The 72,089-nt window shown below is 40.1% G+C and overlaps 1 protein-coding gene across 1 annotated transcript; it reads right to left on the reverse strand.

The window, feature by feature from the left end:
* Positions 1-8,899: 8,899 nt before the first annotated feature.
* On the reverse strand, positions 8,900-12,661 carry LOC132516412 (eukaryotic translation initiation factor 4 gamma 2-like). The gene is given in 4 exon segments (XM_060142858.1): positions 8,900-10,906; positions 10,908-11,064; positions 11,067-12,381; positions 12,443-12,661. Coding segments are annotated over 4 exon segments (2,937 nt in total). The 3' UTR covers positions 8,900-9,660.
* Positions 12,662-72,089: the final 59,428 nt, after the last annotated feature.

Below are 72,089 nucleotides of genomic sequence, written 5' to 3' on the forward strand. Positions count from 1 at the left end.
TCCTCGCATCTCACCTATCACAGGAGGTTATGGTACCAAAACAGAAATTTCTATCTTGCCCAAAATATCTCATGGAAATACAATCAAATGAACAAATTTTGGAGAGCCTAAGAAAAGGAAGTGGATTATCTTTTTTACTTTTCACCTCAAGTCATTCATCCCTTTTTAAAATTTTTTTATTGGAGTCTAGTTGATTTACAGTGCTGTGTTAGTTTCAGGTGTACAGCAAAGTGAACCAGTTATACGTATACATGTATCCACTCTTTGTTTGCTCTTCTCTCCTTCTGACAGTGTGGCATCACTATTTGCAGTTACTCTTGTTCTTCCTCCAGAGTGACCTCAAAATTTGCCCCCTTATATCATAGCCAAAGAGTCAATAAGCTGTGAAAGAAACAGCCCTGAGGAAAACTGATTGCCTTTAGGTACAGAAAAGGGAGTTCATTTTGATGGTAAAACTCAGTGTCCAGAGGGATCTGCATTAACAGTCCTCAGGTGGTAGTTAAGGAAGGACGGTCCAAGATGCGGTGTGCGTGTGTGTGTGTGCACGCGCGCGTGTGCGTGTGTGTGTGTGTGTGTTAGGTGTGTGTGGGGGGAGGAAATGTGTGGGATCTAAAAGGATAAGAGTTAGGAAATAGTGGAGCTTGATTTGTGGAACCTCAGGAAGGCTGCCAAAGACATTTATGTTGTTAGAGAGAAACTCTGGGACAGAATTGGTCCTGGAATTTGGGGCTACAGGTATTTCAGCTCTGGTCAGGAAAAGAAATGCTAACACTGGAACACTGGTTTGGATATTACAGCTGATGCTAAGTCAATAATGGACATATTTAGCTACAAAGATTCAATGACTTGTTTTTTAAAATTCATATTTGAAATAAATGTATGCATACATACATAGTTGAAATTTGATGCAATATATAATTTTTCACGTGCTGTTTTTTTTTTTTTTTTTCTTTTACGGTACGCGGGCCTCTCACTGTTGCGGCCTCTCCCGTTGCGGAGCACAGGCTCCGGATGCGCAGGCTCAGCGGCCATGGCTCACGGGTCCAGCCGCTCCGCGGCATGTGGGATCTTCCCGGACCGGGGCACGAACCCGTGTCCCCTGCATCGGCAGGCGGACTCTCAGCCACTGCGCCACCAGGGAAGCCCTCACATGCTGTTTTTTAAAGGTATAATTTACACAGGATGAAATGCATGGATCTTGACCATTCAGTTCTCTGAGTTTTGGCAAAGGTACACACCCATGTAACACCACCCAAAACAAGACGTGGCACAGTTCCATCACTCCAGAAAGTTGGCTCCTGTCTATTTCCAGCCAATACACACCCACACCCACCTTCCCCAGACAACGATTTACTTATTTCTATCATCATAGGTTAGTTTTATCTGTTCTTGGACTTCATATAAATGAAATGATAGAATATGTATTATTTTGTATCTGGCTTTTTAAACTCAACACAGTGTTTATGAGATTTATGCATGTTGATTGTATGAGTAGTCTGTTCCTTTTTATGACTGAGTAGTTTTCCATTGCATGACTGTATTAGTCATAGAAATAAATAGAATACGTATCTATGTATCTCTCTCTATGTATCTCAGGGTTCTCCAGAGAATAGAATCAATATATATAAAGAGATTTATTTTAAAGAAGTGGCTCATGCGATTGTGGGGGACTAGGCTATCACCCAGATTTTTCTTGAAATGCCCAATAAATGTTTATTGTGTGCAGTATATTATGGACAAAATGTTGTAGAGATGGTACATTCCTATCTTCTTCTAAAGAGCATTAATTATTGTTTTAGCAGGCAGTTCAGTTACTCACTGAGAAGTTTGAACTTATGGAGGCTTGATTTTAGGCTTTATTAGGGCAAGTACATTTTGGTTTTTCCCTATTTCTGGGACAAGTTTCTTGGTCTTGGGATATTGTCTTTACTCCTAAGACGTGGCACTTTGTGATGCCAGTGAAAACTCTGAGGTGGCTACAAGCCCCTCTTCTGATGAATTAAAACTCCAAACTCTGTCTCCTGTTCTGTGGGCAGCAGTTAAAATCTCCGGTCCACCATTTGAGCTGCCCTACTTTCGATTTCCACTGTGCTGCTGGGGCAAGCCCCCTATGCCACAGATCAGGGCTCAGCCAAGGGTCTGAGTGAAGTTTTAGTCATCTTCTGAGGCTGTTTCCTCTGTGGCTCCCTCCTTTCTGGTATTTCTCTCCTTAATTTCTAGCTACTTCGGCAGATCTGAATTACATTCCCTGACATCTCAACCTAATGAGACCGTAGCTTTCTTTCTCCATATAATGTTTCTGAGATGCATCCAGGCTGTGTGTATGAATAGTCTGCTCCTTTTTATGACTGAGTAGTTTTCCATTGTACGACTATATCTGTATCTGTATCTATACTGATGTCACCTATTTATTTTAAGGAATTGGCCTTCTGCTTGAGTTCTACCCACCCTGCCGTAAACATTCCAGGAAGTGCCCTAATGCAGAGAGCCCGTAAGCATGGATGGCACCCAGTGTGCTTCCTTTTTCTCAAAGGTAGACTCCTCACCTGTTTTCTGCCTGCTATTTTTCGTTGTTGTACACTGATGCCTTCACATTTTTGTTTATAAAAATGTCTGTTTTGAGTTTATGATTGTTATCTGTAGGAGGATCAGTCCCACGCAGGTCACTCCACCATTAGGTTTCCAGAACTGGAACTTTTCTCTGTGTGCTTTTAAGGTATACTCTTTTTCTCTGGTCTTCAACAGTTTGACTAAGACATGAGTAGGTGTGAGTTTTCAGAATTACTCTGCTTAGGGTTTGCTAAGATGTTTAGTCTGTGGGTCAGTCTTTCATCAATTTTTGAAAAATTTTGGCCATCATCTCTTCTTGATGAATTACTTCTCTGTTTGTTTGTTTGTTTTGTTGTTGTTGTGTTTTTCAATTTTCTCTCTTCTCTCCTTGTGAAACTTCAATTATATGTATGTCAGAAAGTTTGGTGTCACCACATAGATCTTGGATATTCTGTTCTTTTTCTTTTCCTTTTTGTGCATCAGTTTGGATAATTTTAATTGATCTGTATTCAAGCAAATGGCTTTTTAAAATCTGCTGTGTCCAGTTTTCTGATTAGCCATTGGATAAACTTTTTGTCTGATATTACATTTTTTTATTTCTAGCATTTATATGTGTTTCTTTTTCAATAGTTTCCATCTTTTTGCTGTAATTCATCATCTGTTTTCATATGTTGGATGTCATTTCTGTTAGATTCTTTATAATATTTATTGTAAATATTTTAAAGTCCCTGTGATAACTCCAACATGCCATCTGTGGGCTTCTTTCTCTTGACTATGTATTGTTTCAAACAGATCATTTCTTCTCACTTAGGTTGTCTCAAAATTCTGGATTTTATGATGGGATTGTGAGTAAAAGAACAGTAAAGACTGAAGTAATATTATTTACTACACCCCTCCCCCAAATCAAGCGTCTTTTTTTTCTGTCAAGCCTCTAGACTGGGCGGCTAAGTTGCTATAATGTGGTTAAAGTCAGCTGTCTCTACTCTGCCATAGCTTCAGTAAGTTTTAGGTCACCACTGGCTTCAAATGTTTTGAAGGTTGGATCGGGACTTTCCCTTTGATAGCACTTGGATCTGAGCCAGATCTCAAGGCTCTCGTATGCTTTATAGCCAAGTTACTTTCTGCATTCCGGCTGCTAGATTTTTTTTTTTTTTTTTTTTTTTAATTTTTTGTGGTAAGCGGGCCTCTCACTGTTGCGGCCTCTCCTGTTGCGGAGCACAGGCTCCGGACGCGCAGGCTCAGCGGCCATGGCTCACGGGCCCAGCCGCTCCGCGGCATGTGGGATCTTCCCAGACTGGGGCACGAACCCGTGTCCCGTGCATCGGCAGGCGGTCTCTCAACCACTACGCCACCAGGGAAGCCCTAGCTGCTAGATTTTTAATTGCTCAGAGTGCTCTTTATTTATTTATTCGCTAGTTTTCTGACCCTTGGGAGATCTCTCTTCCTCTTCCTGCCTCACCATCAAACTTCAATAGTGATTGCTTGCATCCATTGAGAGCCTGAAGTGCCTCAGATGGACTTTTCTTGCCATGTCCCCAGTCCTCAGCAGGCTGCTTCTCTTAGGAAGGCCCTATGTGCCTTGCCCTGTCCACAGGTGTACGTCCATGTGCAGAAAGGTCTGTGGGGAAATGGCGGATGGGAGCAGACTTGCTCTGAGGCTGGGGCTCCTGGGGATGCTAATTCATCACGCCAGCCCTCACACGGTCACTGAGAGGTAATTAAGAGTTTGGGTAGTTGCTTCTTACTCTATGGTAGTTTCCTCCTTTTTCTACACCATTCCTACATGGAGGAAAGCAGTGTGGCTCACTTCTCTACCAGGAAGGGCTCAACATTTTTTGGAATTTGTTCCTTTAAGTTTCTTTCCTCAACTCTCTGATTATTTTTAACTATGTTTTTGTAGCTTATGCAATGTATTCTCATTAGGGCTGGTCTCCTGTGACTTTTTACACGCTTCCTTATAGCACAAGGCCCAGTTCAATTTAATGTCCCCTACAAAATAATTTAATAAATGCTCTTACTTGAGTGAAGTTAAGGTAAAGATCGTTTTAAATCCATAAAAGATGAAGGTTAATTTTACTGAAGTTCTTTATGGTCAGGGAACATAATTTTGAAAAATCCATGGCCTAGTACAGAATTAAAAATTTGTTTTGATAGAGAGAAAAGGATGATAGGAACAGATTACTAGAACTTGTAAAACCAACAATGGTATTCTTTTTTCTTAAAGAAATATTTATACTTAATCTCATTAAATAAGAATATATATTAAAACATACATATATATGCATATGTATACATATACACTTATATATATATCTATACATTAAATTCCTTAAAAAGGAATATTTATACTTCATCCCACTTAACATTAATACACACTCAGTATAAAAAATCAAAAGGTGTAGAAATATGTAAAATAGAGTTAGTACTTCTTTACTCTTACTCTTTAAAGGTGATCACTGTGGACTTTTTGTATATATATTTCCAAACTTTTAAATTATCTATATACAGAACTATCTAGATTTTAAAAAAAACAAAGTAGAAATCACATTAAGAATTGCGCAACACGATGTATTTTCGTTGACGTATACGGACAGATATCATTCCATTATGCATTTTCCTAACCAGTTATTTTCTCCAGAAAGCATCCCTAAATATGGTGTGTTAAGCAAAATTTAAAAGAAATTCTCAGTTATTTTATTTTTGCAGAGTATCACTTAAGCTCACCCAATTCTGTTCCTTATTGTTCCCATTTCCCCCATTTCTCAAATGTCTGACACCCTGCACCAGCTGATGCATTTCCTTCCACCAGTATGCCAGACTGGTGAAAATATTAGCAATTACACTGCCACCTTGTGCCAGAGTCCATCTGAGCGCCACTTGCCATCCATGAAGGGGTTCTCATTGCCAACTGAGGAACAAGAGATTCAGCTCTAAAATCCTATCTTAGTATGTACTTTCTTAGACAACACATGGCAGTGATCGCTTGCAATAGGTTGGGTCTCTTGGGAAGCAAACCCTGTGATGGAGATTAGCATCCACGGTATTTATTAGGTAGTGCTCTCGGGAGAAGAAGGACCAGGGGTGAAGAGGCAGAAGCTGCCCTGTGATCAGTCTCAACAGTGCCTTCAACAATGGCTTTATTTCCACGATGGGCTTTGGCAGCCTGGTGACCTTATGAATTGTCCTAAGTTGAAGCAGCGGACACCCTGGAAAAACAGCATGAAATAAATTCTACACAGAAACAACAGAATACATGACGCATAATCCTTTCCCTTTTTTAAATCAATTTTTTGAACCTTCTGGTAACTATCAAAGGTAACCAATGAGCACGTGCAATTTTTTTTGTATAATTACTAACTCATGATTTTACATATGTATAAGATCTGTTTCAGGCCTTTCCAGTCATTTCCATCGATGCTCAAACTATTCCACAAATTAACCAGTGGGAGCTGCTCTAATTGTTTCCTCTGTCTCTTTTCTTTGACATCTATAATCGTTGATAGCTTTCTTGCTTTTCAGCACAAGATGCTAAAGATCTATTCAACGTATTTTCCACTCAGACCTGGAATCAGTCAGTTTCACAAGGAGGAAAATTAAGTTCTGAGACCAGAATCGAAGCCCCAGAAGTGGTCATTGCTATCGATTTGTTTTTGCTTCTGGAACTGCTCAGTGAACAGGTATTTACATAATATGTATTTTTAAAAAAGATAAATAAATGAAGTTAGGTGTCTTTGTCAGCTCAGGCTGCTATAACAAATACCATAGACTGAATGGCTTAAACAACAACATTTATTTCTCATAGTCCTGGAGACTGGGAAGTCCAAGATCAAGGTGCCCGCAGATTTGGTGTCTGGTGCGAGCCCGCCTCCTGGCTCGTAGCTTAGCCACCATCTTGCTGTAACCTCACGTGAAAGAGAAGAGGTCATTTCTCTCCTGTCTCTTCTTTTGAGGGCTCTCTCTTGTGACCTAATTACCTCCCAAAAGCTCTGCCTCTAAATATATCACACTGGAAATTAGAGCTTCCACAAATGAGTTTTGGGGGGAAACAAACATTCAGTCCATAACAATGAGAATGTGTATTTTTTAGAATAAGAAAAAAATTGTGTATCCAAAATGATATTTCTGTTTCAAATGTATGATTACTGTGTATTAATTTATTTGGTTTTATGCTTTTCTTTCCATATTTTCTTATATTGAAAATCTTGGTGACATGACATACACCTAATTACTCGTTTGATTTATCCTAAACCATAGACATATAATAATTTCAAAATAACAATACCAATGTCTTTAATAATAAACCTACTGAATGCAGCCTGTGATTTATTTGTGGTAATTTTTATCCTTAGGATATATCTCACTAGCGATGGACTGTAAAAATATTGCATTTTAATTATTCTTTTCCATGTGTTTATGTCAACAATTAGTTATGCAATTAGATTCCTTTTTTTTTCATTTTTAGGAATTGCTTAGCTTTTTATTTCTGAAATAACTATACTTTTTGATTACATAAGGCTTTTCCAGGGTTCCCAAGTAAATATATATTTGGACATTCAGTTCCTTTTTCTGTTTCTTGCCCCATAGTAACCATTTTTAAATAGTTTTTGGTTTATCTTTCTACTGCTTCAAAACACAAGTAAATTTATACTTCTATTCCCTATTTGAAAACATTTTTTTAATTTGAAAATTAGAAGGACTTTAAAACATAGTCATATTTTGCAATACCTGATCCTATAGTTAGACAACTATATCAGATAGAAGATTGATTTTTTTTTTTTTTTTTTTTTTTTTTGCGGTGCGTGGGCCTCTCACTGTTGTGGCCTCTCCCGTTGCGGAGCACAGGCTCCGGACACGCAGGCTCAGCGTCCATGGCTCACGGGCCCAGCCACTCCGCGGCATGTGGGATCTTCCCGGACCGGGGCATGAACCCGTGTCCCCTGCATCGGCAGGCGGACTTTCAACCACTGCGCCACCAGGGAAGCCCAGAAAATTGCTTTATTTTGTACTAATATAGACTCAGAGAATAGGACTTCTAATTAGAAAAAGCAAGTATTATGAATCTGTAAGGAAATGTATTGGAATATTATAATAAAAATAGAATATGTACTCATATTCATGTAGTGCTTTTCAGTTTATATAGCACTTCCACTATGAATTTATTAATTTGATTTTCACAATAATCTTACGACTTTATCTCCACTTTACAAATCGGAAACTAAGGCCTGGGGACAAAAATGCTTTGTCCAAGGCCTTGCCAGTTACTTGTCAGCTAATTACTGACCGAGGTAGGGGAAGAATTCAGCCTGTCTGCCTCCAATCCATATTGTAATGATGCTGCCTCTCAAATCACTTGCAAATATATATGGAACACTTGTGTCTTAGGCTGTGTCTTCTGTAGTTGTCGTAAGTTACTCCAAGTAAGTTTTCGAAGTAGGAAACCCTCTATTCCCTTTTTGAAGATTCACAATACAAAGTAACATTGTCAAGTCTCTGGAAATGTCTGTATTTTTTGAAATCTGTGTTATGTTGCATTTTTAAATGTTTCCTGATTTCACAAGACCACAGAACACCCCCCTTGGGCACTGTCCCCCACCCCGAACTAGGCCTGAAAAGGTGTCAAAACAGTAAGACTTGTTATTGTTAAAAGCGTGGGTGAATGCACTTCACAGCAGCTTCAATAAGCAGTTCTTTTCTTGACATAAACCATGCTTGAGAATTACATTTGGTTTAGATGGACATCTGTGATGTGTGGGAAGCCAAACTTAGAAGATCAATTGTGTTGTAATTTGATTCACTCAGTCCTTTAGCAACTTAACCAGGCCCTAATTAAAACAAAAACATTTACTGGTAATATTTTCCTCATAGAAAATTCACCCCTATTTAGTTAACAGACTAACAGGAGAATCCACAGCAGTTTAGAGTTGCTTCCATGTGTTCCTAGGAACGAGAAACCATGACAGAGCATGGCCTCAGCCGGAGTCTTCTGCATTTTCTCATCTGCAATGAGGTAAGTTGATGTGGAGATAAATGAGTCTGAGATACAAAGAAGTATTTACCCCTGGAAAATATGCTCTGCACTAAAACAGAGGTGAGTACCAATGCAAGCAGAACAGAACATGTGGAGCTATAAAGCCTTGAGTTTTCAGGAAATTTATGTACAAAAGTAATAAAGAATGAATACTACAGTCACTTGATATAACAGGATATTCTTTAGTATCTCAATTTTTTGTTATTTTTATTATGATTATTTCAGGTCAAGTGACCTATTTTTTTAAGAATAGAGAAAATGCTGTTTTGAAAAAAGAGGAGGCGCTTTAAAACTTGGAGTTTTTTCTCCATTCTTTTTTTTTTTTCCCAGTATCACAATGTCTATTGATAGATACAAGTATATAAAATCAGGGCATGAACATGACTTGATAAATTAAGTAGACTTAATTTCAATACTATAATAAGAGGGACCAATTCAAATTCTCACCATTTGTTTCACACCCACAAAGACCACTTTAAGGGCATTTACAATCTCTCAGAACTGGTCAGTTTTGTACAAGTAAACCCTGTTTCTTTTTAAAAGACTGGTGCACTCGCCCAGGCTCAAGGATATTAAAATCTAGCACATAAAGCCCAGTGTAGAAATACAGGCAATATACTATTACGGCAACAACCATCAATTACAGTTAAAACATTTTCTGTAACAACCAAATGGATAATCAAATATTGCAACAACTCAGGTATTACTGAGCAAAGTGCATTTCTACAGTATTCAGTGTTGCTATTCAGTTTTCTAACTTAAAACAGCCTATGATAACTGGCAGCAAAGAAGGTCCTTGCAATAGACTGCCTCTGCTTGAGAACTTATGATGTAATTATTGCATGCTGCTAATATACTATCTAAACATTAAAGATACTCCTAAAATATTTGATGGTAGACTATGATTAAGACTTTACACTACAAAAAAGGCTTATGCAGAAGGAAATCCTAACTGACGTGCTTCTGCTTTAAATATTGTGAAAACGTTACAGCGAGATGAATTTTCGCAGTGGTTAGGTCAAAGGCAGTAACATCATAGCAAAAGTATGCTTTGCACAATTTAAGGCTTCGGCTGTTTTTTTTTAGCCAGGTTCTTCTTCTGATTCTTCTTCTTCAGCAGTTTCTAGCCAGGTTAGCCACTGATTCATGTGGAACAAAGCCTTGCCTTTCCCTGGAAACTCTTGGGTTATATCTTCTTTCCAAGCCAAGAAAGCTTCTCCTTCAATAACCTCCATGTCGTGGAAGTGAACAAAAAAGCAGAGTAACATGCCTTTAGGGAAGTTGCTATTGTAGCAGTGCACCTGAAGAGCATAGAGGGCACTGACTTGTAGATCAACGTGAACATGAAGAGGTTTCTGCATTACTGGCTTGAAGGAAAGAAGCAGTTGTTTTTCCTGCTCTAACTGTTCTGTGGAAGGAGCAGAGGAAGAATCTGTTTCATCACTGGGTGGGTTTACTTCACTAGAAATGTACTGTAAGAAGCTAGTCATTAAGATGTTCACAAATCCTTTATCTACATGAAGTTTGGGAGAGATGTTATCTTTAATCCACTTATATATGGTTTGAGGAGATGGACCCAACTTTATTTGCTTTAACAGTTCCTTCTCCAATTTGAGGAGTGGGAATAAGAAACTCAGTCCCTTTCCTTCCAAGATCTCCAACATGCAGTCCTTATTCCGATCAATTTCTGGGAGCATTTTCTGTATATTGACCTTGCTTTGTTGGAAAAGCTCTGTTAACCATTCTCAATCTTGTAATTTAGCTAATTGCTGAAGACAGAGTAAGAAGAGAGGAAAACGGGTGCCACTTTCCAGTGGTTGAGCTAGTTCTGAAATGCTCAGCAGCTCCGAAATGATAGCACGAGCTGCAAACTGTGCTAAATATGATTTCACCAAGGGGATGTCAACCTCCAGTTTGGGGCACTGGTCCAATACATTCAGGAAAGACTGCATGAAGTTGTCACCTGTGGCCATCCCTTCCTGTTTGAGGAAACTGATCAGAGAACTTGCTTTTTCTTTATCTTCATCACTTCTGTCGAGTGACAGGATGATTACTTAGCTTAACATCTTGGGGAGAAAGTGTTTAGGAGACCTCATCTCTCTTACACCACTGACAGCTTCGTTTGCATTTCCACTATGCAGATATTCGGTTACAACAGTTTCGGTTAATTTAAGCAGCTCTTCCTTTGATGGTGGTGGCTTTTTACTGGTCTTGGCAGGCTTTTCCTGAATAAGTGGTGGATTACTTTTGAGCCCAAGCTGAGGTGTCTGTCCCAGAGGTGGTGTCTGAGTGCGTGGTGGTTGTGCACTAGAAGGAATCACAGTTATCTGGCACTTGACTTTTATTCATTAGGAAAGACTGAGCAGGCCTCAGGCTAATCTCATCTGCATTAAGCTGTCCTTTCTTAGAAAACCGAGGTGGCATATCCTTCGACTGTCCTTGCAGCTGGGATAAGAGTCCCTGACTCTCATTATGGTAGAGCTGGTTTTCATAAACTTGCCTCCCATCTCCCCAAACTGCGATTGTGTGGGAGGTATGATGTGTCCCCCATGACCACTGAAGAGTTGATTTGAATGATGACGCCCCATGGTGCGTGAAAATCTATCCTGGATAACTCCTGGACCAGTACCGATTCCACTACCTGGCATTTGTCCAAACATATCAGCGAGTCCTCCAAGTGGGTCCCTATCCATTTTCATCCTGGGTGGCATGAACGGTCCCTCCAGAAAGAAGTCACTTCTCATCCCTTGAGCCACGGGAGCAGGAATAAACACTCCTAGATCTTTTACTGCATCTTGACGGATTTGATTGATCGTCTTTGGTCCACTGTCAAGAAAAGCCTTGCGAGGAACCCAATGGTGTTCTCTCAACTCTACGGTATCCTGCAGCAGGAAACGAATCCTCGCCGGCAATTCCTTACTTAACATCAAGGAGCACATTCGGGCAAAGTACTGATCCATTAAGGACTTGGCTCGTTCCTGGTCTAACCTAGGTCCCACTCTCCTCATTATCTGACAGAGGCACTCCAAATCCTCTCCCATATCTTTGAGTTGGACTCTCTTCTTTTCTTCCAAAAGTGTTTTGATGCACTTATGAAGGATAGATTCATGAATAAGATCAAGCTTTCCAGGTTATCCAGTGAATTTGATGTTCCCCAGCTTCTTGGTCTTAGCAATGGCTCTCTGTTCCTTCTCCTTGGGGAGGAGGGGATTTTCACACTTATCACAGACATCAACATTTCTGGTTCGGTTTTCAAATTCCCCTTGTAATTTGGAAATTAGGAGGCGTCTGAATGTTGTGCTTTGCTTCTGTCCTGGCTGACCCTCTGCTGCTGGGCCATCGAAGTTTGGTGCTTCTTCTGCCAATCGCAGACATAGCTGAGCATACAGTGAGCTATACTTTGGCTCTTCTAGGGCTTTGTCCACCGTCAGCAGTATGACCCCTTTAAGGATGAGTTTACACTCTACACCCACATTGAGGAGCTCAAGGCATAGCTTGTCAAACTTCTCAGGAGTGAGCTTCCTGAGTATGCCTCTTACTTTCCTGAAGATTGCATCATGTCGTTCTTTTTCATTTGCGGAGTTGTTTGCTGCAGAGTCATCATCTCGTCTAGTGCTTCGTGCAGGAATCCATTTCTGCGCGTTTTGCCCTGGCGTTCTCCCCAGGAACTCGCCGTTGCCAGCAGTCTTGGGATAGTGCTGAGGTGCCCCCCTACTTCCTCCTCCGCCCGAAGAAGCACTGGAACGAGAAGCACCCCCTTCTGCAATCGCACTCTCCACTTTGGAGGCTTGACAACCAAGACTCTTCAAAAGAATAGTATTAATGGATGGGGTGGGGAGGGAAGGGGTGGAACAAATGAAAAACCTTCACCGAGAACTCAGCAGCTGCCAGTGCAGCTGCCGCCTCAGGATCCGGTTGTGGGGACAGGGAAGGGAGGGGGAGGGGAACGGAAAACAAAAGAGGGGGAGGGAAGGGGGAGGAAGGGGGAGGAAGGAGTCGGGACTGGCCTGAAACTCTCAGCCCAGAGGAGTCGCTGCTGCAGCCGCCACCTCCATAGAGCTCCGGCTCGCTGTTGGCCTCCATTCTTAATTTCTGAGAAATTTCCTTGAGAATTTAAACTTTTTTTTTGTTTGTTTGTTTTGTTTTTTGCGGTACGCGGGCCTCTCACTGTCGTGGCCTCTCCCGTTGCGGAGCACAGGCTCCGGACGCGCAGGCTCAGCAGCCATGGCTCACGGGCCCAGCCGCTCCGCGGCATGTGGGATCTTCCCGGACCGGGGCACGAACCCGTGTCCCCTGCACTGGCAGGCGGACTCTCAACCACTGCGCCACCAGGGAAACCCTAAACTTTTTTTTTAAGTTTTTTTTTTTTTTTTTGAGTACAGTTACATATAGACGTAGAAAAAAATCTCTGGGGATTTGTATGGCCCTCGGGGGGCTAAATTGAAAACAGTTTTCTTGGATGAGTTCTTAAATACAAAGGGGAATTAACTGCAGTATGGGTTTTTTCCTTTACCATTAAGGTAATGTTAATTCACTGATTCATCAAAGACCACAAAATTACTGTTTACCAAGTGCTCTGGATTCTGATAGGCTCTTTGGGAAATACAGTCCAAATGTAGAGAATTCAAGGTTCATGGTCGCTGCTGTCAATTCGGTGGCATTCCAGTGGGATGACAAGGTACACAACTGTGATAAGATTAGTATTAATACAAGGGGAGCAATGAAGTTACTCATTGTGATGAAGTACTGGGTGGATTTTAGACAACTATAGGAACTTTGGAGAGAGATATATATGCCTGGAGGAGTATAGTAGAGACAGTTTTTGTGGTAAGTGTGATACTTGAGTTGAGCAGTGAACAAAGGAACCCTTGGGTAGCAGGCGAAGAACAGAGAGAACGTCCTGTGCAGGTGGACTGTGTTAGCAGCGGCAGGAGAAAGTAACCCTCCACCCCCACCCCGCGATAGAGTCTGGGGATGAGTAATAGCAGAGTTTGTGTGTAGGATGCATGGAGAGAAAGTTCTAAGGGAGAAACACATGATTGTTGATGCGCCAAGAAGGACACATTTCATCTGCGTAGTATTAATGCTCAGAATGTTTAAACTGAGTCTATCCAAATTGTAGCACACTCTGGAAAACCACTGTCCTGGACCTTTAAAAATGTCAGCATCATGAATGACAAACAAGGAAGGGAGACTGTCCCAGATTAAAGGAGGTTGAAGAGACATGACATGTGTGACCCTAGATTGTAGCCCAGAGAGGAAAAGTAAAGTAAAAAAACCAAGGACGTTATTGGTATACTTGGGCAAATTTGAAAATGGATGTGTATTAGAAAATGGCATCGTATTACTGTTATATTTCCTGAGTGACATAATTGTATTATTATATAGGAGAATGCCTTCATTCGTAGGAGATTTGCATTTAGGGATGAAGTGTTATGATATCTGCAAGTAATTCTCAAATGGTCAAGAATATATTCGTGCACACACACACACACACACACACACACGCACACACAGACGAGAAACAAGTTCAGCAAAAGCTTAACATTGAGGAATCCAGACAAAGGGCCTATGGGTGTTTCTCTTACTATTTTTGCAACTTTTCTGTAGATTTCAAAATTTTCAAAATAAAAAGGAAGGGGAAAATAAGTTTTCTGTGAATATTTGGATGTTCATAATTTTTTTGTTTTACAACTTCTTTTATTTACTTGATACTCATTGAACATGTTAGTAAATGCCCTCAGGGCTATATCACTCAGTTTGTGCTGGTTATTTTTGTGGAAACATTTGCTTTATGATCATCATGAACACATTTTAATGTAGTGTGAGCGCATTGTATTCCTGAAAATGACTGGATAACTATGTACCATCTTTTCCCCCTTGAGTGATAGACTCATGTGACACAGCAGGCTTTTCAAAGGGTCCTAATCCTCACCACCATTATAAGACAACTTCTTATAAGCTTTTTACTTTTTTTAGGTGTTCATGAAATAGTGTAGACTGATTCTCTATGAAATAAATAATCAATACCTTTTTTTTAATTTTTTCGGTACGCGGGCCTCTCACTGTTGTGGCCTCTCCCGTTGCGGAGCACAGGCTCCGGACGCGCAGGCCCAGCGACCATGGCTCACGGGCCCAGCCGCTCCGCGGCATGTGGGATCTTCCCGGACCGGGGCATGAACCCGTGTCCCCTGCATCGGCAGGCGGACTCTCAACCACTGCGCCACCAGGGAAGCCCCCCTATTTTTTATATATGTATTGTATGCCTATAACTTGGCCAAGTGCAATTCTTGCCTTCAGGGAATGTGTACAATTACTGATAATATATGCCTGGCCAGTTTACTCCAGGGCATGTCAGGCAATAGGGGATGATGATTTTTATGTGCCTCAGGAGTGATGAGAAAAGTGGTGTGATTTTTCTGATAACAGTGAGATTTTGGAGAAACACCTAGATGAATTGCATTGAGGCCAAAGATTTGGGCTGTTCCCAGGGAATTATGGCTTCCAGAAACTGCCAGCAACGGGTAATTCTCCTTATTTAGGGCTGTGCTGAGTGCCTTCCCCTTTAATCATTCCATCCGAAGAGCTTGGGCCATACCAGTTCTTTGGTAACGTGGTCTCTGCTGGCATCTGGAAGGAGTCACTTTTTAACAGGCTTTCCATCTGCTAAGATGATTAATGATACCTGCTCAAACGGCTAGAGCTGTTTTTCCTCGCGGAGTTTGTGGGCGTGTGCTGACTCATGCACCCTCTGACCCCATGTCCCCATTGTGATCTGGAGCATGTACTTCCAAGAGGACTGGTCAGGTGACTGCCAGGCTATACCCATGGAACAAAACCAAGTTAAATGTTGCACAACCTAAAAGCTTGGTTGTGGAAGTGCCACACTCCAAATTATAAATCCATCCCTTTTTTTTTTTTTAAATGAGAATTATCAGTTCGTTTCATCTGGTTTTACCTTCCATGGGGGGAAGTTAAGCAAATTCATCTCCCCATTCAACAGGGTCCAAATAATGCAGCCACAAAATTAAAGCAACATGGGCACTGTTGTAAACTGAAATCACGGTTCACTTTACAATGTAAACCTGATAACCAAAAAGAATTGATCAGAAGGTGGATATGGGGTTCATTTATTTAAAACATTCAGAACCCTGATATCCCCTAAATTAGGATACAGAGAAATACAAAACAAAATAGTAAAACAACAACCACAAAACACAATCGTGAGGAAAGCTTTCACAGGACGAGATTTCAGGAGCTGACTAACAGGTGGATCCAGTGTTCTGTTGACTGCAGAGCGTGTGGTGGACTAGACACGGCCAGGCTGTGGGGTGCCAAAGCTAGAATTGTAGCGAGTGCATTCTAGTGTGCTCTGAGATGGAGTAGCACACACCAAAGAAGAGAATAAACATGGAAGGTTAGGAAGGGCAAGGTCTAATGATGTAGAAGAATGATTTTAATCTACACAATATTATAAAAAATTATTAAAGGATTTAATTTCAGAATGAAGTTACTGGGAACTTCAGGTTGAATAATTAAAACTGATTATTTCCAACTTGCTTTCCATACTTATTGGAAGTTTATAATGAAAGGTATACACATATATTTTAAAAGAAATTCTACAATCCAAGTCTCCATTTCAATGTTAGATATTGGAAAAAGAACAGCAAATTAAATCCAAAGAATATAAAGGGAAGAAAATGATAGCATAAAAGATTAATGGAACAGAAGAAACACACAATAAAAGAGATTAATAAAGTCAAACTTGCTAAATTGAAAAGATTAGTAAAATTGCTGAACCCTTAGCAAATGTGTTTGATGGTGAAAGATTGAAGACCTCCATCATATCAGAAACAACGCTAGGATGTGCTGTCACTACTTTGTGTCCTAGTATACTGGAGGCCCCAAGCAACGCGGTAAGAAAAAGACAACACTTTAATGTTAGCACAGTAGGAAATAGGCATTATTTGCATAAGATATAATCAAAAAGTTGAGATTTTATACATAAATAGTATCAACTAATGAGAGAATTTAGCAAGTGTGCTGATTTTGGCCAGTGTACAGAAATCATTGCATTTGCATATACCAGTAACACAGGTAGAAATTAAACTTGAAGAACAAGATACTATTTAAGGCAATATAAATAATCCAAATACTTAACTCTAGGTGCAAGAACTCTATGTAGAACATTGTAAAATATTCTTTAGAGGAATTAAATACGATCTAAATACTATTGAATTCATGAATTGTAAGACTCAATCTTGTAAAGGTGGTAATTTTAAGAAAATTGATTAATACAATTCCATCAGAACCCCAGCAGATGTTTGTTGTTTTGGGGGTCTGGTTTGTTAGCTTCAGAGTGTGTGTGTGTGTGTGTGTGTGTGTGTGTGTAAATTGAAAAACCAGTTTTCATTTTGAAGTTGGGAGTCGATTTTTCTACAAGTCTCACACTTTTTCCTAGTGTCTTGAACAATGTGTAAACCCCAAGCACTGCACCAACAGCACCTAATGGTAAAATGGGCCCATTTGTGTATCCCCAGGTCTCCATATGCCCAGGTGCATGGTATGCTCACTATGATACCACAGTGTGCCTCTGCTTCTATTCTAATGAGTCATTCACTGCTTAATTCTCTTCTAAGTTAAGAAATCCATGCATGTGTCGTTGAGTGGTTTTGCTTTAAAGTTTATATAGGTCTGTGGTGGAAAATTGTGCTTATTAATTTTATGAAACTATTAAGTTCAAACAAATACATGATACTTTAACTGAAATTTGTGTTCTTACATATGAAGCATCATTATTCTACTTTCTTCATTGGTTGCTGCGACAGGAGAAACTGAAAAATACGGCTTCTACCCACATTCAAAAAGCAGATCAAGACTCTACTGCTTTGTCTGGTAAGTACTGATTTTCCACCGTGTTTGTCTGCCCTCTAGTGGTCACAGAGCAAAGTCCAAAGAAAAATTCCACAGGTCAGAATCAGATGATTTAGTTTTGAGAAAATATTATTATTATTTTAGTTCAGCCTGGCTCTCTGTGTAACGTATTACTACATTTAGAAATCTGGCATAGGTCAATAGCCTAGACATTGGCATACACTTGTACAGTGCTGTTATATATGGTGTTATCAAGTATGCAAGATTTTTAGTTCAATACTAAAAGACTAGTATCAAAATAATTTATACGTTGGTAAAAAAATAACAATGGAACCCAGTCAAAATGATAATTATAGATAAAAGTTTTGAACCCTCACACCTGGTGCTAAGCACTTTCCATACGTTATCTGATTTTATCTACACAGCAATTATGGAAGCAGGTCACCATTTTACAGATAAGGAAAGGGGCTTAATGTGGCTAAGGTCAAATATATGACATCACTTATATGTGGAATCTAAAAAATAAAACCAACTAGTGAATATAACAAAAAGGAAACAGACTCACAGGTATAGAGAACAAACTAGTGGTTACCAGTGGGGAGGGGGAAGATACAGGTAGGAGGTTAAGAGGTACAACTACTAGGTATAAAATAAATAAGCTACAAGGATATATTGTACAACACAGGGAGTGTAGCCAGTATTTTATAATAACTATACATGGCATATACCCTTTAAAAATTGTGAATCACTATGTTGTACAACTATAATTTATAATATCGTACATCAACTATATATCAATTTTAAATGTTTTAAAAAGATCAAATATAAACCATAATACTAGCTAACATTTTTAAAGCAACTTTTAAGTGCCAGAAACTCTACTAAGCACTTTGTATGTCTGTATTAGGCAAGGTTCAGGGTAGGAAACAGAAGCCTCTCCAGAGATTTAAGGTGGAAGTGGGTAGAGACAGTGCAGCCCTTACAGTCAGGGAAGGGCCAGGGAAGCAGGTTATCGGGTGGCTGGGATGCCCGCCGGGACGACACAGGCCCAAGGAGCTCCCACCTCTGAGGTTGGCCCCGACATAAGGCCACAGGTCTCACAAGACTGAAAAATCCAGACAGTGGACTGGAACTCTGCTGCAGGAAACCTCCGAGTTCTGACACCTTGCTTGCCAGCACAGACGGCTGAGCTGCAGGGACATGGCCTCTCGCTCCTGTCCAGCATCTGCCTCTGGTGGACAGAACACAGCTCACACCCAGAGCCCCTGCTGCCAGGGAGTGGGCCTCCCTCTTCTGGCCGCGGCGGACCAGGAAGTAGCATGGGAAGGGGTGGGGGTGGACATGGGGGCAACTGGCCACATCACACACAACGTCTTGTCCGTCCAGTCCCCACAGAGGCACATATTTTCGTTTCTGCATCTTGGAGATGGGGAGTAGAGGCACCAGCAGGTGACATCATACGCTGGAGCATCAGGGTAGGAGGCTGTGCCTCTTTCCTCCCGAAGTATAGCACGTCCCACTCTCTTGATGTGACCGCACGACGTCAGCGTTCATTCCAGGTTAGAATAACGTGGAAACGGCGCGCCCTACACAACACGTCTTTCTTCAGGTTTCATCAGGATGAGACCCAGATTCAAAGAGAAGTGAAGTGAAGATGGTGCTCTCCTGCTGTCTCCTGAGTGAGTTGACTGCCTGGGCTTGGGATAAAAAGACGTAAAATCAAAACGCAGCTCTCGGGGGCTTCCCTGGTGGCGCAGTGGTTGAGAGTCCGCCTGCCGATGCAGGGGACGCAGGTTCGTGCCCCGGTTCGGGAAGATCCCACATGCCGCAGGAGCGGCTGGGCCCGTGAGCCATGGCCGCTGAGCCTGCACGTCCGGAGCCTGCGCTCCGCAATGGGAGAGGCCACAACAGTGAGAGGCACGAGTACTGAAAAAAAAACCAAAAAAACCCGCAGCTCTCCTGCTCACGTTCTTGCGGGAAAACAAATGTGTTCACTAATGCTTGTAAGACTGCCAGGCACAGGGAGCTCGTGGCGTTGCTGGCGCTGGAATGTGGGTGCAGTTGGCATATTTGGAGGAATCGAGGGGCGGTACACGTACTCGGCGCAGAGGACATGGGGTGCTGTTCTTGACTGTCCAGCTGGGCTCGCCGGGCTGTGCCTTCCCTCCGCGTGCTCTCCAGACGCGTCCTCAGCTCCAGAGGCGGATGTGGAGCCACATCAGGCCAGTCTGACGACTCACCTCAAAAATGAGCGCATTGGTAGAGGACCCTTGGGGACTGAAAACAGAACTGCAACGTTGTGTGGTAACCGTCTTCGAGGCAGTCATTTCCTGACCGCTTTAGGTAATGCCCGTGACTCCTGTGGAGGTTCCTGCGGGGGCGGGGGGTCCTAATTCTTGTCTCTTCCGAGGCACAGTTGTTCATATATATATGTGGGTATATATGTATATATACGTGTGTGTATATATGTGTGTGTGTATACATGTATGTGTATATGTGTGTGTGTACATGTATATACACATATTTTTGCAAGGCTGGTTGAAAACAGTGGCCTTTGTCCTCATCCAAGAGTGTATTAAAAGCACTTGGGGAGGGCTTCCCTGGTGGCGCAGTAGTTGAGAGTCCGCCTGCCGATGCAGGGGACACGGGTTCGTGCCCCGGTCCGGGAGGATCCCACATGCCGCGGAGCGGCTGGGCCCGTGAGCCATGGCCGCTGGGCCTGCGCGTCCGGAGCCTGTGCTCCGCAACGGGAGAGGCCACAACAGTGAGAGGGCCGTGTACCGCAAAAAAAAAAAAAGCACTTGGGGAGCTTCTAAAAACCTCCTAAGCTAATGCTGTGTCCCGGCGGTTGTAATTTAATGCATCTGAATGAACAGAGTGGGGCTCAGAAGTGCACGTTTCGAAAATTCTCTGGCGTGAGTCTAAGCTCACCTTCCTTGTGAATCATTAACCTAAAATGGATAGCGCTGTGATCTCTTCAGGAGAAACTGAAGACAGAGGCTCTGTGTTGTAATGACAACTTGAATAAGATTAAGTCATGAGCCAGCGATGTCACAGTTTCCTGGATTAGAAATAGCTTGTTTGAATTTTAGGAGCTAGAGATTTAATAGAGATTTAAAAGTGTCAGAATCAAGGATGTAATATTTGTAGGGAAATTAATTCTGGCCTTTTTGAAAGGTGCCTGGCAATTTTTTAGAAGGGAGTGCATATAAAAGATCTAAAGCGCCCTCAAGTGGCTAAACTCTAAATTACATTTTAGTGAAAAGATTTGAAAAAGGTGAGTAGAGAGGAAAGAATTCTTTGGAGTCCAGGATTTTCTTTCCTTTTTAAAATAAATTTATTTATTTATTTTTGGCTGTGTTGGGTTTTCGTTTCTGTGCGAAGGCTTTCTCTAGTTGCGGGGGCCACTCTTCATCGCGGTGCGCGGGCCTCTCACTGTCGCAGAGCACAGGCTCCAGACGCGCAGGCTCAGTAGCTCTGGCGCATGGGCTTAGTTGCTCTGCGGCATGTGGGATCTTCCCAGACCAGGGCTCGAACCCGTGTCCCCTGCATTGGCAGGCAGATTCTCAACCACTGCGCCACCAGGGAAGCTCCAGGATTTTCAATTCACAATATTAGAAGCTGCGATTTGAAAAGGAGATGTGGATGCCATGAGATGTGTCATTTAGCTGAAATTTCCTCCCAAAATTGGTGGTGAATTATTTCCATCCCTAAACCTCAGGTGCACTAGGGATGTATATCACCTTAGGAAGTCCATATTTCACTTGCAGTTTTGTTTTCTTATTGTAACCTGGACTGGCCTCCTTAGACTCACTTTCCATTGAAATTCACCAGGATTATATCATCTGAGTTGACACAGAGGAATAATCACATATTTTTGTAAGCCTTTGTTTATAATGAGGATTATGGATTTATTTATCCAACAAATATTAATTTAGGAGCTATTCTGTGCCAGCATTACTCTGGACATTGGGATTACAGTGGTCAGCTAGACAGAGAAGATCTCCATGCTCAGGGATGTGTGTGAGGTGTGTGCAGAGAAGACAAACAAAGACCCAAACCGCACCCAGCCCAACTCACCATCACCCCTTCATAGGAAATGCCATCCATGTAGATCATCTGACGTGCTTTGAGGGGACTAAACATGGAGGTGGGACGGAATCTCGTGGGTGTGCTGGCAGCTTTAGGTAGGATGGTCAGGGATGAACTGAGGTGAGATATGAAAGAAGTCAGCTGTATGCAAAAGAGGGGAAGAACAATCAGGTAGAGAAAGAACGGGAGGGGAAGAGCCAAGCGTGTTTAGGGGAAGAGTACAGAAAGCAGAAAAGCCAACGTGCAGGGAGGAAGGTAGCAACTGGACCAAGAGGAAGCAGCTGCCAGCCAGACCTTGACCGCTGTGCTGTATTCCGAGCTAGTGAGCCAGCCGCTGGAGGCTTTTAACAAGCGGGATGCGGAGTGAGTCAACTGGATTTGCACTTTTGTAAGTCACTCACGTGCCATGGGGAGCATGGATTGGAGAGGCAAGAGGAGAAACAGATCAACTAGGAAGCAATAGCAATAGTCCAGGCGAGAGAAGATGGTTGAACTCAGATGGTAGAAATGGAGATGCAGAGAAGTAGACAGGTTCAAGTGCACAGGTTCGCGAGGGGAAAATTGGCAGGTCTTGTTAATGGCTTAGATGTGAGGGATAAGGGAAGGAGGACAGAGGATGACTCCGGAGTGTTTGTCTAGTGTTACAGGGTGGAAGGAAGTGCAGTTTATCATGAAAAGTAACACAGAAGCAGAAGTTGGGTTAAGGTGGGAAAGCACCTTTTGGAATTGCTACCTTTGAGATGCACGTGGCATATATGCTAACATGTCAATAGGCAGCTGGCTCTAAGAATTTAGAGCTCAGGGCAGAATTAGGAACTGGGCCTGTGCATTTGGCACTCATAATCTAGTCATATGCATTATTTAAAGCCATGGAAATGAATGAAATTATCTAGTAAGAGGTTAGAAAAACACAAGTAAGCTGAACTGAACCTGGGGAATTCTTACTTTTTGAGGTCAGGTGGCAGCAGTGAAGTCACTAGAGGTGGCTGAGGTGAGACATGGAGAAAAGCAGAAGAGCATGAGGTCGCAGAAATAAAGGTGGTATTTCAAGGAATGAGTGGCCAAGTACGTGAAATGCTGTTGAGTGTAAATTAAAAGAAGAATTTACAAATGTCTGCAGAATTTGGCAACATGGAATTTTTTGAGACCTTGACAACAATTCAGTGCAGCGGTGTGGAAGAAAGCCAGATTAGAACAGATTGAAGAATGATTATGTAACATCATTCGAGAAGAGATGTCAAGTAGAAACTTCCAGGAATTGTGCTGTAACAGGGGAGCAAAGAAATGGGTGGCAACTTGACATTTTTCAAGTAACATCTGTTTCCAAGTTGGGTTACAAAGAAATGTTTTCATACTTACTGGATCAGCATCTTAATAGAGAAAAACATCAATAGAAAATTGATGATGTAGGAATGAAGTCCTTGAGAAAGTAACAGGGGATGGCAACCAGAGTGCACTTGGAGGAGCTGGTCCTTAAACGGGAAAGGGGCACCTTTACACCAGCAGGAGATGACAGAGACCATGGCCATAGACATGGATCATGTTCATCTCCAGCTAAGGTCACTTGACCATCTTAAGAATCTTGTGTTTTTGAGTTACAACATCACATTTTTTTTTGCCAGAATTTCTTTGTGCTTTCCAAAATTTGGGAAACATCGGGCTAAATAAACTTCCTTTACTCTGGGACTTTTCAGACTCTTTTTTAAATTAAAAAAAAAGTTAAGTTTTTTATTGGAGTATAGTTGATTTACATTTACAATGTTGTGTTAGTTTCAGGTGTACAGCAAAGTGAGTCAGTTATACATATACATATATCCACTCTTTCTTTTTTTTTAGATTCTTTTCCCATATAGGCCATTACAGAGTATTGAGTAGAGTCCCCTGTGCTATACAGCAGGTTCTTATTGGTTATCTATTTTATATATAGTAGTGTGTACATGTCAATCCCAATCTCCCAATTTATCCCTCCCCCCCACCTTATCCCCTGGTAACCATAAATTTTCTACATCCGTGACTCTACTTCTGTTTTGTACATAAGTTCATTTGTACCCTTTTTTTTTTAGATTCCACATATAAGCAATATCATATGACATTTGTCTTTCTGTGTCTGACTTCACTCAGTATGACAATCTCTAGGTCTATCCATGTTGCTGTGAATGGCATTATTTTGTTCTTTTTTATGGCTGAGTAATATTCCATTGTATATAGGTACCACATCTTCTTTATCCTTTCAGACTCTTTGATTTGCTTATGTGTATTGTAAATTTCCAGAAGGGAATTTATAGAATGCAACATTCTCCAAACCCATTTGACCACATAAATCTTTTCTCCTGAAGTATTCTTTGTACTTTGGAAGAAGATTTCCGAGGAACATACCTTAGGAGATCCTGAATAATCAAAAGGACTAGAGTTTCTTTTATTAAAATTGATTTCTAAAAGGCATTTTTCTTTATATCGTTTCTCATAAACCCCATTTTTTTCTAGCCCTCATATGAATTGAAAAGAAATGAGATTATATGGTAAATATGTGGGCATATGCTATTTTTAGCCAGTTCCTGACTTTTCCTTGATAAACTGAACAGTAATAATGTAAGCACTACTTTGTATCTGATATTGATATAGTTGGATTCATCGCTACCATATTTGTTACTGTTTTCTATTTGCTGCCCTTGTTCTTTGTTCCTGTTTTTGTCTTCCACTCTTTTTCTGCCTTTTGTGGTTTTAATTGAACTTTCTATGAGATTCCATTTTCTCTTTTATTAGCATATCAGTTATACTTCTTTCTTTAACTTTGTAGTGGTTGCCCTAGAATTCTCAAGATATGTTTATAATTAATCCAAGTCCATGTTGGAAGAGCACCACACCACAGACAGTGTGAGTACCTTCTGGTAACAAAATAATCCTAATTCCTCCCTCCTGTCCTTTGTAGCATTCCTTACTTTCATTTTGTTTATACATAAACATCCTTAAGCACATGTGTACTTAATATACATACATCAGCATATGTAACCAAATACATTGTTGCTGTTATTTTCAACATACTGTTATCCGATAGATCAATTAAGAATCAGAGAAATAAAAGTTTTTATTTTACCTTCACTAATTCTTTCTCTGATGCTCTTCCTTTCTTTATGTAGATCCCAGTTTCTGACCTGTGTTAATTTCCTTCCCTGTAAGACTTTTTTTTGACATTTCTTGCAAGGAGGGTCTACTGGCAAGAAATTCCCTCAATTTTGGTTTGTCTGAGAAAGTATTTCTCCTTCACTTTTGAAGGATAACTTCCCAGGGAACAGAATTCTAGGTTGGAGGCTTTTTTCTCTCAATACTTTCAGTATTTCACTCCACTTTCTTCCTGCTCACATGGTTTCTGAGAAGGTGTTGGATGTAATCTGTATCTTTGTTCCTCTGTAGGTAAAGTGTTATATTCCTCTGGCTTCTTTCAAGATTTTTTCTTTATCTTTGATTTTCGATAGTTTGAAGATGATACGCCTACATACAGATTGTGTTGGTGTTTATCCTGGTGTTCTCTGAGCTTCCTGGATCTGTGTTTTGGTGTCTGACTTTAATTTGGGGAAATTCTTAGTCACTATTTTTTCCACTATTTCTTCTGCTCCTTTCTCTCTTCCGTCTCCATCTGGTATTCCCATTACATACATGTTACATGTTTGGTGGTTGTCCCACAGTCCTTGGGTAGTCTGTTCTATTTTCTTCAGTCTCTTTTCTCTTTTTGGAGGTTTCTATTGACATATATGCAAGCTCAGAGAGTCTTTCCTCACCTGTGTCTAGTCTACTAACAAGCCTATGTAAGGCGTCCTTCATTTCTGTTACAGTGCTTTTGATCTCTAGCATTTCTTTTCCTTTCTTATGATTTCCATCTCTCTGCTGACATCGCCCATCTGATCTTGCATGCTGTCTGCTTTACCCGTCAGAGCCCTCAGCGTATTAATCACAGTTGTTTTAAATCCCCTGTCTGATAATTCTAACGTCCCTGCCATGTCTGGCTCTGATGCTGGCTCCTTCCCTTCAAATTATGTTTTTTGCCTTTTGGTAGGCATTGTAATTTTTCTTGATAGCGGGACATGATGAAAGAAGTGCTGTAAATTGGCCTTAGTACCTTGGTGGTGAGGTGGGAGGGGAAGCGTTCTATAGTCCTGTGATTAGGTCTCAGAATTCAGGGAGTGGAGGCCTCTGGGCTATGAGCTTCACAAGTGTTTCTCAGTTTTCTCTCCCCTCTTAGGTGGGGCAGGGTGGCTAGAGCGGGCTGCAGTTGGGTATTTCCCTTTCCCCCCAGTCAGTTAGGCTCTGATAATCCCCCAGCAGGCTAGGCTCTGGTTAACTAGTTTCACCTGAGGGCAGCCTTGTTAAGAAGCGAGTGCTCTGGTGTATTTCAGATGGTTCCTTTTCCCCTCCCACTGCCGGAGCCCAAGGAGATTTTTCTCAGATACTCACCGTAGAAGCCTTGTCAAGATCCTGGAGGTAAGTGTTACAAAACTATGGGGGACCTCCTATGACTGTGTTTACCTGCAGCGTTTACCTCTCAGCGTTGTCGGCACTGAGTCTCCAGCAATTCATTAATTACAGTGCAGGGTTCCCCCCAGCATTAGTTCCCATAGCTGTTTCGGCTCCAGTAAACCCCAGCTCCCTGTATTTGACTGTCTGTCTCTCCAGTCTTGGGGACAGCAGTTTGGCCTGTGTCCTCATGTCTCTCATGGATCCAAGAAAAGCTATTGATTCTTCCGTCTGTTCGGCTGTTTTTTTTTTTTTTTTTGCGGTACGCGGGCCTGTCACTGTTGTGGCCTCTCCCGTTGCGGAGCACAGGCTCCGGACGCGCAGGCTTAGCGGCCATGGCTCACGGGCCCAGCCGCTCCGCGGCATGTGGGATCTTCCCGGACCGGGGCACGAACCCGTGTCCCCTGCGTCAGCAGGCGGACTCCCAACCACTGTGCCACCAGGGAAGCCCAGTTCAGCTTTTTACTTGTTGTTGGGAGGGAGTGGCAACTTCCAGACTCCTTACATGCGGAACCAGAAACCCAAAATCTCCCCTTTCCTCTAATATTAAACTCTGAATAAAAATCCATTCGTTTACAAACAAAAATTTAAAATGTATCACAGTCATATATCACCTATACTTTGAGTATCAGATTTAGGAACTCCCAAACTGCCTAATATAATATAGCATCTTCCAAATAGAAGGCATTTTACAAATACTTGTTGAATGAGTACATAAGTGTATGAACTTCATTTACCATGACCATTTCTTATTTATTTATCTTGAAATGAGGAATTAAGTATCTTTTAAGAATTTTTTAATTGAAATATAGTTGACATACAGTATTGTATTGGTTTCAGGTGTGCTGCATAATGATTTGACATTTGCATACATTATGAAGTTACCACCACAGTAATTTGCATCTGTCTCCATGCAAACTTATTACAATATTCATTTATTATTAAATTTAAAAGAAATCCAGTTCATTTGTACTATTTAAAAGAGTTTGAATCATCTACCTATTCTGTCTATTGTTATATTGGAATAGTAGCAATGGTTTTACTGTTAGAATAGATTCTGGTGGTCAGGAAACAGCATTTGCCCTTCCCCAGACTAATTAAGAAACGTTTTAAAATTAAAAATGTAATTAATTAAATAGTGAATATTCAACCCCTCAAGGTCTTGTTTATCTATATATAGATATATTTTTTTATTAAAGTATAGTTGATTTACAGTGTTGTGTTAGTTTCTCATGTACAGCAAAGTGATTCAGTTATACATATATATATTCTTTTCTATTATGGTTTATTATAGGATATTGAATATAGTTCCCTGTACTATACAGTAGGACCTAGTTATTTATTTTACAGCAGTTTGTATCTGCTAATCCCAAACTCCTAATTTATCCCTTTCCCCTTTGGTTACCATAAGTTTGTTTTCTATATCTGTGAGTCTGTTTGTGTTTTGTAAATGAGTTCACTTGTATCATATTTTAGATTCCACATAGAAGTGTTATCATATGGTATTTGTCTTTCTCTGTCTGACATACTTCACTTAGTATGATAATCTCTAGGTCCATCCATGTTGCTACAAATGGCATTATTTCGTTCTTTTTATGGCTGAGGAATATTCCATTGTATATATGTACCACATCTTCTTTATCCATTCATCTGTCGATGGACACTTAAATTGCTTCCATGTCTTGGCTACTGTAAATAGTGCTGCTATGAACATTGGGGTGCACGTATCTTTTCAAATTAGAATCAGATCTTGTTTTTAAATCCATGGTAGAACCCAGCAGAGTAATCTGCACATAGTAAGGACTCAACGAATATTTGTTGAATTTAATTAGACTTTCAAAACAACCTGTCTTCATTAAACTTAGCAAAGAAAGCTACACATATTTGTTTCGTTTCAGGAAATCCAGGAGGGCCCAGTCACCCCAAATCATTTTCAGAAGGAGACCAATAATATCTGAAATGCCACTTTAGAAAGTCACTTCTTTACTCATCAAATCTAGATGAAATATTTAGTATGTACCAGCCACACTGCTAGGTGCTGGGAACACTAGGCCACAGTCTGGTGCAGAGAGTCAGGCGTGCAAATAACATCACCTATTTTGTTGTCTTTACTTTTTGACAAAGGATCTTCATCTGCCTTTTGTGTAGTGTGCTCCTCTCTGCGTCCTGCTCCTTTTCTAAGTGTTTTCTTATTATTCTTAGTATTGTTCATCTTGGAAAGGTGAGCAGTTCTGAAAGAGAGCTGGGTGAGGTATCAGAGGAAAGGGTGGGCCTGCAGGTTTTGAAGATCAGCCAGTTTCCCCACACCCTCGGGGTTACAAGAAGGTCTCCCCGGGGCTCTGTGAAGTCTAGAATGTGGTACGAGGTGGGGGATGTGCCTACATCCACACATGCACACACAGGCGTGCTGAGATCTTTTTTCCTTCTCCAGTGGGCAAGATTAGCACCTGCAGGGCTGCTTGCTACCGTATTTTATTCTCTGTGCTGTCATTCCCATGGCAGACAGCTTTTTTTTTTTTTTTTTTTTTTTGCAGTACGCGGGCCTCTCACTGTTGTGGCCTCTCCGGTCGCGGAGCACAGGCTCCGGACACGCAGGCTCAGCGGCCATGGCTCACGGGCGCAGTCGCTCCGCGGCATGTGAGATCCTCCCAGACCGGGGCACGAACCTGCGTCCCCTGCATCGGCAGGCGGACCCTCAACCACTGTGCCACCAGGGAAGCCCGACAGCTTTTTTATATATTTCCTCTGTCAGTTCCACCTTCCTGGGGCCACTTCTTTGCAACACAGAGGCATCTTGGAGGCTCCTGCCGCCCGTCCCCCATGGGAATCTTGCTATTCTAACCAGAGACCACTGTTTGCTCCTGAACGTGGGATGTAGCTACGGTGAACTCAGCACACTGCATACACTGCCTGGGTTCTGCTGAGATCCTGGTCACACTTTCAAGGCCCTGGTCTAATCATCATTGCCCTTTGGAACTCTTTTCTATGTATTTTCATCCAGAGTTACGGACTTTCATCAGTTTTTATTGAAGATGAGGTGGTCTTTTCTGGTTTTCTCCTGATTATTGTTGGATAGTTTCTAAGAAAGAGAGGGACAGAGAATCTTTTGCTGTGCCTTCTTTTCCCAGAATTCTCTCAAAAGGCTTAAAAAAGTAGTTGTAGTGGGAGTGAGGAAGAGAAAGGTGGAAGGCTAAAAATTGTTAGTGATAGAAAATCAGAGTTGAAGATTTAAGAAGTGAAGTGTTAGATGGTGAGATGTTCAGATACGCTCTTAAGTATCCGAGGTCGAGCGGAGATGAAAAAGTATGGAGGTGAGGTAAGACACTGTCAGGCCGGGGTCTTGATTCCAACATCCATGTGAAATCTGATGGATAATTGCAGTAACTGGCAGTGAAGAGAAGGCTGTGGATCCCATAGCAGGGCTCTCAGAGCACGTGCGTTCATTGAAAGCTACGGGTAAGAGAGTAAGAAGGCAAACCTTTTATGCTGTGTCTTAAATGAGAGAAGTTGCATCCCATGACAGTTGAAGAGAAAAATCATAAAGTGCAGGAAGTAGGGGCAGGCCTGGTAGGCAGTGTCTGCAGGCGTCAGCCGGAGCTGGGTGTGTGGACTTGCGGGGGCGGGGGGGTGGGGTGGGACGGGGGCGGGGCGTGACGGATCACCGGAGGTGGAACTCTGTGTCAGGAGAGATGGCTTCTGCTTTCACATAAATCACAGCGCCTTTGCCAGCATCGGGTCTCATGCCTTCCTAGGCACTTTTCATGATACACAGAAACTCTGCTAAAATCTGTGCTGGAATTTCTGATTTCATTAAATTTTCACAGGTGTATTTTCCCTACTTCTTAATTAATATAGAGTAGAAAGAAAAATGCTATGAAAAAATGTATGGTAGCTGCTTTTTCCTTCTGATGGAATTGCTTAAATTATCTCTGGGGTAGTTGGATCTTTAGTTGGTGAAAACACTGAGATGGGGCTCTGATGGCATTTTTGCTTGAGAAACACAATGCTGTCCGTCTCATTTGGATGGAGTCAGTGGGAGAAGGACAGGCGTGGACTGTTTGACAAGATAGAGTGAGAGGAATTTCGAGTTACGGTGAGTCAACCAGAGATCATCTAAGTGACAATCAAACGAGGAGGAAGGAGAGCCTCATGAATGTGATGGAAGGCAGGGGACTTGTGGGTGAGTATGGACATTGAAGAATATTTCCACAGCAGGGGAGTGATGACAAATATCTAGAAACAGGGATGTCCTCCACTGAATTTGCAGTGATTCCTTTCCATTTTATACCTTTATATGGTTACTGTCAAGTTTCCATTGAATGCTTTTTTTGGCTCAAAATAGCCTAGTGTTATTTATAATTTGGGGAAAGAAAGAAAGAGTTTCGGTTAGGACTGGTCATTACTCTGTGTGGCAGAAAACTTGAAAGGGCATGGCTTAAATATGATGGGAGACTTATTTCTCCTGTAAAGAATTCTAGGGGAGGGCCATCCAGGGCAGCAGTGCCAGCCCCAGGGTCATCAGGAACCCACAGCACTTCCTGTTCTCCATTCAGCCACCTGAGGGTACGGTTCTCATCCAGCAGTTCCCTGTGGTCACTACAGCAGGCATCAGACCCCCATCCTACCAGAGGTAGGATGGGGAAAGGGAGGAAGAAGGGCATGTTTCCTCTTTTCCAAAGAGGCTTCCCGGAAGTTGCACAGAACTCCTCCATTTCCACAGACCTTTATACACATCTCACTCACCAGTACTTAGAGACAAGGGAGGCTGGGAAACCAAGACTCCTAGCTGACTGCAAGCTGTCTAGCTGAAAATTAGTATTCTTTATTTTGAGAGACAAGGTGAGCACATGTATTTGGAAGGAGACAGGTACTGGTGTTTCTGCTGCAGAAACATGAAATCCAGCAGAGGGGCAGGAGGGGCAAGCTGACCAGCTGGGGACCGCAGCTGGGTGAGCTCGCAGCATGGAGATCCAAGCTGTGGCGTGGGCTGACTCAGAAAAGTAGCGCCTCTCCATCCCCATCCCCTCAACCCAGCTCTCAAGAATGCTCAGGAATTTACTGGAGGGGACTGGTAGAGCTGCTACAGCAGGTGAGGAGGGCTCGAGCTATCCTTTAATACTCTATATGATCTCAGTAGGAACAATCTACGCCCAAGGGGCGGACACATGAATTATGGTGCAGGAGGCCCCGTCGCCCACTTGTTAGGGTGGGACAGCTCCAATTTGACTTCGCTCTCCAGCTCTCCTCTTTACCCACCCCACATGTTTGTACCTTTATATTCCCTGTATTGGTAAAAATATTTATTGAATAGTTAAATACCTTTTAAAAGTATTTCTAACAGACATCATCTCTGTCTCTTTTTATAAAACAAATACATCTTGTATGAATTCAGGATGCTTGTCAAGACCTTGGCTAGTTATATAAATCTTGACCTATGGACCAAAAGTCTGATTTTCATTGTATATGTCCTATTGCCGGCTGTCTTGGGAAAATACGGAGAGAGCTTCAGGGTCTGTGATCAGCTGTCCATAGGATTAAGATTCCCCAAAGCAGGAGGAAAGCAGGAGACTATTATACTAGCCACTTGGCCTGGAAGCCAAAAAACTCTCTCTGGGGAGGAGGAAAGTTTTCCAGCCCTGGGTGGAATAAAAATTGTTGTATGTGGGCTGCCAGTGCAATATTGGTGTCACTGCAAAAGTTCCTTACTCCTGCGTCCAGAAGACTTGATTTACAGAGTCTTGAAAAAAGTCCTGGGAAAGGAGAGGGGCAGATGGATTTATAATTTTATTATAATCAGATATGTTTCCAGTCTTTTAAAATAAAACCTGAGCCCTGGGTATTTTTTCTTTGACCGGTGTATCTTATGAACTAAGGTCAACATAACATTTAAAATTCAATAATTTAATCGGTGGATATAATAGAAATCACAGTTACAGGTGAATTTTGCTCCTTTAAAGCAAGAATTCTCAAAACGTTTGGTTTTAGAGACCCTATACACACTGAAACGCTATTAAGACACTAAGGAAATTTTGTTTATATATATTTATAATAGAAATTAAAACAGAATTTTAAATGTTTATATGGATTCATTTGAAAACCCATACTAATCTCATCACATGTTAACATAATTTTAATGAAATAACTAGATTTTCCAAATAAAAGTTGAGTGAGAGGAGTGGCAGTGTTTTACCCTTCTGCAAATCTTTCTACTACCTGTCCTAATAGTGGATTGCTGGATTAACCTATCTGCCTCTGCATTCAGTCTTTGGTGATATGTTTCTTTGGTTGAAGTAAATGAAGAAAATTCAGCATTGTACGCACATATATAGTTGAAAAAGGGAGGAGCGTTTTAATAGCCTTTATAAATAATTGTGAAGAACCTTCTTCGATACCACACCCAAACTCAGCAAGTGGTAGTTTCTTAAAAGTTAATGGTAATGTGGAATCAATAAACATGTCATTACATTAAAATCCATTGGTCTATCACGTTATTTGAATGTAGTTTTAACCCATGCATATTTCTGTAATATGACACATTGAACATTTGGAAAACATTATGTTGAATTTTGTAGTCTTCCAAATGTTGATGAATTTCGTTATACAATATCCAGAAATTTCATTAATATCACCACCAGATTTACCAGAAAAGTCTGGGAGTGTTGGAAAGCTGTCAAGCTAATGGAAGCTTTTACTTGAAGCTTAAACAGTGTTATTTGCAGTAAATACTGTTAGTTGTTATCCTTAAGTGACAGGCTCACTTTGTTCATGTTTGAGAAAATGTATGACAAGATTCAAGTCTGAATAATATTTGTTTTCCAGCTGTTCTTTTCAGTAAAAGTGATGTTTCATGAAAATAGTAGAAGGTTCGGCTCACAACTTAAACAATTGCACAAATGTTTTTCCTCATGACAACCATCAGATTTTGACACGCAACAGAAGTGCCTTATGTGTACTTCCCATCTTGTCACACAGAATATTAAAAAGACATGTACTCAAGGGTCCAGATTTACTAATATTAATATATCTCTGCTTCGTCAAGGACATCCTTAAGTGGAAGTGGATGTGTTGGCCTGAAGAAAATAATGACCACTATGCAGTTTGGTGCCACCGCCTCCATTCATTCTAAAGTGCCAACTGTTTAATCCATCACCATTTTGCACATTCAGTGCAGATGTCAACACAGTGAAAATGACAAAGTCTTAGTCTTATTATTAAAATGGCTCTAACCTTTTGGGGACCCTCAGGGGGCTGAAGACCACATTTTGAGAACTGCTAAACTAAATTATTCAATAATATGTTTCAACATAACTTAGCACAAATCCACTAGATTTTAGTGTTCAGTTCTATTTTTGAACTCCTTGAAAATTAATACATTTGTATTCTTAACCTCATTTAAATAAGTTTATTGGACAAATTTTATTTTGACGATTAAAAGATGTCTACTAGCGATTAAAGTGGTTGAATATTTTCCCTTGCCTGTTAATCCCCTTCCTTGGAGAATATAATTTATGAAGCAGCAGACAGAAGGTGACACTGTCTCTGAGTTCCATCTTAGTGAAGGTTGATGGGATCAAAAAAAAAACCCTGTTAATTTAACATGCTATTTTAAAGTAGAGCTTAATATTTATCATATTTTCTTCAGTGGTACTGACCTCTCACTCTTTTTAAAACTGTCTTTCAGTCATTCACTGAAATTGTTAAACCTCATTATCTGGTGAGATAGATTACTTCCAAACAGTGAGTGTATCTTACAGATAGTAGGGATTGTATTCCTCTTTCCGTAGTCACCTGTTTTTCTCCTCTACTAGGCACAGGGCACGGTTTTACTGGCGTGCCCACGGGGATCTCTTTCAGCTCCCTTTGTTCACCTTTTCTTCTCTTCGGGAAACTCCACGTGCCATTCATTCTTCTTCAAAGCTGCCAGCTTCTTTCTGAACCCGAGTTTTCTCTCTCCACAACTGTGTTTGCAGAGCACACTCCAAACTTATTTGTTCCTTTGTGCCTGTAGAAAATAGGCATATGGACCCTTATTTGTTTTTAGATAGTAACTAAAAACCAATATGGGAAATATTAAAAATTAAAAAGTCAATTCAGTCATCCCATCTTCCATCTGTTTTATTTGCGCTGAGTTGCTCCCATTTCAATATTCTGTCACATCACCTGGCCTCCACCACTTTCTCCTTTGCAATAAGCCCCCGGTCTTCACTTCCTTTCCCATTCATCATAGATTTTCATGGTCCAGCTCTTGAACAGTTCTTAATCACATATTTAATTATCTTTCATTTTTTTTATCTACTGTGTACTGAATTGTATCACCCCCAAATGCATGGGTTGTTGCCCTAATTCCCAATGTGATGGTATTTGGAGACGGGGCATTTGGGCTATAAGGAGAACTAGATGAGGTCATAAGGGTAAGGCACATGATGGCATGTGTCCTTACTAGAAGAGGAAGAGAGACCCCGTGTGCTCTGTCTCTCTCTCTTTGCCGTATAAGGACACAGTGAGGAGGTGGCCATCTGCAGTGCAAGAAGAGAGCTCTCACTGGGGAGCTGAATAGGCCAGCCCCTGGATCTTGGATTTCCCAGCCTCTAGCACTCTGAGAAATGTTTATATTCTATTGTTTAAGCCACTTAGTCTACAGTATTTTGCTATGACAGCCTGAGCTAAGACAACATCTATCTGGAAGAATTTCTATCTTAGATCAGTTCAACTGCCTACTTTTTCCATGTCCACGCTTGATCGAGCTGTTGATCAAATATTGAGATTTCCAAATAATTGGTGACAGTCTGTTACTATTCATTACCCTATCTAGGAGGCCTTGTAGAATGGGAGAAATTAGTGAGAATTTTGATCCTTTTCTACTCTCTTCAAACTTGTCTCCATTTCCCTCTCACTCTCAAAACAGAGAACTGCTTCTTCTACTTCGTTGGAGGAACTGGAAAGAAACATGTAGTTTAGAGAATCTGAATTCATATCTTTGACACATTCTGGTTGTGTGATATTGGACAAACTATCTTCTCTGAGGTGTTCTTTTTCATTTGCAAATTGGGAAGATATTATCAATGTTACAGAAAGTTCTGAGTATTAGATGAACTCTAATCACCCTGATTGAGACCTAAAATGTAATCAGTGAATATTGATTACTATATTTGTTCATATTAAGAAATTGAAACCATGCTATGGGAATTCTCTCAACTTCCTGCCACTGCACCTTAAAATTTCTTTATATTCTTGTTTATTCTTTCCTTCCATTGCAGTGTAATGATCCTTCTTCAAACCCATTCCTCGGCTGTGCTATGCCTTCATTATACCTTCATGAGGTCTTTGTTCTGTCAGTTATTCCCGCTGCCCCCTCTAGCGTCACCTTCTTCCTCCATACTGGATCCTTCTCATTAACCTTTAGACTGAGACAGGATTCTGTGATATTTTAAAGTAAAGCTGTTGATATTTGCTTCTATCTCATTATTGCCCTATCTTGCTCCTTTTATCAAACCATCACCTTCCTGAATCTGGTTAAAGGCTCACCACTTGGGCTTCCCTGGTGGCACAATGGTTAAGAATCTGCCTGCCAATGCAGGGGACATGGGTTTGAGCCCTGGTCTGGGAATATCCCACATACCGCAGAGCAACTAAGCCCGTGTGCCACAACTACTCCCACAAGCCACAACTACTGAGCCCGCATGCTACAGCTACTGCAGCCCGCGCACCTAGAGCCCGTGCTCTGCAACAAGAGAAGACACTGCAATGAGAAGCCAGCGCACCGCAACGAAGAGTAGCTCCTGCTCGCTGCAACTAGAGAGAACCTGTGCAGCAACGAAGACCCAACACAGCCAAAAATAAACAAATAAATAAATTTATATATTAAAAAAAAAGGCTCACCACTCAGGATCCAACTTAGATGACACTTCATCTAGAAGTCTGCCCATAATTCCTGCAGTCTTGTCTAGACGCCCTTTTCAATGTCATATCTTAGCAAACTGCTTGTCCCTGTCAAAGCACATATCATGCTAGACTTGCCTCATTGCTTTCATCGTCTCCCCAAATATTGCAAGCTCTCTAAGGGCAAGAAACCTGTATTTATCTTATTTACTATCATATCTTTAATACTTTGCACGGTGCTTGGGGTATAGTAGGCATTCAATAACCATTTATTAACTGAATAAGGGGAAACGGATAAAACTTAAGGAAAACTAACAAGAGAAGTTGCAAATGTTTGAGATATTTTAAAATCATTGTCTCGAGTACTCACTGATTTATATATTATCCTGAAGCGCTGTTACAGGTTTAAATATACTGTTTAAATATATCTTACAAGTTTTAAGATATATTTAAACAGTTAACAAAGTAGAGACTTGATGCTACAGAGGCCTAATATTAATCCTTATGTAGAATATAATTTAAGAATAATTAAATGGTCAGTGCACTTTTGAACTTGCTGAATTGCTTTCCCATTTGCTTTCTGCAGTCAAACTTAACTTCTGCCAGAGGTAATAATGGTGGAAGGCCACAAATTTGTGAAAAGACTTTCCTTTTCTTTCTTTTTTTAACTCACAAATAATATTCTGTTTTTTAAAAAATTATTTATTTATTTATTTATGGCTGTGTTGGGTCTTCGTTTCTGTGCGAGGGCTTTCTCTAGTTGTGGCAAGCGGGGGCCACTCTTCATCACGGTGCGCGGGCCTCTCACTGTCGCAGCCTCTCTTGTTGTGGGGCACAGGCTCCAGACGTGCAGGCTCAGTAGTTGTGGCTCATGGGCCCAGTTGCTCCGCGGCATGTGGGATCTTCCCAGACCAGGGCTCGAACCCGTGTCCTCTGCCTTGGCAGGCAGATCCTCAACCACTGCACCACCAGGGAAGCCCACAAATAATATTCTTGAAATCTCCCATATTCTGAATGGAACCAGCCTTACTTAAAAGGGCACTTGGGATGTTCTGAGCATGACACAGAATATATTGAGGATTATAAATCTTAGACCATTGAATGAGGCGATAGTTCCTAGATGAGATGCCAAACTCTCTCCCTCCTTTTGTTTTGTCCTGGAAATGAGAAGGGCTGCCATCCAGGAGCACCCCAGGGAAGAGAAGTAGACTATTTTGGCTCATACGATTCTATGAAATCTGTGCTCTCTGAGTTAAATTATATTGCCTGACTCCTAGGGCACGGAGGATACCCTGTGGCCAATAAAATATTTTGACATTCTTTCATTCATGGTCTCTGCTTCCTTTTGGAAATTATGCCAGTCACAATGGGCTGTGATGGCTACAATAAAAAAAAATGGTGGGGTCGTTAGGTATATGTAGCCACAAACAAATAGCTCTCCCTGTTTTTATTCCTGGGGCTGGACCTTAATTATTAAGACTTTTTCATCATATAAATCTTCAACAACCTCAAGCTCAAGGAAAGCCCCTCTTCCCAGGAAGTAGTATTGAAGTACACATTAGAAAACACAGAAATGCTACATAGCTTGATCAATGCCCATAAAATGCTTTCTTACTCAAGAAGTGGGTAATTTGCAATTCAGTGACCCAGATGCCACGCCTCCACGCCTACCAGATACCCTGGTAATACCACAGTCCATCTCCAGGACCATAGGGCCTTTCTCCCTCTCCTCTTGAGAGCAGCCAAAGGAAGAGAGAGATGTGATTCCCTTTACTGTGCTGTATATGAAAGTTGCCGAGGCAAAACAACAAAACAAAACAAAAAACAATGAAGAGGCTGGGCTTTTTGCCTGGGCCCATTGTCTTAAGGCACTTCCTCTGGCCTGACTTGAAAATAAAATCAGAGGAATATTAATGTTTCTTGTCCTATTTATTATAATATAGAAAATGGTATAATAATTCCCTAATATTTTTCTAAACTGAACATTTTTGCTGACCAGTGTAAGGGTTACCCAGGGTTCCTAATTAGTGACCCATGGACTTGGAGGTGAATGCATACCTTGCTGGTAACATTGGTTTTTATAGCTGTACACAGGTGCATTTTCCTTAGGAGATCTTATCAGATTACCCAAGAAATTCAAGACCTGGAAAGGATTAAGTTTTGTTTACCTATCTATATAAAAATATATAGATATAGTTACAGTTAAAGATACAGGTACAGACCCCATCAAATAACATATTATATATATAACTATATATGCATTCATACCTGTGTGAATACACGTAAATACACATACACATGCTTATGTTACTTACACATATGCACATAATACCTACCAACATGTAAAGTTGTTGACATTTTAAAACAACCAAAGGTTTTACAAAAAGAAATATGCTTGATTGCATTGAACATTTTTCTCGTAAGGAGACAGATCATAGTATGTTTATGCAGAGGTCACTAGGATGATAAATTGCTTGGGGAAGGAAAAAGATACAGAGATGGTTTGTAGTAAGGTCAAAGCACAAATCGAGACTCTGTGTAATTTCATCTTTCTTATTCTTTTTATTTTCTTGATTTTCCTTCTTGGCTTGCTTTTACCCAAATGAGTATCAATAAATGGCCATGTCAGTATTAACAATGAATGAACTAAGCCTAAGTAATTAATTTCATTAATGTCTTCCCATCACTCACCAGGGGCACATGTATCACTTTAGAGTTGTCAGGGCTAAAACAAGTCATGTAATGTCCTTTCTAGATTTAATGCTTTCTACCTCTCACGATACATAAGAGAAAACACTGAGATTATATTCTCTGTTCAAAGGGCCAGAGAAAAATCCAGCATTTTTATCATGGAAACTTTACTGATGAGTTCCACAGACACAGTTTGAGGGTCTGAAATGTGACATCGGAGTTCTCCAAGTCTCTCAGAGATGCCTCAAATTCCTTCTGACCATGCTTTGGATTTATCATCTCTGTGGCCAGCAGCACAGACATGTCCCGGGCATTCACCCGTTTTGCCGTGTGTTTAGCTGGACAAAAGTAGTGCTGAGCAATGCAGAGAATATATACTTTGAAAAGGTCTCTAAGCACCGTTTTGTTCATAGTCAGTGATGCACTTGAGCCAGCAAGTGTTTAATTTCTAACTTAATAAAATTACCAAAATGTGGATCTTAAAATAGGTATTTAATAAGTGTCTCTTTGGGGAGTGACTGCCGTCAGCAGCATGGAAAGCTTGCTTGGAGATTGCAGTAGTACTTACTGTAAAAGAGCATCTGCCCCTGGGCCTCTTAATCCTCTTGCTCATAAAAAGTATCCAGCCCTAAGAACAAACAGGAAAGGAAGGGGGTGGAGAGGACTGCTGAGTCCGCGGCTGGAGGCCTCCAATGGGGAGGGCCCGGCCAGTGAGCGCATCTCTGAAAGCCACTTTCAGGCACTCATGTCCCGCATCTGCTGGCTCCTTTTGTTTTATCGCTCTGCAAGGCCATGTCCAGTTTATTCAATCTAATGTAGTTAATGAACATGAACTCTTCAGGGTCACTAAGGACCTTTCCTAATGAATATCAGAACCTTAGAAAGGGAAATGATAAGGGATGCAACAGTGTTCTTTGAATCACTAGACCAAATAAATTGGACAGGACATAATAGCTTCTTGTTTTTGCCAGAGACTCACTCCGGTTCTTTGGAGAGGAATTCAATCATTTTTGTCTCGGTCAACTCTTTATCAGCTGTTTGAATTATTTGATGAATAGCTCCAGTGAATATCCTGGGGCCGGGAATTTTTATGAATAGCTTAGCGTGCTTGTCTGTATAATAGAAGAATTCAGAATATTTCGGTTAAGCATATTTTTCTTGCCAAATCTTGTATCTGAAGTTCAGTGTAATGAAGCAACGTGCTCACTTGGTATCTTTTGAGAGTTGCTTTCATTTTCACCTTTATATTTCAGTAGAATAATACGAATTAAAGCATTCTGAGGATGAAGGATGCCACCAGCTTCCACTAAGATTAATCACCCTTTTAAAAGTAGATGATGCTGTTTTAAAATTAAAATACAGTCTTCTAGTGTTTAAATGATTTTCTCAATAATAATAATATCTTAATAACTCATATATAGTGCTTCTTATCAGCTTTACCTGTGTAATTCATTTAATTTTCACGAAGACTGTATGAGGTAGATACAATTAATATCTCTGTTTTACGGAGGAGGAGACTGAGGTTCAGAGAAATTTAGAAGTGTACTCAAGGTCACAGAGCTGTTAGGTAGCAGAGTTGAGATTGAACCAATGCCCCAGAGACTGTGTTCTTCACCACTGAAGAACTTCACCACCATACTACCTTTTAAAAATTTATAACACAAGTTAGGATTATTGAGTGTTGTTGATCAACTATGTGGTAGTATAGAGGAAAATTTGAAAACTAGTCATGACATTACAAAAAAAAGCAATTAGCCCTGAAATCCATAGGTTGTTTTTTTTTTTTAACCTTATTGATCATGCTCAATTAAAGGTATTTAAGGCACATGGCCTTATGGATTTTTGAGGCTGCAAGGAACAGAGATGTGTTTGGTTATGGTATATAATAGGACTTCTGATTGAGGAAGAGCAGGAAGTAGCCTGAAAAGCTACATTTCCAGCCCCACTTTCAGAATAAAACTGTAATTCTGTAGCCGTGCCTTAGGGAGAAGTGGAACTTCAGTGTTCGACATTGCTCTGGTCATAACCTGGTTCTCTGGTGCTGCCTCCAGAAATGTGGGTCCGTCTTTCCTGTTGACCTTGGCTATTTTATACCCCAGCTCATCTTTGTTTCACCTGCTTTTACTTCTGCTGCTGCTAAGTGACTCTGTCTTTGCAAGTTTCCCCAAGAGAGAGTATTCATTTTGGTTGAGTTGTCATCATCCAGTATAAGGGCATTTCTTATGGACAGAATCCTGTGACAGTCACCTGTGGATGGCTGCCTTAGGGTATGACAACCACCCCTGTTCCAAGAAGCTGTGCCCAGTATTGACAACCTACGCATATGAAATTCCTAGGTCAGTTCCCTCAGAAGAAAGCTAAGGACATTCAGCACATTATGTCCAAATCATACCTCCATGTATGTCCCCCTAAACTATATAAATGCTGGTCAACCTAAACACTTGCCTCAGTTAAGCTAGATATCAGTTACAGTCAATGAATTTCTTATTTAAAATGAATGAAACAATGTTTTCTAAACACACAAGGTAAAAGTATTAGCTAAATATTAGATTAGAACATATATTATACAATATGTATAAATTTAAATATACATGGCCAACTTCCAGATCTGCTCTCAATTCTTAAATCTTTGTATTTTCTTACAAAGATTTAAGAATTGAGAGCGGATGTGTCTTTAATTGAAGAACTCCAAGTTTAATATTGAACTAAATTCTTTTAAATAGGACTTAAGTTATTCAGTTCTGTTGCTATTGGTTTCTTTTTATTTGGCTGTTAATTAAAAAAAGCAATGACTCTGTAATTTCTAGGGCATGATGTGCCTTTCAAGATTGTTGGCACAAGTAATAAGATATATTAAACTGAAAGGATTCAGTCCCTGTGGATGGACGTGTGTCCCCCTGAGTATATTACTACCTTGACTGAGTGATGGCGCATCCTGATGGATTACTCATCTAAGCTTCCCTCACTATTGGGAATCTTGATCCCCTGTATTCTTGTGACAGTTTAATTTGGCAGACCTCTGCACGGATCCTCATATAGTAAGGAAAACAATCTGATGGGGGAAGAGGAAAAGTAAAATGGGAATAAAAATGAGCTGTGGTGAGCAGAGCTTTCTCAGAAAACTGAGACACCCATGCCCAGAATATTTTTAAAATGTTCTTCCTTTTGTTACAATTTGACCTGTTTTGAAATAACAGGTTTTCTTCATTGATTTATTTCTTCTTTAATCTTTCCTTGATAGTTGTGGAATGCAAGCTTGATATGCCACTTTTTTTTTTGTTACAAAGAATTTTACTTTGTATTTGTCATTGAGAAAAAAAATGTCTCCAGTGCCTTTTACCTTACGTGAATGCAAAACTGAATTGTGTTTTTCCCCTGCCCCCCGCTGATCTCTGGAAATGTCTTGTGAATTGTGTATTATACTAAATTCCAGCTGAACTTTGGTTCCAAGTAGCTTAGAGACGGCTCTGTGCTACTCGTTAGTGGAAATGTTTTTATGCCCATGGTGGCAGGTAAAGGAGAGGCTCATAAAATATTTATAAAAAATAGAATAAACTGGATTAGGAGTGGGGAGTTTGGCACTAAATTGTACCACATTTCGAGGTGGGTCACTTAACCCCTCAACCCTCAATTTCTTCACTGGCGTTTGTCCTCAGAGGTGGTGTGAGTTTGAAATATTAATATCAGCTGTTTGGTACACAGTGCCATTCCTAGGTCATTTGAAAATACTATTATTTTTTTATTAGATAAATCTGATTCCCTAAGAAATGGACACTCTGTCAGCTAAATGACACATTGTTGAAAGAGAAATAGTCTGATAATAGGACTAACACGTAGATAATTCATCTTTTGTTTAGCCATGATACCATAGACTGTCAGACTCTTACAGACAGAAAGGACTGATGTAATGCAGCATATTCAGGGTTTGATCTTCGGTGCCCTAGAGGTTGATGTAGTTCCTTCAGGGACCCCAGAGTTGTAATGAGGGAAAAAGGCAAATTAGTGGGATCTGACATTTCCCCCCTCCATTTCCATGAAAGAAGTTCAACTTTCTTTTTTACATAATTTCGTTGTGTCTCTGAATAACTTCAAAGTCTTTTGCCAAAGATTTTTGAATATTACTCATCATATTCAACATTCTCATTTACAGATAAAATAGCTGATCTCCAAATCTGTCTCGAAATCATGCTAGTCTGTGATTCTAGTTGCCAAAAGAGCTGTGGAGTCCAAAAAAGCGTTAAGATCTTGTAGCCGTTTTTCATCCCCGGCTGTACATTGGAATCACCTTGAGAGACTGACAAATCGTGATGCCCAGGTGCTCCCCAACCAATTATACCAAGTCTCCACAGGTGATTCCGACCGTGCAGCCAAAGGTGGGAACCACTGGCTTGGCGGGAGGGGGAGCTGACTGACTTAAGTTGATGTGGGAGGGGGGTGTTTATGGAGAAAGTGGGCTCTGAGGATCTGACAGATGGGCTGAATTCCGACGGGACAAAATGGAGGCATTTTAGGTCATGTATTAAAATTTGTTTCAGAAAATAGAGAGGGGTGAATAGACGTAGAGAAAAAGAGAGAATGAGAGAGAGAGAGGAGAAAATCGGAAGTATAGCATGGCATTAAGAATCAGAAATAACTTCATATGTCAAATTCCGGCTCTATCCTTTACTACAAGTGAAAAAAATGTGGCCAAGTTACCTAACCTCTAAACCTCTGTTTCTTCATCTGCAAAATGGGAACTAAAAGGGGTAATAAATAAGTGAGGTAGTCAAGGCTAATGAGAAAATTTACATAAAGCCCTTCTCTGAGTGTCGAGGTATAGAAAGCTCTCAGAATTTCTTGACTGTTGCACTCGTCATTACTACCAGTTCCCGACACTGAAAGTCAAGGACCGTCCCTAGATGGATTAAGGAGTTAGCTGGGGTCCAGATTGCGGGGGACCTCAAACGCCAGCATAAGCACAGTTCTCTTTTCTTCCGTCACTGGCCCTTACGTTTTTGAGCATGAGACCAAAGCCACTAAAGTCAAATGTCAGATGTGTGTGATGTCAAAGGGCATGGGTGACGGCAGAGGGTGGAGAGCAGGGGCTCAGGGGCCGGACGGGGGAGGCGAAGAGGAGCCCAGGAATGACGTTCCTGCATTATAGCACTTGGAGTTTACAAGAAAAAATTTATAAAAAATACATTGTTCCAGAAAACTAGAGCAGAGAATAGCAACTGGCTTGATTTCTATGGCAGCAGGGAAATCTCAAAGAAAGAAAACGAAGTGACTTTGAGGTTAAAATAGTGACCGGAGGAGGCGACAGTTGGGAAGGAAAGACCAGAAGCTCGCTTGTAGACCTTTCAAGTCTGAGGTTCGGGCAGAACGCTTCGAAAGGAGGGAGCAGAGATCTGAAATGTAACACGGAGGCCGGGAGGGGGTTCGACGTGGTAACAGGGCCAGATGGCGCCTCACAGCGAGTCATGGCTGATGGTGTGAGAGTAACTCAGACCCCAAGGCAGGATTACAGAGTCGGAAGAGCAGAACACCGTTCAGATTCCGCTCGCAGGTGGTTCAAAAGTCACCTTTCCCCCGGCCCCGCCCCTTCGGCTCAGGAAACAATTTCAAATTGTTTCCACCACTGCAGTGTCTCCCCGCCCTTCCCTGGGCTGCCCCACGCTTCCTTCGAAACCGAGATACATTTTTTTCCTGCTCTTTATAGCTATCTCTATTCTCCCAGTCATTTTTTTCCTTTTGTTTTCTTAGTATCACCTCGTATATATTTTTACAATAACATGAATTGTGATTTTATGTTTATTTTGTCTCTCCAATCAGTGAGTTCCCTGTATATGTTATTTGTCTCATAATTATAGATGCTTAATAAATTGTTGAATAAATGAATAAGTATTTTTCTTGTGTGTACTTCATTGCTCACCTATATGCTCTAAACCTCTAGGGAGCATCTGAAAATGTATGGAAGCATTACGTTTTGTTTGAAAGGCTGATGAGGGCTGCAGGTATTTGGATGCCTAAATTCCAAGAATGCCAAATACACTGCAATGTGTGGGACACTGTCTAGAGTGAATAATTTTTCTTCCCAAACATGAAAAGGGCTATTGAAAACACCGGTCTAAACAGTGCTAAGCAGATAGCAGCTGCTATCAAAGACAACTGTTGAGGTGGGTAAAGGGTTTCTCAGCTAACAACAGGCATGGTATAGCCCTACTTGAGGAGCAGATTCGGGCTGGAAGTAGTTTTCAGGTACCCTGGGGCAGGAGAGGAAACGATGGGGGAGTGGTGGAAAAGGGAATGCCAAGTGATTTGAGTTCTGCTGTTGACACTATTACTTATTAAATGAAACCAGGATGCTCTTTCTTCCCCCAAAATGTAAATTACACAATTTGACAGATTTTAATATAATCAGCTACTTTTTAGATTCTTAATCTCTTGTTAGTTGCATGAAGAGTGGTCAACATAGATATACCTCTCTAGCTTTCCTAAGCAGAGGAAATCGTTCAGCACAGGAATTTTTTTTTTTAGTCTGACACAAATGATGATAAAGATACAGACATGGTTTCCAGGTCTATTACAGGTGCTGTTACAATGTGTTATCTTTGTATCTCCTCTCCAGTCCCTCCCTCAAAACACACACCAGAAAATACATCCCTTAAGAAAATGTCCATTTATGATTTATCTTTGTGAACCTAATGACTAACGATATTTCGGATCCCAACATAACGCTTAATAAATAGTTGTTGAGCAGATGCTTGAGTATAGTATTTTAAGTTTTCTGTGACAAAATTAAAAAGTGATCAATTTATCAGTAGGCTGTCATATGGAAACAAACCGCCAGGTGGCACCAGAGTATTTGAAGTAAGTGCATTTAGCTCTACTTGCTCTAAAACAATGATGGGATAGTATTTTGTTTTGTTTTGTTTTGTTTTTAATGCATATTATTGATTGACTAATGATGTGGACCACCATTTTATGTGACCAGGTTATTTGGATATCTTCTAGTCTCTTGCCTATTTCTTATTGGGTCGATCTAGCTAGCTGGCTATGTATTTGTATTTGAAAGAACTAGAGTCTTTTGTTGGTTCTATAGGTTGCAAGTATATTCTCCCACTGTGTGGCTTGCCTCTTTATTAACGATGTCTTTTGAAAATCAGAACATCTTGATTTGATTTTATTGAAGTTTAGTGTATTAAGTTATTCCTTTTTGATTATTGCTTTTTATCAGCGGTTAGTTTTTTAAAAACCTTTTTAACATCTCTTGTGTTATTTTGAAGAAGCTTTATTTGTTTGACTTTTAAATGAAATTGATTTTTGTGCATGGTTTAAGATTGAAGTCAGGAATAATTTCTTCTTGCATATCATTATTCAATTTACATAGCACTATTTGTTGAAAAGGCTCCTACCCCATTGCTAGGTGGTAACATAATCTTGATTCCAAGTTCCATTTATGTATTGATTTATTTCTGGACTGTGTATTCTACACTAAAAATAGGCAAACTTCTCTAGTGTCAGATAGTAAATATTTTAAATTTTTGGATCATATGCACTCTGTCACACCTACTCAACTCTATCACAGTAGCTCAGAAGCAGTCAAAACAATGATGAGATAGTGTTCTTTTTTAGATTTATACATAAACGACTTAATAAAATTATGATTAATAATTTAAATTTCAGGTATTTTCTGGGTGCTGTTTTGCTCCCAAATGTGAGAGCACACAGAGTAAGCATTTTAAAAAACAAAACTGTGGATCAAGTGAGAAATGGAGGGCCAGAGAAGGAATGTGTAGGAAAGGCTGGTGGAAATGGCTACTTTGCTCGAAAGAATGCAAAATACATATATATATATACGTGTATCTATACACGTAGTGTATCTGTACACACATATTCATTTATTATATATATTCATATATATAATATTTACATATATTTTATATAATGTATATAACATATACATTATATAGAATATATCTATTCTGTTCTTTTTTTTATATCGATTCTTTTTTACCTATCCATCTATCAAAGCAGAACATTTTCTTCAAAGGAAGCAGCCTGGGCTGTTTTGTGCCTTCAAGCCTCTTCTGGAATGGGCCCCTGTCTCATATTCCTTTCTAGACTCCACTCAGAAACCCCTTTCTTTTTTTTTTTTTTTTTTTTTTTTTTTGTGGTACGCGGGCCTCTCACTGCTGTGGCCTCTCCCGCTGTGGAGCACAGGCTCTGAACGCGCAGGCTCAGCGGCCATGGCCCACGGGCCCAGCCGCTCCGCGGCACGCGGGATCCTCCCGGACCGGGGCACGAACCCATGTCCCCCGCAGCGGCAGGAGAAACCCCTTTCTTTGTGAAGCCCTTCCTGATATCTCTCCCAAGGAAAAAAATTTATTATTGGCTTCGTTGTCTGTGGAGCATTGTTTCCTTATGCACATTTCTATCAGTATCTAGGCCTCGTAAGTGCACATAGTATTTACTTTGCTACCCACCCTCTTTTATTTAATTGTGAATCCTCTGAGAAAGGAATTGTATCTTATTTGGTTTTGTCTCCCAGAGCCTGGCACATAATAGAGACCTAAGAAATGCTCTGTGAATGAATATCAGGCCTTCCATGCTGAGAGAACACTATGGAAAAAAATGCACAAGACAGAGAATATACTTATTTTTTAATTTATTTTTTTATTTACTTATTTTTTAACATCTTTATTGGAGTATAATTGCTTTACAATGGTGTGTTAGTTGCTGCTGTATAACCAAGTGAATCAGCTATATGTATACATATATCCCCATATCCCCTCCCTCTTGCATCTCCCTCCCACCCTCCCTATCTACCCCTTTAGGTGGTCACAAAGCACCGAGCTGATCTCCCTGTGCTATGCGGCTGCTTCCCACTAGCTAGCTATTTTACGTTTGGTAGTGTATATATGTCCATGCCACTCTCTCACTTCATCCCAGCTTCCCCTTCCCCTTCCCCATGTCCTCTAGTCCATCGGAGAATGTACTTAAATTGTGGTCCAAAATGTCAACATTTTCTGGCTAATGTTGATCTCCATCACATTTGATCAATAATGGTGATCATGAATTTATGAATTCATTACGGTTTTTACTAATGTTAATAATAGGAAAATTGTCATTAAATGGTTACTATTCTTCCTATTTCTTGTGGTGTGGGGTGGAAGAAACTAATCTTAACCGATATGAAGATTAGATAGATAACCATTGTCTTAGCCATTTTGCACATGAATTTGTACAACTCTCTCATGTCCCCATTTACTGCATCTATAAACCAGATCAATTAATACTAGACTCAACACTGATCCTTCCATATGCTGGTTGCTACTCCTTCATCAGTTAGGAGCTTAGACCTCTAGTTTTTTTAAAACCCCTGTTTACAAACCTTCTGCTTATTTTCAAATAATGCAGCAATGTTAGAATACCGAGCCAACAAGACTTAATTTTTCAAGAACCAAATGCTCATCTAAATAAACATACAGTATCTTGGAGATGTGAACTAATGAATACCTTTGTGAGTAGTTTAGTTTCTTTGAAGTAAAGTTTTTAAAGTAATTAACTTTGCATTATATAAAATTGGAATTGTATTTTAGTGGCAGTATTGTAACAAACATAGCATTTTTTAATTTTTACACAATTTTTAAAGGTTACACTCCATTTACAGTTGTTATAAAATATTGGCCATGTTCCCCATGTTGTAAAATACATCCTTATAGCTTATCTTGCACCCAATACAATCACAGTATGTTAATTTCCATTTTAAAGGTGGAAAATGGAATTGACCAAGATCTCATTTCTGCTTCTGCTACAAACCATTACATTAGAGAAACCAAACACACACACACACACACACACACACACACACACACACACACACACACACACTCTCTCTCCCTCTCCCTCTCCCTCTCCCTCTCCCTCTCTCCCTCTCCCTCTCCTCTCTCTCTCTCTCTCTCTCTCTCTCTCTCTCTCTCTCCCTCTCCCTCTCCCTCTCCCTCTCCCTCTCCCTCTCCCTCTCCCTCTCCCTCTCCCTCTCCCTCTCCCTCTCCCTCTCCCTCTCCCTCTCCCTCTCCCTCTCCCTCTCCCTCTCCCTCTCCCTCTCCCTCTCCCTCTCCCTCTCCCTCTCCCTCTCCCTCTCCCTCTCCCTCTCCCTCTCCCTCTCCCTCTCCCTCTCCCTCTCCCTCTCCCTCTCCCTCTCCCTCTCCCTCTCCCTCTCCCTCTCCCTCTCCCTCTCCCTCTCCCTCTCCCTCTCCCTCTCCCTCTCCCTCTCCCTCTCCCTCTCCCTCTCCCTCTCCCTCTCCCTCTCCCTCTCCCTCTCCCTCTCCCTCTCCCTCTCCCTCTCCCTCTCCCTCTCCCTCTCCCTCTCCCTCTCCCTCTCCCTCTCCCTCTCCCTCTCCCTCTCCCTCTCCCTCTCCCTCTCCCTCTCCCTCTCCCTCTCTCTCTCTCTCCCTCTCTCTCCCTCTCTCTCCCTCTCTCTCCCTCTCTCTCTCCAGTAATTAAGACCTTTAGTGACTTGAGCTTAAAGGCAGGTGATGATAATGCATTCTGACCAAACACAAAAAGTCTCCCTGGGCAAACTGAGAGGCAGTGTAGAATCTGTCCTAGTGCACTACCCTTTCATTTTCTTAGATTTTTCTTAAGTTTTCTCCAATTAAAAAATTATATGAGCTACTTGACATAGGAAATCTAGAAGAGATAGAAACATTGTCTATCTCTTAAAGAGCCATCCTTGTTTTCCCAGGCACTATGGACAAAACTCCTTTTTATTCCTCAGAACATCTTATTTGGAATTTGTAAATAAAATTTGAAAAATATACAGCAGAATCTTAAAACTGTGTATGTAAATCATTCCCCTAAATGTGAATAACTTTGAATGCCACATATTTCACATTGATTTCAATTTATTCTTCCCAGAAACAATCCTGTGCAGGCTCCCTCCTCCTCGTATCTCTCCCCCTTTCCTCTCCCCCCCCCCCCGGGAACATACGTACCTATTTTAGTCATTTCTTCCATGCTTTATGTAATCTTTTAGAATCTGTTTCTCTGTGCATGAGTCATGTATCACTTTGATGAACCATTTTCTCAACCTTCAGTCCTACTGTTTTTTCTTTTATTAGCAAGGTGTTTTGGAAATCTCACTCCTAGAACACACATGGTTGAGTTATAAAGGCGCCCTCTCCTTCATGTCACTACATTTTGTTCTCTGCCTATCCCGTTGGCTGGTTTCCTGATTAATACCATGTTAGCCCCCAGTGGCCACTTATTGAATGCTTGATTTATGAGTGAATGCACCATTTGCCACGTTGTTGAATTAAAGACTTTGAGAAGAGAGTAATTGCCACCTATACATGTCTTGACTCCTTATTTTGCCTACATAAGTATCAAAAAAACAACAACGGGTTATTTCATATATTTATTTCATATTTTCTCAGTACCTAGCAGAATTTCTTGCCCACACTATGTATGATAATGTTCTTTACCATCTCTGGTTCTGTAACTGTGTTTGAATCTTGGTTCTACCATTTATTAGCTGCATTAACCCTTCTTAAGGCTCAGTCCGCATTGTGAAATGCAGAGAATAATAATACCCAGCTAATAGATTTCTTCTGAAGATTAAATGAGTTAAATGACAGGAACATAATTGGTCCTGTCATCTGTTGCTGCTTAATAAACCACCCCTAAATCTTAATGGTACAAAATGGAAACTATTGTGTTATACCCAGAAATTTAGATAGGGATCATTGAATTCTGGGGCCTCGGCTTGGAAGACACAGGTATCCATGTGTGTGTCAAATGCTGGGGCGGAATCATAAGGAGGACTCTTTACTTAATGCCTGATTGGTGATGCCTTAGGGGGCAGGTTCCCCTGTGGTCGTCCACTGCAGCCTCTCCATCTTGTCTGTGCCTCTGACAGGGTTCCAAGAGGTCCTGTCCAAAGAGTGGTGTCTGGAAAGCAAGTGTTTCAAGAGAACCGGGTGGAAGATACGTAGCTTTTCTGACCTAGCCTCAGCTGTCAGATAGAGTCACTTCCTTTATGTTCTTCTGCCTGCACGCTGGTCCCTAAGTCCAACCTAGATCCTAAGTAGAGAGGGATCAGACTCCACCTAGGAATGGACGAGGTCACATTGCAGGGCAACCCGCAGGGGAGGATATTATTGCTGTCATCTTTGCTTAATGCACTCTGTCTACACAATGCTTGGTAATACTGACTGATCAAAAAACATTTTTCCATTATCGTAAATGGTGATATAGCATCAAAGTGTATATTTGTGCATATTTTTGCATTTATAGGATTAGCAATGGGCTCTAAATTTATCGTGCATTCAGAGTTCAGCACCTGGGACGGTGACTCACACAGTTGGCTCTCAATCACTGTCAGTTGAATGAATGTCAATGATTTGGTGACTGAGCTGGTTCTATGTCCTGATCATACTTTTGGCTTCTTGATCTCCAGTACTACTGATACCTTTTCCTGGAATGAGCTACAAGTTTGGCCACTGTAGATTCATGAGTCTATGTGACGGTGAATGGTACCCAGTTCTAGGCTGCGTCTTCCCTTCTGCACATGGCAACATTGTGTGTAGGCTTCAGCCTTTTGGATCCGAGAAGGAAAAAATGTGCTGGTTTAGACAAGTTTTTAATATACATGTGTGGCAAATCTGTCTTGGTCTCCTTTGCTAGTTCCTTGTCTTCTTAACTTCTAACTGGAGTGCCCCAGGACTGAGTCCTTGCACCTGTTTTGTTCTCTACCTAAACTCCCTGACTTAGTGATCTCGTCCAGTGCCATGGCCTTAAAAACCAACTGTCTATCTATCATCTATCTATCTATCTATCTATCTATCTATCTATCTATCTATCTATGTCTATCTGTCTATTTCTATCTATCTATCTATGTCTATCTATCTATCTATCTGTCTTCTAGGCTATTTTCAACAGAGCAGTCAGAATAATTTTTTAAAAATATAAACTAGCTCATGTTACTTTTTTGTCCAAAACTTTGTTATCTTACTCAGTATCTTCCTATCTTACTTGGACAAAAGTCAAAGTTCTTATAATGGCCTAAAAGGCCCTACAAACAAACACACATACACACACAAACACGCAAACACGCACACATCCCCATCTGGCCTCCTTTCTAGTTTTCTCCCCTGTACTCTTCACCATATCTATACTGTCCTCCTACCAAGCATGCCTACATCAGGGCCTTTGCAATTATTGTTCTTTTTCCTGGATTTCTCTTCTTCCAGAAAACCACGAGACTGACTCACTCATCTCCAAGCCATTGTACAAATGTCACCTTTTCATTGAGATCCTCCAGACCATCCTATTTACATCACAACACTCCATCAGTCCCCATCATTCTGCTCTGTTTTATTTTTCCCCACAGCACTTTTCCCCCATCTGACATAGTATTTATTCATTTATTTTCTTTATTGTTAATTCCTTCACTGGAAAGCAAGTGCTATGAGGGCAAGGATTTTATCTGATTTGTTTACCTTATTGTCTCCCAGCTCCAATCACAGTGCCTCTCCTAGACACTCAGGAAATATTGGTTCGATCAGTCAATAAGTTAATAATGTATAAAATATTATAATATCTTTTATTCAAATGAAGTAAAATAATTTACCATCTATCAGATATTTATAAAAAATAATACCCATCAAAAACACTCAATATGTATTTTTATTTATCAGCTGGATTTTCTGAGTATCCTAAGTTTATTTCAGGTTATTTTGCTTCCCTAAGAGCCTCAACAGGTCGCAAGTCCTTTATTAACAGCTTTGTGCACCCTGATGAAGCTTCTCTAGTGAAATAACTTAAACATTAGGAGTCATTTTAGATCCTAGGAGAATCTGGCTCAATTTGTATCTTCATTTTAAATATATTATTATTAAAAATAAAAATTCCCCGTATCACTTTGGGAGATATGACCATGTACTTTTTTTTTTTTTTTGACCATGTACTTTTAAAATACTATCTTGTAAATTATTTTTAACAAGTACAGGGAAATGTAGGGACTTCAACTGTAGGCCAAATGCAGAACAAGTCAGGTCGAAGTTGTAGTCAGTATTATCAAATTACAAATGTTCTGGTCTTACAAATAGGATTCATGCAAGACAACATAGCCAAGTGTAAATTGGTGTTTCTTGCATACACATAAGATCAAGAATATAACTTAACAATCTTCTAAACCTAGGCTAGTAACAATTGTGAATTATGGGCATCATAAAATTTAGATGCATAATCTGGCCATGTGCTTGGTTTTTCCAAATGTTATATGAAGAACTGTGTAAATACTGCTGTTGTTTACTGAGCTCTCCTACAGATGACTTACTTTATCTCTGTAGATTTCTCTTCACAGTCAGAGAAAAAAAAAAAAAAAAAAAACCCAAACCCGTATGTCTTCTTTTAAAGGTAAACTGTTTTGCTATCTTTAAAAGATATTTATTTCGTTCTATCACTTTTCCTTAACTTTCAATTCAGTTGTCAGTTTTGTGATACATTACTTGAAAAAGCTGAATTTAAATTCGAGTTGTTAGACATGATTGGTTAAAAAATTAGGAATATTGAGAATTGAGTAAACATTTATGGACGGGTTTATTTATAATCACAAAACTCGCATTATAGAATACATTTGCATGTATATTTATATAGTATAAGTAATTTTCTGCGACGTTAGGAAAGCTTCTTAGCGAGATATATTTAATAGGGTGAATGTAGGGTGAACAAATCCTAATTCAGAAGGGATTATGCCCTGTGGGAGTAGTGTCCTCTGGCAGATGATGGGCTCATAACAGAACCCCTCATGCCGTAGGACTCACACAATCTAAACTGGATTCGGATTGTATAAACACACTTGGAAAAGTGATGGGGCTGAATGGCTCACTAGGGGTCTCCCTGAGCAGGGACTGGGAAGGCTCCTGGGACATGGCCCATAATAAGCAAACGTGAAGCCAGACGTGGTGAGCTGCACTCAGCAACAAAGCCTTGATGATCTTAGGGGAGCAGTGGTCCTGAGTTCAGAGTGGTGGCTAGCGCATGCATCCAGTGCAGGTCGATGGCCTGTGTCTGGGACTAGGAGAAGAGTAAGCAAAGACTGAACCGTCTGTACTAAAAATATTTTAAAATATGAATGGACAGACAGCATTCCCTTGGGATTCCTAAGTCACAAGAAGATGAGAGGCGTTGAGCCCTTTACCAGAGAACACTGCACATTTCTGAAAGGCATCTGGAGAACCCAGAGGAGACACTGCTGTCCCATGAGAATGTGCAAAGCAGCATCTCACAGCCGCTCCTTGAGCAAAATCCTTGGGATTCTCAGAAATATTTTGAATAGGTGGCCTTTGCAAGTGTTTGGAGTCCTACGAGGGAAGTATAGCAAGAGCTGGGAGAATTTGGGTTGATGTTGTTCACAGGACCCTATGTGTCCTCGTGGGTTGGTCAGGCCTAAGGAGACTCGCATGACACTAAAATCACAATGGCAATTTCTCATCAGGGGATTACACATGAGGGTTCAGCGGTTGGCCATGTCTGGCATGTAAGAGTTGCTCAACAGGGACTTCTGTGGTGGTGCAGTGGTTAAGAATCCCCCTGCCAATGCAGGGGAAACGGGTTCAAGCCTTGGTCGGGGAAGATCCCACATGCTGCGGAGCAACTAAGCCCATGCCACAGCTACTGAGCCCACGTGCCACAACTATTGAAGCCTGTGCACCTATAGTCCACAACAAGAAAAGCCACCGCAACAAGAAGCCCATACACTGCAACGAAGAGTAGCCCCCGCTCAACTAGAGGAAGCTTGCACACAGCAATGAAGACCCAATGCAGCCAAAAATAAATGAATAAAAAAAATTATATATTGAAAAAAAGAGTTGCTCCACAAAAGTTCATTGGATGGATGAATATTTAGATATAATGGGAGTGCTCCAGACAAATCTAAGTACTTTGGAATGCAAGGTTTCTATTCTAGGGGCTCAGTAGGAAATGAGCTCTGAGACTAGTTCTGCCATCTTGGTGGAATCACCTCCCCTCTCTATGATTACTTTTCCTCAGGGGAATGTTAAATGGAGGCTTTGTGATGATCCCACTGGATAGTCATTTTGCCTGGTGCAGTGCAATGGGAAAAGCGCTCCAGAAGGGTCTGTGCTTTTATCACTCCCCTTTCTGTTCTTTCTTTAGGTCCTAAAGAAAGAACATTAAATCCCTCATTCCCTTAAATCCAAGTACTCAGTGACTCTGTATTCTCCTTTCCTTCAAATCCAATATTAATTAATTTATATTAACATATTCATGCTGTTCATATTTAACAGTAATATACATTCCCCCATTCTTTCTTACCCTTTAAAAAATAGTTTTATTGAGATATAATTTACATACCATGAAATTCACATCATAAATATGCAATCCAATAATTTTAGTAAATTTACAGAGTTCTTCAACTTTGACCAAAATCCAATTTTAAAACCTTTCCATTTCTCCCAAAAGTTCCCTTGTGCCTGTTTACACTAAATTCTTGTTTCCACTCAGCAATATACATTTAAGCACATATATTACGTCCTTCACAGGTAATTACATTTATCCTCTGTTTTAATAAAGTTTCAGCTATTAAAGAAGAGATGTTGAGAGAACGAATCGTTATTAACCAAAGAGGCTGAAATCAGATAGCATGGTGACTACTTATACTTTTTAAGTGTTCCCTTAGTACTTCAGTTGTAAGTGTCTGAAATCCTTTTCTGATGACATCTGACAGGTATCTTTAGCTGTCTGCCTGGGGTCATATTCCGAGGCACCTGTGGTGCCGGGGAGGATGCAACCTACCCAGTAATAATACCATGGTGGGTTGCTGAGAAAGCCTCGTGGCTCTGTAGAGTGGAAAGAAGTGGGTTTATCCCTGTCTTTGCCATTTAGTGACTCTGTGATATTGGATAAACTTATGGTGTCACTGAACCTGTTTTCTCTTTTGTAAAGTGGGAAATAATATTTATTTTTCTTTTATTGCTGCATAGGATCGTTATACCAGTGAAGGGAATGTCTCTGAAAGCACCTTATAAATAAAAATCCCTACACATAAGTTAGTTTTTTCCTTGTCATCGTTAAGGTTAAGACCAACTGTGTCTTCAGTTAACTCCTTTTACCAAAGCTCTAAAGCTGAGTTGATAAATAAATAAGGGAAAGTATTTTCCATCTGCTTAACCTCTGAGGTTCATTGGGTACATGGGTCAAAAGTAATTAGTACCCATTCGAATTACATTTTTGCGTCACTTGAATGACCGAAATCTTAATGATAGTAGTGCATGTAGAGAATTTATTGAAAGTTTAACATAATTCTACCTTTAAGTCCCAGATATCTAACATTTGACTCTCCCTGATGAAATTTGCCAAGAACGTTCATCCTTTCACTTGAGAAAGAATTTTAAGTTGCCGGTGGCGCTCAGCAGGCAGCCTCCTACACAATGATATTGCAGTTTTACTCTCTGTCAAGGTTAAAAGCTTAATGCTATCTTGTCTTACAGGGTAGAAGCAAGCTATTCGAATTGTCTTTAAGTGCAAAGAAATAGAAAGGGGAATTTATGAAATGCTTCAAATCCCACTTCTCAAACATCTTTTCTATCAGATTCTTCTGCTTTTGAATGGAACCCGTTGTTGTTAAACCACCTGAGCCTGTATCCCTAAGCGCTCTTCCTCGCAGGCTTGGTAGAGAAAAGACTGATCCTTTGCAGGAATGCATCGCACAGCTTGAAAGGATTGAACACTGTAGGTTTTATGTTCTATGTAAGTATTAGTTCCTGTTAGGATGCCATATTTAGCGGATCAGCCGTCTTGGTATTGTTTGCAAAGGATAGGCTCATTCAAAAGAGCTGAATTTAAAAGTAGGTGGAGACATCAATAAGAATTTCTCAAATACAGGTTTATCACAATCATGGGCTCCATTGTTCTTTATTAAAACTAAATCAGAGATGAATAATGGATAATAAATAACTTAATTCTCCCTTTTGCTTGTCCATTGAATTGGTAAGAGAAACTTGCATCTTTTCCCTTTCTAGGGTTTCATCTGTTATCAAATGTATCTATTTATCTATTCTCTTACTATTTGCACATTTTCGTCTTGACATTGAATTGGTTTTTATTGATTAAAAAAAATTTTAATTTAGAAGTACAATGTAGGGACTTCCCTGGTGGCACAGTGGTTAAGAATCTGCCTGCCAATGCAGGGGACACGGGTTCGAGCCCTGGTCCGGGAAGATCCCACATGCTATGGAGCACCTAAGCCCGTGCGCCACAACTACTGAGCCTGCTCTCTAGAGCCCGTGAGTCACAACTACTGAGCCCACGTGCCACAACTACTGAAGCCTGAGCACCTAGAGCCCGTGCTCCACAACAAGAGAAGCCACCGCAATGAGAAGCCTGCGCGCCGCAACGAACAGTAGCCCCTGCTCGCCGCAACTAGAGAAAGCCCGCGTGCAACAAGGAAGACCCAACGCAGCCAAAAATAAATAAATAAATTTATTTTTAAAAATAAATAAATAAATTTATTTTTAAAAATAAATAAATAAATTTATTTTTAAAAATAAATAAATAAATTTATTTTTAAAAATAAATAAATTTATTTTTAAAAATAAATAAAATAGAAGTACAGTGTAAATGGTTTTCCATCATGCTGAAAAATCAAACCTTCTTATTCTGGCTTACACAGTCCTACATGATCTAACACTAGCCTAATTTTCTGACCTTAAGTTGAGCCATTCTTTTGAACAGTTAAACTCTAACCTCAATCATTTTTTCTTTTTTGCCTGTCCTTCCTAATTGAAAAATTTAGCACAAGCAGTTGCCTCTTTCTGGAATGTTCATCACTCTAATCATGCCATTGCTACTGCTGCAGGTTCAGTTTCCCAGGAAACAGGCTCTGAAGTGGTAATTAGGATGTGGGGAGTTTGTTAGGGAATGCTCTTGGGATCAACATTGTGCAAGGGAGGAAAGCAAAAGCGGGGGCAGAGAGAAAGTAGGCTGCATCACAGCCTCAGTAAAGGCATCAGGTGACCCCAGGGGGAACTTGGAGGCTGGGTTGGCCCCTCAGAATTGTCTGGAGTTGGGCTGAGGGGCCAGGCCTTTACTCTCCATCTTTTTTTTTTTTTACCTGTTTATTGGAGTATAATTGCTTTACAGTGTTGTGTTAGTTTCTGCAGTATAACAAAGTGAATCAGCTATACATATACATATATCCCCATATCTCTTCCCTCTTGCATCACCCTCCCACCTTCCCTATCCCACCCCTCTAAGTGGTCACAAAGCACAGAGCTGATCTCCTTGTGTGATGCGGCTGCTTCCCACTAGCTATCTATTTTACATTTGGTTGTTACATATGTCAATGCTACTCTCTCACTTCAACTGTTTCCCCTTCCCCCTCCCCGTGTCCTCAAGTCCATTCTCTAAGTTTGAGTCTTTATTCCTGCCCTGCCTCTAGGTTCATCAGTACTGTATTTTTAGCTTCCATATATATGTGTTAGCATACTGTATTTGTTTTTCTCTTTCTGACTTACTTCACTCTGTATGGCAGTCTCTAGGTCCATCCACCTCACTACAAATAACTCAGTTTTGTTCCTTTTTATGGCTAATATTCCATTGTATATATGTACCACATCTTCTTTATCCATTCATCTGTCGATGGACATTTAGGTTGCTTCCATGTCCTGGCAATTGTAAATAGTGCTGCAATGAACATTGTGGTACATGACTCTTTTTGAGTTATGGTTTTCTCAGGGTATATGCCCAGTAGTGGGATTGCTGGGTCATATGGTAGTTCTATTTTTAGTTTTTCAAGGAACCTCCATACTGTTCTCCATAGTGGATGTATCAATTTACATTCCCACCAACAGTGCAGGAGGGTTCCCTTTTCTCCACACCCTCTCCAGCATTTATGGTTTCTGGATTTTTTGATGATGGCCATTCTGACTGGTGTGAGGTGATACCTCACTGTGGTTTTGATTTGCATTTCACTAATGATTAATGATGTTGTATTCTCCATCTTTAACAGTTATTGAAGGAAAGCTGCTCTTGGAAAGGATGTGATCTTGGCCAAGGCTGCTCTCTCCAGTGAGGAAAATTTGCAGAGAGGGCTAACCACTGTTACAAAATCAACTGAGACGTAGTAAACATTTTAAGTTTATTTGAGCAGAAATAAATTTGAATTTGGCAGTGCCAAACTTGAAGAAGTTAGGAGTGTTCCACCAGTGGGAGCTGGGGAGAGTTTTTTGTAGAGGAAAGGCCAAAACAAAGTAAGAAAACTGTTGGTTGGCTAGAGCTCAAATCCTAGTTGCCTGCTTGTGACTGGTTGTTCTTAGGCTTTAATTTTGTAAACTTGAGGCATTTACAGCCTTAGATTTTGGTTGCTTTCTTAGGCTGCCACGGCATTAGAGCCACCTCCGTCCAAAGACCTCCTCGTTTAATTAATTTAACTCAACTAGGAGCTCCCAGGCAGCAGGACTTGTAGCAGCTGGGGAATATATGTCAGTCCTCAGGGAACTCTGGGTGGTCCATCACAGGGTCCAGACCAGCTGTCTGACCTGATGATTCAGATCTCAGCCTAAATATCACCTATTCAGAAGGGCTTTCTTGATCACTGTGGAAGACGCACCGTAAGGCAGCCTCCAATGAGTCACTCTTGTTTCTTCCCCTCCGGTTGAGTGTCGGTGGAAGCTGTGACTTGCTTCTCATGGACAGAATATGGCAAACAGGATGGGATGCCACGCCCATGGTTACATTATGTTACGCAAGGTTTTATCTTGGCAGACTGGACCGAGAGAGGCTCTCACTGGCCTTGCTGTGAGCTGCCTGTGGAGACAGCCACGGGGCACAGAAGGTAGCCACCTCTAGGACCTGGGGCTGCTTAGAGCTGATAGCTAGTAAGAAGCCAGTCTCCCAGTCACAGAGCTCCGAGGAAACTAGTTTTGCCAGCCCTCTAGTGAGCTTGGAGGAGGGCCCCAAGCTCCAGAAAGAAGGCAGCTTGGCCGACACCTTGACTGCAACCTTGTGAGACCCAGGGAGAGGACCCAGGAAATCTGACCCATGGAAACTGAGAATAGTAAGTGAGTGTTGTTTTAAGTTGCTAAATTTGTGGCAATAGAAAACCAAAACAGTCATGCAATCTAAAGTCTACACACTAAGATATTCCCTATCGTATATCTCTGTTTCAATTCTCTGCATTATATTTAGAGCCATACGATATTTTGTGGTCTACATGTTATCTGTTTCCCATCACCAGAATGGAAGCAACCTGCAGACAGTTTCTTGTCTTATCTATAGTTTTGTTTCCACGTCACTTCCCATCAGTTTAATTCTCTTTTAATTACTGCATAGCATCACATACTATGGCTGCATTGTCACTTATTTAATATTTCTTTGATAACATTTAGGTAGTTTCCATTTTTAAACAGCATCACCATTATTCAACAGTCATTCAATTTCTTCTTTACATACACTTTCATGTAAATATATTCATGTGAATATATCCATGGATAATAGATCCTAGAAATGGAATTGCTAGAGGAAAAGTGCTGTGCGTTAGATTTCCACCGATTTTTCTTACCTGAGCGGTTTCAATAATTTTTGGGGGGATCGTGTCACCTCCCGGTCTTCCTCAGTCCTCCATCCCTCAGACTTTTAGTGTTTCACTGGCATGTCTCTGATCATGCAATAAATAACCTTAAAACTTCCAGTGTTTCCTTATAGTCTAAGAAATAAAGGCTCAGCTCCTTAGTCTGGAATTACAGCTGCTTCTGTATGTTCTTAACCTTCAGCCTCACATGGAACTGTCTACCTCCCATGCTTTATTAGTGAGTTTATGGGAAGATCTTCTGTTCTCTAAGCATCCCTGGCACTTTGTCTTCTCTGTGTCTTACTCTTCCCTCCCCTAGGGGGAAGAGTGTCTTCCTGCCCCTCACCCTTTTAGGTAGCTCAAATGCTGTCTCTTCTGATTAAATATTTCTTGAGTTTCCTAGTCTTTGGTAATGCTTTTATATTTGTAGTTTTTTTTAATAGTTCACAAATACTTTACATATTTATTATATTCTTTAATTCCTAAAACAATCCTTTGAAACAGGTAATAAGATGTGTTTTGCAGATGAGCAGGTTGAGTTTAGAGAGTTTAAACAATTTACCTAAATCACGCTGCTTTTTGAGGGGCAGTGCTGTAATGCAGAACCTTCTGACTTCAAATCGAGTGTACAGACCACTAGGCCACGGCTGCCTTTCTTTCTTCCAAATCCCTGCAATTCTGTACCTGGGCTGGTCTAGCCTTTGGTGCTTATTCAGTTACAGTGTACATTTTAAATATTATTTTTGTTATCATATATTCCCTTCTAGAGCATAAGCTCCTTGAAGTCAGGAACTTCTCTTAATTTAATTTTTGAAAAATTTCCCACCACTTCTTATTGTCCCAGGTATGTTTAGTTAGTGAGCAAAGATGAACGATTCAATTACATATCCATTGCATTCAATGGGGAAAGAAAGTCATATTTGGATAGAGAAAAGCCTGTTTGAGTCTGGCCAGACCAAGCTCATTTTTGGGTTCTGTGCTTGGGTTTGCATCCCACCAGCATCCGCGATGTGCTGCCTCCCCGCGCACCCAAGCGCGGTCCACAGGCACCCAAGCACATGGCTCAACCAGTATTTTCACAGACCAGTTTTTAAAAGGTGTATGTAGTACATTTTAAAAATACCACCTGATTATCATTCATCAGTCTGATGAACTCGGCAGAGATTTTAGCCATGCTGAGACTTTGACCTTCAGCAGATCGAAGGTCAAATCCTCTCTCCCTCCCAGTGCCAGAGGTTTTGCTGGGGACAGGTCAGGCCAAGGCTGTTCCCTGATGCATGGGTTTCTCCTTCTGTTTTCACATGAGAACTAGCAACTCACTAGTTTACAGAGAAATCTGTAAAACCACCAATGCATGCTCAGACACAAACCCATGGACCAAACTGAAAAGTCAAGATAAGTATATATTTGCTTGCATAAATATTTTAAATATTAATTTTCTTCATTCTCTTAAGAATTCTTGACATATTAATTCCCCCTTACAGCCATGCTATCAAAGATTATTCATCTTGATAAGAAAACTGATTCTCAGTGAAATCAAGATGAAGTCATGAATTAATTACTGCTTATATTTAGACCAATATTTTTTCTGTCTTTTCAGTCCCCAGTGTTCTGGATGACAATTGGATAAAAGAAATTGTTGGAGGTTATGGCCAGATCTTAAAGGTCAGGGCATGTTAAAAACTTGTGAACAAGCCTCTCATTTTTCCTCAATAGTAATATACTATTCTAAGCCTTCCTCATAATTTAGTTTGCTGTTAAATTACAAAAGTAGTATTTATTTAAAAAAATAGATATCTTTCCAACAATACTGAAGACATAAAAGGTGGAAGTCTCCATTGTCCCCCTAACTTTTATTTCCATGAGTAGTAACTGTTAACATTTTGGGTTATGTATTTCCAGATGTGAGAGAGTAAGTGTGTGTAAGACATATTCACACTAGTCCACTATTCTGCAAACTATTATTTTCTTTCCAGAATATATCACGGATCCCTTCCATGTTAATACATAGTTTCCATCTTCCAGATCCCTCTGGCTACAGGTTGACTTTTACACAGCTTCCTCTGCAAGACTGGCCTTGTTTATATTCATCATATTTACTTGCCCACCCATCTGGGAAAGACTGTGGTCAGAGGTGAGGCAGTGTGCGTGGCAGTATCCACATTACCCTGAGGATCCTGGTGGGGCAAGCTTCTTGCCCTTTGACCCCACCTTGTTTGAGTGCAAAATGACCTTTCCTAGCAATAGACTGATCACCCTTAATATTTGAGAGTAAGCTGTAAAACAAAGTAGAATGTTTTTCTTTTTAATTATTGATTATTGAGTTAAACCATCCTCTGGACACTTCTCTGGTGATTTGGAAGGAAAGGTCTTTAGCCTGTCAATTGCATTTTCATTTCATAGCATTAATTAGGGGTTTCTAATGGCCTGCATATTTTTTAATAGACTTTATTTTTTAAAGCAGTTTTAGGTTCACAACAAAAATAAGAAGGTACAAGGAATTCCCTGGTGGTCCAGTGTTTAGGACTCTGCATTTCCACTGCTGGTGGCCCAGGTTCAATCCCTGGTTGGGGAACAAAAATCCTGTAAGCCGCGCAGGGTGGTCAAAAATAAATAAATAAAAATAAAATAAAATTTTAAAAAAAGGTGCAGAGATTTTTCCTATACCTCCTCTGTTCTCACATGCATACTCTTGTCTATTATCAACATCTCCCATCAGAGTGGGACATTTGTTAAATCTGTGGACTTATATTGACACATTACTGTCACCCAAAGTCCACGGTTAACGTTACAGTTCATTCCTGGTATTGTACATTCTATGGGTTTGGACAAATGTTTAATGATACGAATACAGTAGCTTCTAGTATCATATACAGTAGCTTCACTGCCCTAAAAATCCTCTGTGCTCCATCTAGTCATCTGTCTCTCCCTCCAATCCCTGGCAACTACTGATCTTTTTAACTTCTCATAGTTTTTCCTTTCCCAGAATGTCACATAGCTAAAATCATACTTCTTTCACTTAGTAATATGCATTTAAGTTTCCTTGTCTTCTCATAGCTTCATAACTCATTTCTTATTAGTGCTGAATAATATTACATTTGCTGGATGTACCACAGTTTATCCATTCACCTGAAGGACCTCTTGTTTGCTGTCAAGTTTGGGTAGTTATGAGCCAAGATGTTATAAACATGCCTATGCAGGTTTTTGTGTAGACATAAGTTTTGAACTCCTTTGGGTAAATACCGAGGAATGCTACTGCTGCATCCTATGGCAAGAATAGTTTTGTAAGAGACTGAGGAACTGCCTTCCAAAGTGTCTGTACCATTTTGCATCCTTGCCAGAAATGAATGAGCGTTCCTGCTGCTCCACATCCTCATCAGCGTTTGCTGTTGTCAGTATTCTGGATCTGGGCTATTTTAATGGGTGTGCAGCAGTATTTTGTTTTAATTTGCATTTCCTTGATGACGTATGACGTGAAGCATATTTTCATATGCTTATTTGCCATCTGTGTATCTTCTTTTTGTGAGGTGTCTGTTAAAGTCTTTGGCCCATTTTGTAAGTGGGTTGTTTGTTTTCTTATTGTTGAGTTTTACTAGGTTTTTTGGTATATTTTGGACAATAATTCTTCATAAATTATGTCTTTTGCAAATATTTACTCCCAATCTATGGCTTGTCTTTTCATTTTTTTGACAAAAATCTCATGCAAAACAGAAAATTTAAATTTAACTTATCAATTATTTCCTTCATGAATTGTGCTTTTGGTGTTGTATCTAAAAGTCATTGCCAAACACAATATCATCTAGGTTTTCTCCAATGTTATCTTCTAAGATTTTATAATTTTACATTTTACACTTAAGTCTGTGATCCATTTTGAGTTTATTTTTCTCAAGGGTGTAATGTCTGTGTCTAGATTTTTTTTTTTTTCATGTGGTGGTCTAGTTGTTCCAGCACCATTTGTTGAAAAGACTATCTTTGCTCCATTGTATTGCCTTTGCCCCTTTGGCAAATATCAGTTGACTATATTTATGGGTCTATTTCTGGGCTTTCCATTCTCTCCTGTTGATCTCTTTGTCTATTCTTTTGCCAATACACACTGTCTTGATGACTGTAGCTTTACAGTAACCCTTGAAGTTGGGTAGTGTCAGTCTTCCAACTTTGTTCTTCTCCTTCAATATTATGTTGAGTATTTTGGGCCTTTTGCCTTTCTATATAAACTTTAGAATCAGTTTGTAAATATCCACAAAATAAGTTGCAGGGAGTTTGATTGGGATTGTGTTGAACCTATAGATCAAGTTGAGAAGAATGGACATCTTGACACTGTTGACTGTTTCCATCCATGAATATGGAATATCTTTTTATTTATGATTTCTTTCATCAAAATGTTTTAGTTTGGGCTTCCCTGGTGGCACAGTGGTTGAGAGTCTGCCTGCTGATGCAGGGGACATGGATTCGTGCCCTGGTCCGGGAAGATCCCACATGCCGCGGAGCGGCTGGGCCCGTGAGCCATGGCCACTGAGCCTGTGTGTCCGGAGCCTGTGATCCACAATGGGAGAGGCCACAACAGTGAGAGGCCCGAGTACCACAAAAAAAAAAAAAAGTTTTAATTTTCCTCATATAGATCTTGTACATATTTTGTTAGATGTATGCCTAAGTATTCAATTTTTTTTGATGCTAATATAAATTGTATTGTGCTTTTAATTTCAAATTCCACTTTTTTCATTGTTGTCATATAAGAAAGCAATTGAACTTTTTAACCTTGTATCGTGCCATCTTGCTATAATCACTTTGGCCTACATATTTTAAGTGTCTCATCTATAAATATAATAAATATAATCAAATTGTTTTGATTACTTAAACATTCAGAAGATGCTATATGTAAATTTTTGCTCATTTAACATATTCAACTATTGTGCATGTGATAAATCATGTAAAAATTTCATTTCCATTTATCTTGACTAATGAAAATTTGAAGATTTTTTTGTTTTTCTGCTTTCCTACATATATGTGTATGTGTATATAGATATAGATATTTATGTACATAGATAGATAGATATTTATGTACATAAATAATTGTTTCTTCAAAGATATTTATATACATAAATGATTGTTTCTTCAATTAAATAAAACTTTTTTTTTTTTTTTGCGGTACGTGGGCCTCTCACTGCTGTGGCATCTCCCGTCGCGGAGCACAGGCTCCAGACGCACAGGCTCAGCGTCCATGGCTCACGGGCCCAGCCGCTCCGCGGCATGTGGGATCCTCCCGGACCAGGGCACGAACCCGTGTCCCCTGCATCGGCAGGCGGACTCTCAACCACTGCGCCACCAGGGAAGCCCTAAATAAAACTGTTAATGAACTTCTCTCGTGGTATCATCTTCCTTTTAGGTAAAGCGTAGAGAGAAAGAACCACATATTCAAATATGGCTTGAGAGAAGTAAAAATGTCTCATAATTTAAAGGAAACATTTCAGATTAATGGAGAAGAGGTTTATTTGGTTTGTTCATTTTCATTTATGTGTTTGTAAATGTACCTTTTCTCAAATATAGTTTTTTATATATAGGGCATAACCTATTTTTTAAAGATCCCTCATGGTTTTTGTTGAAAGGTGTTCTGCCTCTCTAAAAAGGAGTAAAAGTATCTTCTAGGTGTAGACTTCATTCCTTGCTCTCAGAATAGGGAATAGAAATTCTCTATTGTCAATAACATTCCAGATTGACTGCTGTTCAGGTTAAAACCTGAACAATCATCATGATTTCCCTAGGACTATTTAATTACTGTTGACATCCAAGTTAGAAAATGTGGTTGGAATGTGTAGTTCTTCTCAAACTGTAATTTGTCTTACATTGTTTTGGATTTATGAAGGCCATGCCATTTCCTCCAGAACAGCACACAGTAAATATATGTGCCTTAACATGCACATTTAGAGATTTTTTTTTTTTTAAATTCATGTCTCTGTTTTGATTATTGTTTTTCAATTTCCCTTTTCAAAAGCTTTCCAGATAGTGTTTCTCCTCCAGCTCAGGGGTCAGGGAACATTTTCTTTAAAGGGTCAGATGTTGAATATTTTAGGCTTTGTGGACCAGATGGTCTCAACTGTGTCTTTGTAGTGGGAAAGCAGCCGTAGAGGGTAAGAAAAAAATTGGGCATGCCTGTGTTCCAATAAAACTTTATTTATAAAAAAAGGTAGTGGGTCAGATTTGGCTCACAGGCCTTAATTTACTGACGTCTGCTCTAGTTCAGTGTTATTCATAGTTATTACCAGTCTAGAATGAGATAAAGAGCTTCTACCATAATGTAAATCTACACAGTGCTTTCTTCACTGAGGAATTCTTGTTATGAAAAATATGTAAGTTGAACTAATTATTATTTTGTGACAATAGTTGACTTACATTCTGCTGCAAGCTCCTTATCTCACCATGGACTGGGGTCAGTTTTTTCATCCAGCACTGGCCCAGGGAAGACACCATGAATGGCCCTGCTCAGGCTTATTCTCGTATATATCAGTCCCTGAAAACTTTGCAGTTTATGATTTGATTACATCTATTTTTTCCAACATAGAGAATATTTTTTTCTGCTGCTTATTTTGTTGTTATTGTTGGAAATACAGCTCAAATAAAAGGCAAAAAACAGGAGTTGTGTTAAGGATCACTTACTTCTCTAGCAGCTGTGGAAGAGTTATCTCCTCAGCACTGATGGACTTTATCACCTCATTCCCTTTATTTCCTTGATTCAAGAAATATTCATGTTGTTTTGTCTTTAAGGACAATAAGACTTTTATAGTAGATTGTTCATTGAAGGGAATATTTAGGGGTGATAATTAATTTTAACTTCTTTAAAAAAATTCATTTTATTGAAGTATAGTTGATTTACAATATTGTGTTAGTTTCTGGTATGTAGCAAAGTGATTCAGTTTTATATATATATATATATTCTTTTTCAGATTCTTTTCCATTATGGTTTATTATAGGATATTGAATATAGTTCCCTGTGCTATACAGTAGGACCTTGTTGTTTTTCCATTCTCTATGTAATAGTTTGCATCCGCTAGTCCCAAACTCCCAATCCATCCCTCCTCCACCCTCCTCCCCCCTTGGCAACCACAAGTCTGTTCTCTATGTCTGCGAGTCTGTTTCTGTTTAGTAGATAAGCTCATTTGTGTCATATTTTAAATCCACATGTAAGTGATATCATATGATATTTGTCTTTCTCTTTCTGACTTACTTCACTTAGTATGATAATCTTGAGATCCATCCATGTTGCTGCAAATGGCGTTACTTCATTCTTTCTTATGGCTGAGTATTATACCATTATACCATCTGACTTATGTCAAATAGTAGTACTAGAAAGGACATTTGGAGAAAAATTATGCACATTGGGGCTTCCCTGGTGGCGCAGTGGTTGAGAGTCCGCCTGCCAATGCAGGGGACACGGGTTTGTGCCCCGGTCCGGGAAGATCCCACATGCCGCGGAGCGGCTGGGCCCGTAAGCCATGGCCGCTGAGCCTGCGCGTCCGGAGCCTGTGCTCCGCAACGGGAGAGGGAACAACAGTGAGAGGCGCGAGTACTGCAAAAAAAGAAAAAAAATGCACGTTTGCCAATTGATTTGTTTATTCATATCAAAAACATAGAGTTGAAAATGTTATGGTATGTTGCGGTGATAAGTACATGTGAAAGAGTTTCCCTTCATTTTCTAGGTAATTCAGGGGAGTGTTGAGGATGGATGTATACTATTTTCATGACTTTGCAAGCCAACACGTACAATCTAAGACTGTTATTGTAGATGCATTGTCAGCATGTCCAGTCTTCAAACAATATAAGACATGCAATTTTAAGTGTGTGAAATTAGGAGATTATATTCTTTCTTTCTTCATCCTTATCTTTATGTGATAGAATTACCCACTTCTCAAAATCTGAACTGTTGGGTGTTTTTCTATACCGTATAATCTTTGTCAAATTAAACATTTAAGTTTAAAATGGTTATACAAATTGACCATTCGGTTTTGAATGTTTGTCTTTAATTTTTTTTAACCTACCAAATGACAGTTCAAAATGAACTAAATGGCTTACGTGTCGAATCTGTCACCATCTTACATTTTTTGTTTTACTGATGGTGATTAGTGGATAATTTGTGGAATGCTGTGACCATTCACTACTGCAAACAAATAATCTTATGACACATATTGTATTTCTACCCACATTTTAAAATACCTTCTCAATATTCAAAATGTATAGGCTTCCTTCTCTGAGTCATACAGCACCTTTTCCTTCTTCCACAAATCACTAGGAATAGGTTGCAAGTTTTGGCTTCATGTGGATTTTAGAGACGTGAAAGAAACCATCTCAAAAGATAAAGTGTTGATTGGTAGAATTCCTTCATTAAGCATTTATTGGTCCATTATTCAGTGTTCAGAATTTTTGTTTTAAACACCTAAAGATAACAATTCAGTTTGATAGGACTTCATAAATGTGGTTTATAATTTAGATTTAGGTTTTCATGGCTTTATCAATTTAGCTACGTACAAGCAGGGCTGTTTGATCATATTCTAGTTCCTGGCTTCAACGTTTCAAGCCTCTCCAGGGCAGAAATGAAAGATTATGAGTGTGCTACATTTCTATAGCTCTGTCACTTCTACCCCAACCCTAGCTGACTTTCATGTCTGCAATAAATATTTTGATCCAGGTCGGATTTGTGTGAACGTTATTTTTTTTCAGATTGACTGACCCTGTGACTGAATTTTGCAATGAATCCTTATCAGATTGTTATACACCACTGCAAATGGGCACCTTAAAATTAGATGGAAGAAACAGAATATGTTACCAGAGGATGTGCTGACTGGATAAAAAGTAGGTTTTACCTTGTTTCATTTTTTTTGAGCATAGAAGCCACTTTAAAAGTTTGCAAGTCTTTAAAGCATTAGCTACAGATATTTTAAATGTGCTAAGGTGAGAAAGTGCAGTGAAAAACATGAAACATTGTGTGACGGAGATTCTGATGTACTATTTTATTAAAGAAAGTAGATGGAAGTTCAGGAGCATATTGGCAAGAAACCCCCACAGCTAGGTTTTCCTGTTTTAATTTTCCTAACAACTGGTTGTGAGATGATGGATAGGTCATGATCTTCCTTGTGTCCCAAGGTATCTACAGACTTCAGATCGTAATTTGTAATCAATTAGTGTTACCACTCTGAATTGACATAATTTTGACCAAAGTCAAAGAAATGGTGTTTTATTTAGTTCATCCAAAATGGATAAACGAGCAATGTCTATAAGACAGTTTGAAATTGAAAATAGCTCATAGACTTCCCATGACTATCTTGAAAGGTGGTATGCAGAGTGATTAAAATATCTAGGCTGCTTGGGTTCAAATCTTAACTCAGCCAGTTACTGAGTGGCCTTGGTCAAAGCTTCTTCATCTCTCTCTCTGCATTAATCTCCTTGTTTGTAGAATGAAGAACACTAAGCTTACAGCTTTGTTGCAAAGGATTAAATATTTCATAGATGTAACGTATATAAAACAGTTTCTGGAATACAGTAGGCACACAATAAGTGGGTTTTTTTTATTATTTTATCAGTATTATCATTAGCATTATTGTTATTTTGGAGTCCATTTTGGCGTGAACCCTGGAGTTCAGGGTTTTGGATTGAAAACCATTGATCTAAACTCATAAACTCACTAAGCTGAATTTTATTTATTTATTTATTTATTTAATTTATTTATTTTTGTCTGTGTTAGGTCTTTGTTGCTGTACGCCGGCTTCCTCTAGCTGCGGTGAGCGGGGGCTACTCTTTGTTGCAGTGCACGGGCTTCTCGTTGCGGTGGCTTTTCTTGTTGCAGAGCACGGGCTCTAGGCGCCCGGGCTTCAGGAGTTGTGGCTCGCAGGCTCTGGAGCGCAGGCTCAGTAGTTGTGGCACACGGGCTTAGTTGCTCCACGGCATGTGGGATCTTCCCAGACCAGGGCTTGAACCCATGTCCCCTGCATTGGCAGGCGGATTCTTAACCACTGCGCCACCAGGGAAGCCCACTAAGCTGAATTTTAATTTAGAAAAATAAAAATTAGTTAAAGAAGCATTTATAAAACAATATTCTCATTGTTAATTAGAAAAGTTATAAACTATTAGGCATTGTGTATATATGATCTAAACAGTTAATTCAAAATAGTTTGCCTCTTTGTATTTTGACTTTCTACATTGAGTTGACAAAGATTAGTCAGTATATGAAATTTGCTGACAAACACACAGAAGGCTTTTCCCTCCAAGGGTGTCCACAGACTGAAAACTAGATCATTCTTTCGGGATTGACATTATTTTATCTAGAAATCACTTTTCTTTTTAATTTCCAGCAGCATTTTCTCCCTTCCTTCCTTCCTTCCTTCCTTCCTTCCTTCCTTCCTTCCTTCCTTCCTTCCTTCCTGTATTGATAACTATAAGGTAGGTTTTCTGTGCTACAGCCTGAGGATGCCACATTTGGACCATATATCCAAGTATATCAAAGAGTAGAAAGTTTTCTGAGTTCTTTATAGTTATACATACTGTATAAAAGACTCAGGGTAAAAAAAAATATGTATAAAAGAGCCCATAGTCTAATGTATACCATATTATGAATGGTATATATTTAGAATAAATTTCTTCTAAATTGTAGACTGCACTGTGTGATATACTCCCACAAAATACCATCCTAGTAGCACACACTTTTGTTTATTATTTCACTTGGGAAGGTTGGTTTTGCCTGGGCAGCCCTGACTTAAAAATAGAACAGGTTCTATCCGGTGAAGTATCTTACCTGAATGTTGCTTGAAAAACTCTGCGTTCTGTAGTAATGTGCACAAAATAATGTAAACTTAAACAGGTGCTGGTCTGGTTTTATTACATTTAGTTCTGCGCTATGTAGACAAATATCTAAGGTCCATTTGGCAACATATAATAATATATCACTGGTACAAAAAATGTTTTGTATGTGAACAGTGTCACTGTACTTTTTATTTAAATGTATAGATTTGCCCTAGAGCCATGCTGTCACTTCCGTTTATTAAATACGTGGCCTTAAGAAGCACTATCATAATACATCTCCTTAAGATCTATAAAAACCTCTGGATTTTAAAATTTTGTGTTCTGATATTTTCTTCTAGTAATGAAACAATCCCAGTTTCTCATAAAGAATAACACATTTGCAGAACCTCATAGGAATTCTAATTTTTAAACTAGAAAAATTTGTAATACTAGGAAATATTATTAGAACTATTTTCATTCATTTTCACTTTAAAAGAAATGGTCTAAACAGAGGTTTTAAACTTTCTTTCTTTTTTTTTTAACGTGGACCATTTTTAAAGTCCCCCCTGAATTTGTTACAATATTGCCTCCATTCCATGCCCTGGTCTTTTGGCCACAAGGCATGTGGGATCCCAGCTCCCCAACCAGGGATCGAACCCACACCCCCTGCACCAGAAGGCGTAGTCCTTAACCACTGGACTGCCAGGGAAGTCCCTAAACTTTCTTGTTTAAGGTCTTTGTACTTATTCTCCCTTTCTACATTCATAAAATCTTGTTAGCTCTTTTACATCGTTGGCAAGAAAAAATACCAAAAATAAACATGAAAAATAGACTCTTTAATAGTTACCAGTTGAAATATATCAATACTTAATTTTAATGGGAAATAATTAAATTCTCAAGTATATGTCATACAATTTGGTCCATAATGGTAGATTCATTTGGAAAACCCGGTGTATTACTTTTTTGCTTTTGTAACAATAATTTTTTATTCACTTAGAGTTAGTTTCCATTAAAGTTGAAAATCTTACTCCTACCATAAGGCAGACAGCTAATCTGTGTAGATTACTCTGGGACTTCGTATTAAAGTTTGTGTTATGTAGACTCGAGGCTCATATTTGTTGGGGT

Source organism: Lagenorhynchus albirostris, chromosome 2 (genome assembly GCF_949774975.1).
Source record: "Lagenorhynchus albirostris chromosome 2, mLagAlb1.1, whole genome shotgun sequence".
In the NCBI taxonomy this organism is placed as follows: domain Eukaryota; kingdom Metazoa; phylum Chordata; class Mammalia; order Artiodactyla; family Delphinidae; genus Lagenorhynchus; species Lagenorhynchus albirostris.